The sequence below is a fragment of the Megalops cyprinoides genome, chromosome 16 (genome assembly GCF_013368585.1).
Source record: "Megalops cyprinoides isolate fMegCyp1 chromosome 16, fMegCyp1.pri, whole genome shotgun sequence".
Classification (NCBI taxonomy): domain Eukaryota; kingdom Metazoa; phylum Chordata; class Actinopteri; order Elopiformes; family Megalopidae; genus Megalops; species Megalops cyprinoides.
Window position 1 is genome coordinate 4,235,588 of NC_050598.1, and position 71,602 is coordinate 4,307,189.

Below are 71,602 nucleotides of genomic sequence, written 5' to 3' on the forward strand. Positions count from 1 at the left end.
AAATGATCAGTATCCTACACATGAGGGATCAGTAACATGTGTCATGGCCCAGTTTAGGTTTTTTAAGTGGTCCGTCTGATGAAAATGTGAGCAAGGATACACCTCGGTTAGCAAAGCTCCTTATGAGAAAGTTATGTTGTCAGCAGAAAAGACTTGTGTGCAGCATGCTAGAGAAAGCATCAGTGATGGCTAAGGCAGTTGGAGTTACTCTACCTGATCCAAGTCAAATGTGTCAATCCATTAATATTATTAAAGAAACTTACATTTGGCAAACAAAGGTGCATTTCATGGTGAAGGTGTGTTTTTCTTCAACACTTTGGTAATGATGTGTGCCATGCTATCCATGTCTCTGGTAATGAAATTTCTAATGACCCCCCTGGAATGCGCCTGCTTTGTTAACCAAAGTACACCTGTAGTTTTGAGGTGGGATTCGATTACCTACTGCTGTATAGGTACCATGACCTTACCAGTCACCCAGTGTATGAAGGTGTTTACAGCAAGGGAAATTCAGTAATTCAACCTCAATTTTTTAAATGCACGCGTTTCCTCTTCTCTTTACTATGGTGGGAATCGCCACTTTTTTAAATAAGTGAACAGAAGAAACTACTTAAATTGTTTTCATTTCCACCAATGAGTCAACTTTTATTCAGTACATCATCCTATATCAGGTCAGCAGTACCAAACAGTACCAGCTACGGTAATCACAGAATAATACAAACCCCAGAATGCAACTCCAATCTGAAGAAAGAACAGAGGCTTAAATACCCTCTCTGCCTGCTGTGAACTGGAGGCAGGAAGCAGCAATGTTTCAGGTATCAGTTTCCAATGAGCTCTTCCGAAATAACATGCAGGCAAATATATAAATGGATTACCCGGTCCAACCTAAATGTATTTTGAGGTCTTATACTGAATAATAAAGACCTAAACTTGCAATGAGTCAGAAAGCAAGTTCAGAGGGATTCCGTTTTTGACGCAAAATGTTTCTGGAAACCCCAAAGTAAAATGAGGGATCCTCAGGAATTAAATCCTACTGGTAGGTTATGTTTTCCAATGGGGGCTACAGATTGAATTTTTCCACAAATATAGCTAGATAAATACGTGATTAAATCAAACATGTGACATTAATACTGTGTAAATATTTATATTAAAACAAGTCTACAAACAATGGGGAAAAAACACCACTTTTAATTGTCATGACAGCACAGTACAGATTCACCCACTAAAAGTACAAAAAGTTGCAATGCCTCTGCAAACAAAATGGCTTTCCCTTGTAACCAGGAGATTGGTGCAGTTCCGTCTGTGCGGAGACTGCAGGAGTCAAGTCTGCATGGATGCGACTAACTGCACAACGCCGCCCCGTTTCCCGGGGCCACTGAGGTCAGAGATCACCGGAGTACCTGATAGCAGCCCAGTTGGGCGTACCAGCTCCAGAAAGAAATCCATCAGCTCATCAACTGCCTAAAAAGTCCTTTACAGTACATTTAAAAAGATAAAAGCAACGTCACCTCATGGCATAATGTGTAACAGACATATCAACTGAAGAAGAAAAAAAAAAGCTAATACATTCCATTTGGGCAACAACATATATGTAACGGCTCTAACGACAAAACAGCTCGATCGCAGCTGGCCCCAGTCACTGTCGCACAGAATTGTCTACACAAGGCTTCCTGAGAGAAGGAAAACGGAGTCACTGTCCTCGAGTTCTTCAGAACCGTATTCAGAAGAGAATCCCAAAAATAAGCAGCTTGTGGAGAACATCATCGCCTCCCCCGCCGCCCTTTTCGGTCCCAGCATCTCCCAGCGGATCGACACACAGGTCTAGCTAACCCTGAAATCAACTTTTAAAACTTAAATAAAAGCTAAAACTCTGGGTCAGCTGGGCTGGGCATGAGGAGTGGGGGCGCCGTGATGCCGGGCGCAGCGGGGGTGGGGCGCGCTCAGTCTATCTTCTTGCTGTGGAGTCTGCTCAGCAGGTGTGCGCAGGTGGGGCCGGGGCAGTGGAAGAGCGCGGTCAGCGCCTTGCCGTGCGCCAGCGTCAGCAGGGTCTGGTGGCCGGTGGCCCACAGCCGGTACCAGGGCCCGTAGAAGGGGTCCGACACGGCCGGGCACAGCATATTGTTGAGGTTCACCTCTGTCACCTGATGGGGGGAGGGGGAAAGGGAGAGAGAGAGAGGGAGAGAAGGAGGGAGAGAGGGAGGGAGAGAGAGAGAGAGAGGATATCACAAAGCCTGCAGATGGTCCATAGAGATTATTCAAAATTCTTAACACATTTAAAAGTGGAGTTTTTTCCATTGTAAAAATAACCTCTATGAGGAAAGAGAGGGGGAGTCTTCAGATGAAATGGGCCAAGTCTAACGCGGATCTAAAGCAGCATTTCCCAAACCTCTCCTGGAGGACCCCTTGTCTTGCATGTTTTAAATCTCTCCCTGCTCCAACACAGTTGATTTAAATGATCAGTTTGTTGTTATGCAGCTTCAGGAGTTCATAACGAGTTGATCATTTGAATCAGCTGTGTTGGAGTAGGGAGAGATCTAAGGCTGCATCCGAATACTCAATATGCACTAACTTCGGTTAAGAACGTACTACCCGACCGTTACTGTAGTACGTACTATGAGTATGCGAGCGAGTAGTAAGGACACCATTCGGACGTACTCCGCTGCCATCTTACCTGTCTTTTGACCCGGATGTTTAAATGTTTACATGTTTTAAAAATCAGTCTGCTTTACTTAGCTGACTGTCAACCTGAGGTAAAACGAAAAGCTAACATTATGTAACAAGCCAATTGATTTGTTAGCTTAACCAAGTTGACTACACCACCATCTTCTTTCTTTTTTTCCCGGGGAATTCTTCTTCAGTTATTCGGGGTCCAGCTGACTTATGGGATAGTGTAGTGTGGTACGCTTACTTCAAAATTTCAACAGAAGTAGTAGGTCATCCGGGTACCGTTCGACTGCTATTAAATGCCTACTAAGTATTTGGACACCCTACGGATTGTGACATACTGCTTTTTGCGTAATTTGTAGTATGGAAGTATAAGTATTCGGATGCAGCCTAAAACATGCAGGACAGGGTGTCCTCCAGGAGAGGTTTGAGAAACGCTGATCTAAAGGAGACCCGTGGGACTGACACGATTGCCTGTTATTCCCATTGGTCGACGGGGCCAATGGGTGACCAGTACCATTAGTGGAGGATAAAATTTATCAGAAACAACTGAACTGGCTTCTTAAACAAAAACGCACAGGCAGGTGTGTCGTTTCATCATTAACACCTCCAACAGATAAACCAAGGAACACAATTTGGCTAATGGGTGGAGGGGGCAAGGGTAATGAGCATGGTGTGCTCTACAAATGCAATAATGCAGTTGTAGTGCTGCGTTGTTCTAAAATATGCCCTCAGTGAACAGGAGCCTGTGATTTCTGCCTTACCAGTCCAAGGATCTGCAGGAAGGTGAAGTGATAGAGGAACAGGATCCCAGTGGAGAGCACAGCCCACCACATATCCCCCAGAGGCTCCGGCTTATATATCCCTGCAACAGAAACCACAGAACCTCTACCTTAGTTAACTCAACATCCAGAGTTCTGTGATGTTACGCATGGGTAGCATAGAGGGTCAACAGAAAGATTTATATACATGATTGCTGCAGTGGTAATATGAAGCACACAACAGAAAGACTGGATAAGTAATCTGTATCCACAGAAACACAGGTGGGGAAATCCTACATACACCTGTCCTGCTCAAAATAAACACCTGTATTTCTCTTATTCTGCACTGTGGATATGATCTCACCAAATGTAAGGGTTGCAGGGCACTTATGAGGCCTACTCCCAGGCAGCAAGGCCAAATTTTGCAGTTGTAGCTGCAATGGTTCTCCATTGGGTGGCAGTATTGCTCCATATGCACTTTCACTGTAATGACATGCGCCAGTCTCCCAGCTCTGGCAGATCACATGCTGTGAGTCTCATTTTTACCAGACCCTGCCATCCCTTCTCATTCCCCAAATCAGTGTGCATCTGTGTGTATCTCTTACAGCCACCTGACCAAGGAGGAATATCCAAGTAAAACACGACTTACCTGGATACAATTCCAACAGAACTTGGATTAATGCACAAATGTTTAGCACAGAGAAGATAACCATAAAACAGACCCATTAAAATACCCATTATGAAGTGCATACCCCTGCCAGACACCTACCGCCTTTTCTGAAGAGGTAGATAGGCACCAGGTACAGCATGCAGTGCTGGATGTAGTACACCTCCTTTTCAAAGGGGAGCTGAACAGAACATAACAGAGCAGAACATTAGAGTGCTTAATAGAGCCACCTATGGAGGACCACTGTAGGGGAATCTACAGCAAAATGTGAATGTGCTTTTATCAGGTTTCACCACATTCTACTGAACAAGACATGCAACTGGGGGGTGAACAGTCATACTTTTCTGTCTCACTTCACCCCCAGTTAAATCATTTAAACCTGAGGTTCTTTAATCAATTATGTACATTACTTTCATTGAATAGCTGGCCTACATATAATTATTTTGCCATCATTAAGTGCTGGGGGTATTTTTTTCCTATTCTTAACCAACATTATGGATTCAGTGGGTGATGAAAATTATGGAATATTACCTGTATGAAACAGAAAAAAAAACATAAGGCTAGATAAATTCCTTGAAATAGCTCGTATTTAAGGACAATGTATCCTGTAGTGTCATTTCTGGAACAGGTACTGGTGCCCTGTTTCTGTGTTTACTAATGGTTACTGTGTTTATTAATGGCTACTAGGTTCAATGAAGAAATGTGCAGCTGCCAAAAGGAGCATTAACCTTCCCAGGTATGTATTGGTTTAATAGTCAAAGAAGTAAAAAATAAAGTCAATATTGTGGTCCAGCCAGTAAAATGGAAGCTACTGGCCCTATGGCAAGTTTGTAGTCACAATGCAGTAAAAATAGTCAAGTGGATATGAGTGTATGAGGGCAAGGGGTGACTAACGACTTCAAAAAAAGCTGTCTGACTCCATATCTTGCACTTTCCCCAAAAATTGCTGCTGACAGTATGACTTTAGTGAACTGTCTCCTTTCATCAGTTCCCTTTTTAACTAATTCTTTGAACACAAAGCAATCTTTTTTTTAGTACGAGGGACAGAAGAAGTGCTTCACAATATGTATTATTCAATGAGGAATGCTGGGTCCAAGAAGTCATTGATCCAGTGGCAGCTCTGAAGAGGACAAGGTAGCATATCCAACACATAAAGATAAAAAAGGCAGATTACTTACATACACTCACTTATTTTGAGGCACACAAATGCTCTAACATGTTTTGGCTATCCAGTCTTTATCACGCTCTGATACCTTTTTCTCTTTGAGCTACCATTGGACCAGTCCTTATTTTCCACCAATCATAATTAATGGCAATGTAAGAGAGTCAAAGAATCAGTAACTACATTAGAGACAGCGGGCTGTAATTAGACAAATTTGCACAAATGGTGACAAAGGCTCTAGTGCTCATTCCCAGCATCCCTGTTCCCATTTTCTTTTTAATCTGTCCACGTTTGATCAAGATCTAATTTCAGAGATTGCTGGATCTAGCTACCTCCAAACTGCAATCCTGAAGCTGACTCCTTTAAGGAACTGAACAGCCAAAATATGCTGACAAAATATGGAGACCATCCTCACCATGTCACAACAAGAAATGCATTTTGTGTCCCATTTTGTGACCATTTTGTAATGATGATAAACGTCTAGCTCAAATGAAAGGCCTTCATCCACAGTTAAAACTCGCCCGTGCAACTGGGAGAGCGTGATTTCCCTGCCTCAGATAACTCTAGAGAGACAATGCAGTTGTGCAAAGGGAGGGAGGGGTCAGAGAGGATTATGCCACAACAATTCAATCATCTCTGACAAAGAGCAAGCATAATCCAGTTAGGAAAAGGAAAAAAAACACCCTTGCTTCGAGCCTGTCATATCCAATAACTGGGAGTACTACTGACGAGTAAAAGGTCTTTCTTCTGTTCTCTCAGAGTCTAAGCTGGGAGTCCATGGTGGCGGCAACGAAATTCAGAGGCAATTCACTGTCAAACATCCTGTGGCCTTAGGGTGGCCAATGGCCTGTATTTTCCAGCAAGGACAGGAATGTTGTGCATTATGCACTTAATGACATATTCAATGACAATCATATCAATAAATTTAAAAAATTCCAATTCCTATTTTTTTTCTCTCTTTGCTTTTTTTCTCTCTGCTATATTTGCACAACTCACAACTCAAACTGGCTGCGACAGGCCTCTATGGCTGGATAGCCCCCCTGCCCAACCTCTGTGCATTCCCCTCAGTTTACCTCAGCTTAGTTTGGCAGATATCAGTTGCTGGCAAGTTGGCTAAATATCCAGTATAAGCTGGCTGACATCGATCACTTTGAGGTGCGTCTTCGAGAATGAGAGTCTATCTACACCACTGGCACTCCCTAATGTTACGGCCAATAATGTCAATATGCTGGTTGTCATGTTGTAACATACCTCAAAATGTCCCCCTAACTCATTTTAGGAGGGCAAAAAAGCCCCCGTGAAAAAATTTATTAATAGTTATCCTACCCTGGTGCACACATGAGGGTGCTGCTGCACTAACACTTGTTTCATTGGACTGAGAGGAAGCCTCCCATTAAAGAATTCAAATGCTGTCACACCAAGAGTTTCCCATGCAAAAAATAATACATTGGGAATATATTTTAGAGAATATATATTTTTAGCTCAGTAAATGTATTTAAAATGTAAATTTTAAATGTAAATTATTGCCATTTTGGTATATTGCAGTGTATTTCTAATTTGTATTAATATATATTTCAGTCCAAGAATATGTTAGAAATATAATTACAATACAACAATATATTTAATTTTCACATGGGTTGGCAATAAATACCACATCTGCAGCGTGGTATTATACTGCATTATACTGCTGGTTCAGGGGTTCAGGCACCTCATACTCACGTACTGTCACACTCACTTGTAAGCTGCTCTGCGAAATGGCGACATGTAAATGTAATGCAGATGAACTCTGGACACACAGCAAGCACTGCTACGGCACCATCGGCAAATGCGGACTCTTTGCTCAATTGAGAACCATGTGCTGCCTGTAAATCACTGTGCAGAGGTGTCTGTATCGCTGTCATTTACTGTGTTAGCTTAAGCCATGTGTTCCTATGAAAATTAGCCTGCCGATGATAACTATTTAAATAAATGTCATCAAAAAGGATCCTTATGTTCAAATGGGTGGCATTGAAGGGCGTGTTAAACGATGACAAACAGTCTGCTTATCAAAAAAATAGCACAGAATGCAACAGGGGAGTATCTTAGCACAAACACGCTACCCTCCAGTTCAAAACACATCCACATAATGCTCCTTAGCCTCTCATTCATATGAATCATTGCAGCCTACTTTCTTTGACTGTTGAAGAATGAAGTTTGTCCTGCTGCTGGTTGTGCATATACCACCATGCACTGTGCTTAACAACAAGTCAAGCTGAACCAATAATTACAATAAACTGTGGCCTCTGAAAGCCTATTCCTTTCTCTTCGGGTGGCAGGAGGGGAGCGGAATGGACTCACCAGCCTGGTGTTGACCACAGGAAATAGGAGAGCCAGCAGGGCGCCGTTCAGCATGTGGACCTGGAGCCTGGAGAGAGGGGCCACACAGAGGGGAGGTGATCATGCTATCACCCCAGAATGAAGCTCTGTCCCTGTTACTGTCTCTGTTGAAAATCTCACCTCGACATTTGCCTTCCAAATCAACCAATCTGCCTTCCTTACTTAACACAGTATCCGGGAGTTGCTCTAACAGGGATTTCTTCTTTTTTTTTTTAATTGTGTTTCAAGTGTCCACACAAGATATAAGTGGTGCACCTTCTCACACGCACCATTAGCGAACAGTAAATACACACAACAAAGATAGATATTGGGAATTAAGTTTGTGGAGAAGGATATTGAGCGGAAAACCAAAATATAAACAAAGCACTACTACAGTGCAAGCAAAACATGAAGCGATACAGATAGGAATACAAGGCAAGCAATTAAGTAACAAATAGAGTCTGCAGGCATATATATTTTGAAATAATATGATAAGTAAAAAACTGATAAAATGAGGCAGGGAAGGAAAGAAAGGTTGGAGCATAGGTAAGGTAAGGGAGAAAAGAAAAAATTGTAAAAAGGGATAAGGGAGAATGTTATTATTAGGATGCTGAGATATTTATAAATAAAAGCATCGGGTTCCACATATTATCAAATATGGACATTTGTTGTATTGTAGACATTGTAATTTTTTCCATAAAAAGATGATAAATAATCACTTGGTGACAGTGATTTACGGAGGTGTTTCCCTTCCTGTTTCAGTTTTGTAGGATGCACCTCTTTGCTCAAACAAATCAAGAGGAGTTTGCTTTGGTGGGGTGGTAGGTCAAGGTGTGTGAAGTGGGTGGCCTTGGTCTGACAGGGACTTCAAATACAGTCATGTGCCACTTAACGTCCATTCGGACAACGGCCGTTCGCATATACGTCCATAGTCCCATAAGGTTATAATAAAGTTTAAAAATTGCAGAATGGGACGTAGCAGGTGTAAACGGATGTAGCGAAAGCAACGCTTCCCGCACGCAACACGTGTATCTCATGTCTCATGGAAATAAGGCAATTGCGCTGCCAGGCGTATAATGGTACAGTACATAGTATACCATACACTGTATATAGTATGGTGTTCGCACAATGTCCAAATCACATAACATCCTATTTCACAGGTATCGTGGATGTTAAGCAATGCATGGCTGTACTCACTTTCAGGAAATGAATACTTTACTCTTCCTGAACATGTTTGCTGAAGTGATGGGATTTTTATTTTCTTTTCAAATTAATTTTCTTTTCAAGAATGAGCATCAGCAGTCCCTGAAGCCTCATCACATTCTCTGAGCCAATCACTGCAGGGCTGTTACCTCTCAGCTCTCTCTCTGTAGTACTACATTCAGTGAGGTACACTGTAAGGTGTATGTCTTTTCTGTGTCATTTCATTTACTGCTCTTACACAGGATTATGTGGTAAAAACATGATCTTGTCAATTGTGTAAAGTGTGTAAATTGTGTAAATGGTGAAAAAATGCACAGCCATCTCGGTGGATGTCAATCACTACCCCGGGGATACATAAGAAGACTGAGCCATGGGCCACTGTAAGAAGCGTGAGTGTGGAATGATTTTTACCTATTCCGCAGGAACTTGCTTGATTTGAGCGGGTTTGCCACGTTTCCAGTGCGCCTTGCTGTGCATTCCACAGGTTTGAGAGCTCACCACTATTGACTACCATGCTCCAGCTGACCTACGTGGTGGCCTCCCTGAAAGAGCTTTAGATCTAATCCATTTACTGCTCCCACAAAGCAGTTAGGCTCCAAATCCAGAACACCACCAGCCGGCCTGAACGGATGTTCTCACAGTGAGCATGTCACAAAGAAAACCGGCCTCAGACCTGGACAGCTCACTGCTTCTGGTTACTGTTACACTTTAACTTGTTTACATTTCATACTTTAACTGTATACTCTGTACTGTAACTATTTGTACTTTAGCCATTAAGCTACTGTTAAAATTTTCTGCATCAATTTCCCACAATCCAATGGTGAAGAAAAGCAGCAAATATGAATGTTCTTGATGTGCAAAGCAGTGAAAACAGGTTACATCCAGCTGGAACCTCATCATAAGGACTGAAAAATCACATGACATTTCCATGTTGTCATTCAGCAGAAGCTCTTATCCAGAGTGGCTTACAAAGTAAGAGTACCGTGTGTGTTTAATCAGAAATGTTTACTTTTTAATAGACTGTGCTCTCTGCCACAGGAGGGCAAAAGATACATGTAGATTTCCAGAAATGGCTAAAACCAGACCTCTCTCCCCACCCAAGGAATAAAACATTGGTCTGTTTTTCTGTACAAAGCTATTATTGGGTTACTCCCTTTATATCTTTGTTCTTTTCTAAACAGATTATGTCATATCTATGGTCTATGTTGACAGGCATTGTTATCTTTCACTGTTTCTAGGGTAAAAACAGAGATGGGAAAGTGGTTTTTACACATAATACACCTTACACATGGAATGCTTCCGGAAAGATACGTAGACTGGAAGAAACTGTATCATTGTCAGAATGTAAGATCTTAATAGACAAAAATACAGATACCTGTAACTGTTTTTAAGGGATTAACAGATAACTAATGTTTGTTGTATTATTTTTGTTTTTGTGTGGCTTACATGTACCTTGAAATGTAATGCATTTAGCCACGTCTCTCTTGAAACAAAGAAGTCCGTTAGAAGATGTTATTATTGATAATAACAATGTTTCACTTCCCTTTCATTTTGAATGCAAGTTTTTAAAGTACTTTTTTCTTCTTCTATTGCTTTCTGAATATGAAGAATTCAGAAGTGTGGCATTGGTAATGCGATTTCAGAAGGGCTCAATTATGTTGAAAGCACTTGCACTTGGAAATAAAAGTAAAGAAAGCAGACGGGGGTTGTGTGCATATTTTTACAACTCCAAGCATGCCAGCAGGTTGTGGTAAAGGCCTACCTTTTTTGGAATAGGCTGACAGCCTTTCAAAAAGTGACCAAACCTGCTACTAATGCCTCATACCGCAAATGGCCGCTGGATGATTTTCAGTTAAACTGAGCGCCTTTTGCTTATTTGAGAGGGGGAGGTGTTCATACAGCCATGTAAGGCACAGGACAACGTAGGAAGATAAATTTTGTAAACTGACTGTGGGTGCTGGGTGTGAGGCAAGGGGAGTACTCACCGGAAGATTACCAGCACCGTTTTGCATGGTGGGCAGGCCAGCAGGAAGATCTGCAGAGATGAGAAAAAGAGGAAGCTTGTTTAGACAGTGCTGTGTGGCAAGCTGTGGCAAACCACTCTCACTGAGCTCAGCCCTCACCCAGCCCTCCAAACACACACAGAAAAAGAGGAAGCTTGTTTAGACAGTGCTGTGTGGCAAGCTGTGGCAAACCACTCTCACTGAGCTCAGCCCTCACCCAGCCCTCCAAACACACATGGTCTAATGAGACCATGTGCATTCTCATTTAGACCACAGCTCACCATTCAGGCCAAAATAATCATTCCTACTGATTATATACTGTATCCTTTTCATGATGTCATTACAAGCATTTTTTTACATTTTTTTTACATTACATTTATTGTCATTTGGCAGACACTCTCATCCAGAGCAACGTACACAGTGCATCTAATAAAGTTGCACAAACAGGACACCATCAATCGCACATGAACAAGTGTTAGTGCTAAACATAGTGCTGAGATCACAAATGTGTGCCTAGATTGACATGTAAGCGCAAAGCAATATGTACAACGTGAGGACTATCATACCACACACATGCAAGTATACCTCCACATGTTCAGTATGGCCACTTGGACACTCGTTCAGGGAAAAAAGATCACCCTAAAATCTTATCTTTGTCTGAAATTGTATTGAAAAACACTAATGTTCTGATTCTGCCCTGCGAATAGTAAAGCGTAACGCTCTTGGGAGCCGAGTGCATTTGCAGAGGAGGTGCACTGTTCCTGAAAATAAGAAGGGAGGAATATCGTCTCCCACGAAACCTGCATGCACGCCATGTGTAGAACAGTCAGGCAGCCCTGCTGTCCACTGTCACACTCAGGGTGTATGGGCGGCTCTAAATTTGACGCACTTACTGCAAATGAAGTGCAGTTTCCCCTCTTCCCACACAAGAGGTCCAGCAAATGGGAACAAAACCAATGCACCACATGCACTTTTGGCAGCTTTGGCGTTTGTCGTTCTGAGCTAAGCGTCTGCTTGTGGTGTCAGGTTGTAAAACCTATTTGTGCTTTTTTTTCATTTCCAGGGCTAAATCTGAGAGATGTGCTTATCTGAAAGATGAGGGTGGAGGCTGCGTGGATCAGCTAATACACAAAAAGGAAAGCTGACAGAGGAAGGCCAACGCTGCCACAATAAAATTACTGTGCCACCACTCACAAACATACTCTCTGAATCTCATTCTGAATACCAAAAAAACATTTTGACATTTTCCAACATACACTCAAGTGGCAGGAAGTCTCTCACACAGAAGTGGCAGATTAAACCCGTTGTGGATTACCCTGCAGGAGTGAACTCACTGACTTAAAAGGTTCGCTGGGAAAGCATGGTTCTTAGATGAGCTGACATGTTGAGAAGTCAGAGCGTTAGAGTCATCATCGGCCTGGTCCTGAGGGAACCCCTCTCCCAGCATGAAGCGAGCTGGCAGATGGAGATGCCTCCAGAGATGCCTGGAGCAGAATCTGAGTCTTTAATTAACATGCTGAAACTGTTCTCTCTCACTCTCTCACTCTCACTCTCTCGCACTCTCTCTCTGCAACCTTGACAGAGCCACAGACAAAGAGCCTATGTCTGCCTATGACCTCTGAGCACTACAGGTTTGTTAGCTGGCCTGGATGGCCACTGAATTACGCCTGAGGTCTACTCTGCTGAGAACAATAGAGCCCCAACTTAGGCGTTTCCCCTTTGCTGGCCGGGTCCCGGATGGCACTGCCCCCTATAGTGAGGTCGCCAGCTGGCAATCGCTGCCCTTCCTCTAATAAACGGGCACTTCCTCTAAAAACAATGGGGGGGACTGAGCTTAGCTAGAACCTATTTCCTTATTAAATGACCAGTAAGATAGTAAACTTGCCTCTGGCCTTTGGACAGGACATAACCAGAGGGAATTGTGAGAGATATGTTCAGAGAATTTTAAAAAACTGCAAACAGAGAAATACAGAGATCTATTAAACTGCTGATGTTAAACAGCTGGTTTCTCAACTTTTCAGTGTTTAGACATTTCATCTATTCTGTTATGTTTAAAGTCTGTGAACCGAGTATCTCTCATTGTTTACCAAGTGTAGCCTTACATAAGATGCCAGTGTGAATGCATAAACAGAAAGTGCTTCAATGAAAAAGGTTCAATTGGTGTCTGTGTACAAAAAAATATATTTCAAAGCTACCTACCCCCACCTCCCCCACCCTTAACTCAAAATCAACAATTTGTACACCATTATTAGGGTATTTTAGGGTAGTGTTTTTCAGTTCTGAGCAAGTTCCCTACTTCCTTGCGTCTCAGTGAGTATGCAGGTTGCGCTGAATGGATCACTGTAATATGCATATAAACACTCCCAAATGCAAAACATTGGGCAGCAATCCAGAGGGATATTTTTCCCTTCAATGCTGCCTCTATGACCACTGTTTAAGTAAGCAAATCTATCTGAAACATCACAGAGGGATACAAAAGTTTCTTCCACTTAATAAAAATGTATAAAATTGTAGCATGCCACACACTGAAACAACTCTTCAGGGCAAATGTACAATTATACAGCATTTCATATTTTATGGGTGTGGCAATGTGGCTCAATTCCTTGGTGGGGCAATGCTGCTGTATCCTTAGTCACAACCTGAACTGACTTGAACTTGAAGCTAGATTGCCTCGGCAAAACATACACCTGCATGACTCGATATCATGTAAAAAACTGTAAGCTAAGGAAGTAGCTCTGGACAAGACCGTCTACTAACAAATGTAACGCAAGTGTACCGTGTATTGTTTGCATACTGACGATATCTGAGAGCTATTTTGCCACATGATTTATCTAATCATGGGCACGAACCAAATGAGCGTGACTTCATCGCCCTGACGCGTTACGAGGTTTGAGCAGGCTGGGAAATCTGCGGGATTTACATGCGCATGGCTGAGCCGCCCGACAGGCACGCATACCCCGCGACAGTAGTGTACAGGGTCCTTTGTGCTACGACAAAGTATTCTAATTTTAAGTTATTTATTACCGTTTGATTACTGTTACCGTCTCCAATCACCCCGCATAAGTGAACACGCATAATATCCGAAAATTATTAATTATACACAGACGGAAAAATAACGATCAGTCATTCACGTTATCGTGTCTGTGTAAACGCAAAGATTGATCATTAACGTATTGTTTTCTGTAACCTGTCATACTAGCCCCTTTAAAAAGTTTTATTCACATACTCTGCTGATTTGACTGGAAGACGTGGTCAGGCCTACAGTTTCCCTTTTGCTTGCCACTCAGTCTATTGTGTGTGCCTTATAAAAAATACCTTATGAGTTCAATAAATAGAAATGTAAAATGCCTCTGCAGGCAATAACCGAAGCTGCCGTTCTTCTGGGATCAGACACTGGCACTGCAATGCTGAACAGGTATTTCCACAGCAGATGCAAACCACACTGTGGTGCAGGGCTTTGGGGGAAGGAAGGCATGCAGGTTTTTTTGGAATATTGATTGAATGTTTTGGGGTTTAATTTGACGATTGCACATTAGTGACTGACTGATGTGGTGAAATGGCTTTCACAGTTGCATAAGCACTTCACCTGATTAGACGGGGAAGTGACTGGGTACAGGTGATGGGGTGGCTTCATCTGGGGAATGACAACCTGTCATGTTGCAGTGACTCCAGCCTCCAACCAGCCAACAGTGGTAATAAAGCTAATCAAGCGGACTTGGGGGAAAAAAACATGTAATAAATGATTAACATATTTTTTAACGCAAACATCTACACACTGCCACGACACACCAACGTAGCTGGCCTGCACTCGCCTAATATAAACACACGCTCCAAATACTGCAGATGGAAAATTACAACGTACATTTCACTTCCATACAAGACCAATTATACCACACACTTTACTGTGGACGGTTACAGCACACTCTAATTATTGCACATGGTTAATGTGCAGAGCAAGGTGACACAAGTCTCCATGTATATCACTAAAAATGTTTTATCTCTGACTCAACCTTCTGTTGTGATATCCTCAAGCCAATTTTACAAGCACTTCCTGAGATAAACCTTGGTTAACGAAACTTTGGACAACAAGGCTCCTTCATAATGAAGCTAACATTTTTTAAAAAATGATTAAAAGGGTTGTATTTGCTGTACTGAATGTATAAGTGATGTTTGTTCAAATTAGCACTGTCAACATTGAATATCATGTTCTACTGAGTAGAAAAGACCATGAACTTATGGCAGCATGTCAGTGACAATAAGTAGCAATTACAGCCGTAGCTGAGTGAGATGTCAATCTTAATGCATTTTAATAGAAACGAAAAGAAACCCAGACAGTTCAAGCACATGCTAAGCTTAGCCAACATCCAGGCACAGTATTTTTGTTTAAATGGATAATTCCATGTCACAGTAATTTATGCATCATCTGCAGGTTCTTCAGCTGGCAGAAGAGCATGAAGGTATTTAAATGGAGTGCGAGAAACATGTTGGTTTGAAGCCCGTTACCGACACAGACGAACAACCCCACATTTCCGTGTAAATTAAATTCGAGTTAGCATCAGATCACCAGATGTTTCTATATCTTAAAATCTACATTACGATTCACACTTGCTCCTTTGGAGTGAATTCTGCCTGGAGATCATACGATCATGTTTAATGCTGCTGACTCCACAGAAGAGACCAATTTCAGTGGAAGGGGGCTGGCACTTCAGAGTTGAACAGAGAGCAGCAGGCCATATTTTCTCCCTTCTGAGATTAAGGAGCATGGCCTACTGTGCAAACCTCAGAGAGGGAGTCTGCCAAGCTCTGTGCTTACCAGCCACCATCCTTACAGCATGGGGAAGGGGCCCTCCTCACACCCGAGCCAAAGTTTTTCCGCTGTATAGCTAAACCTGCCAGAGGTAACTGAATGCCACTGACACAGAAAAGGCCGAACAACCTGGCAGGATTTGCGTCTGTCATCTGGCCAGGACACCAAGAGATGGAGCTGTACCTCACCAAAGCTCACCTAAGCTGACAGCTGAACAGCAGAGCTAGAGTGGGTTTGTTTGCAAAACCAGAATTTTGAACTTTAATGTAATATCAGTTCAGTTTCATGATATTCTATACCTCTTTAACACCATGGCAAAAAACCACATGAACAACATCCCAAATAAGAGAATTTTGCCTTAGTAAATGTTAGGATTGGGGTTGGGAAATCTGATCCTAGAGCAGCACTGAAAATTGAGTTCTGTGCATGGTGCCCCTGTGCAGACAAAAAGTGAGAGTCTTTGTTAGTAATTGACTAGCAGGGAAGTAGGCTATTGTGTTTTTAACAATCTTAGAGAGTGGAATCCATTTTATTAAATTCCTCATTTCTGAACAGGAGCTCCTGCAGCACTGGCATTCCTGTGATTTTTTTTTTTTTAACATGGGGCAGGGGTCATTTTTCTTTTCTGCAAATCAACAGTTTATCTTATCTCCACATAACTTTTCAGATAGTGTATCTTTACATCCAGGTAGAACAGGAGGGGGCCATAAACAAGACACCATAAACAAGACACCATGTGTTTTTTCTTCAGTGCCATAATGAATTGACTTTGTTTTCCAACACAAGCAGTTGACACAACGTGACCATGAAGGAGATGGATGGTTAACTACATCTGAGCATTTTTTTTGGTTATTACACACAAACATGAACTTTGCTGTGCACAATAAAAAATGTTCTCTAGAGCACCAAACATAATCCAGACCTATTTCTCACACAGTTCGCACGTTTCTGTTTTATTTCAACAGCAGAAAGTGGATCTCTGCCCGACGTGATACTGGGCCACGCACAGCTATTCATAAGCTCAGGGTCCGAGTCTATTTTTGTAGCATGTGTGGTCTGTAGTTAGCTAAATGTTAAATGGACAGTGCTCCATTCAGCACGACGCTGAGTGACAGGCTAATTAGGTCTGAGCACCAGAGAGAGGGCGGGGGCAGGCGTGAGCCCTGTTCGTGGCAACGACAGCTCAGACGCTGCCATGGCAAGTTCAACAGACGTCTGACTGCAAACCCAAATCTTGCGGCCGTATTTGTGCGTTTTAAACCCCCTTTATATGCCTTACTGAATAGAAAAGGTTGTGCTAAGTCTCTCTGCCTTCTTGATGTAATTAGTGCAACCCATACTCATAATATAGACATGTTTTTGTCCAAGATTTCTAACTGGCTTAATCGGAGCAAACCGCATGTCTACGTCAAATATTACCAGGGATGGAAAATTAAATGACAATGCAAGGGCCGCCAGCTCAGATTCATTACAGATATTGCGAATCATCCATCAGTAACAGCTGCTAACACAGCAGTACAGCTGGTGTGGTTTACCCAGAGTTGTGAGAGACTGGGATGATCTAAACACACTGGGATGATCTGAACAAGGTTTCGGTGTTTTTTTTTTCTGAGTGTACTATGGCTATAGGAAGGGGTTCTCGTACCTGTATCATGGTGACAACGTGACAGGGGTTCAGCAGATAGATGACTGTCTTTGTGGCAAACTTGAACCCGACCTCCACCCCAAAAGTCAAGCACAAAGCCACAAGCAACAGGTTCTTTCCCAAACTGTCTTCCTTCGTATTTCCGCTCTTCTTAGACGTCTCTCTGAGCTCTTTGGAACTACTGATTTTTCTTACCGCCAGCGCAATCTCTATGATGGATATCAGAGTTATGACAAGGCTCTCTCCAATCCGCTGTTTTGGAGTAAGGAAGGCCGCGCATTCGGGGCCCCCGTTCCCCTCGAACTTCGGGTCCACGCCGCCGTATACCCAGTCTAAAAGACTGTAAATGTTGTATCGAGACATGTTCCTGTTCTCGTATTGGAAAAAGTACGAACAAGACGGTATGAAAGATAATACACTAACTTCTTGGCGAAACATCAACTTGTAAATTCCCCCCGGCAAAAAAGACGTCTTTAGAAGGAAAAGTAAAAGGTACCGGCTAAATCTGTGACGCCCATCTGCGGTGGTTCGCTCGCTCTGGCGTTCCACTCGCACGGCGCATCATTAATGATGTAAAAACAGTGGAACCACGGAGCGTGTTGCAATCACAGGTGTTGACGGGGGAGACCAGGAAGAAGGCGACGCAGAAAATACTCTGTAGTTAGCTGTCTAACGTTCGAAGATTCGCAACAGCATGAAAACATGACAACGAAGTCCTGCCTTTCCTGTGGCCAGCCAGCTAGTTAATGAAATTTACGTAATTAAGACAACTGACATCCAAGTGATCAGTGAAACTGATCGCTAACAAGCTTGCTGTTAAAAAAATATACATATATTTCTGACACCGTAGCTACCAGAAATAGCCCAGCCGGGCGTTTTGCAGATATGGCACGTGTAAGAAAGCAAATTCCACAACGAAACACGACTTCCAAAACTCATTGGGAATCCTACAAGAATAAATGTTTTTCATTCTTGATAAACGTGAGAAAGGGCCTTCCGTGCGAGACGCACCGTTCCTCTCGGTAGCAGTTTGTTCGCGGGTTGATAGTGTGTAATTGTGTCTCGCTAGCCGGCTCGTCAAATTCCATCAACGTGTGGAAGACGAACGAGCCTTGATCCGATAGGATACCGGCTACTGTGCATGTCCATGTGCTCTGTATAAATTATCCCATGGCCATCTTTGGCTAACGTACAGGACGTTCCCACAGTCTTGTCCACCCGAACACAACGAATTTGTTACTCTATTACCCTCTATCCATATTCATGAACACCTCCGTGACGCTCCTTAAGCGCACCCAATTGGATAACACTGACAATAAACCCGCCTACAAGAAGTTTGCATTAACCCGATCAGTGCCGAATGAAACTGAACTGGTACAAGAGAAATGATTTAAATTAGCCTATCCTTTATTTAGTAGTATTTAAATTTAAAAGTATTTAAAAGTATTTAGCCTAAATACTTTTTCAAAGTATCCTGTGCAACCAAAAGTGAAGTGTTCATCTTTTTAGGAGAACAACTTATGGAACAGTACAATTGTGTTTCATAGCTGGCTGTTTAGCTACCCACTGCACTTCTTTGCACAACTCCAATTGTGACATCTTTCCAGAATGCAAAATAATTCAGGCGTGTAAACGTCCTATTAAATGATTACTTATTTTGTACTTAATTTCTCGCGTAAAGATCGGCCGTTGCCCATGGACCAATAAATTATCCTTGGACATCTTGGGCGTTTATTTCATTGCACCATGGATATTTTCTGCACCAGTAATAGAGAATATATGCAGTGTATTCTATAATATACTTATAATGCGTATAATATAAAGGTTGAGATAAATTTGCATGTTGTCATTTATCAGCTATTTATAGCTGTTTAAAACAAACTGTACATTACATTATTTCCATTTATCCAACTTACATACAGTAGGTTAGGTTTTCATCCATTCATAAAGCTGGATATTTTACTAAGGCAATTCAGGCAGTTGCAGGTTAAGTACCTTGCCTAAAGGTAGGACAGCAGTGCCCTGGCAGGGAATCAAACCAGCAACCTTTATATTATGAGCCCTGCTCCTTGCTACTATGCCACACTGCTGTCTCTCTGCATACCGTACCTTAGAATTTGAACATTGCGCAAAGAAAGTGAATCACATGATACAACTGAATGAAAGCTGTTGTATCCCCACACTAATGTTATTAATAACATTAGTGTTATAACATTATATTATTAATACTGATTTTATGTGATATGAAAATGGCCTGGCCTTTAATTACACCATGGGTAGGTGATGCATTTTTGTACATCCAGCCACAGAACACAAGTTGTAGGCTCTCTCTGAAGCAGAACATAATGGCTCAATGAAAGTGTGGAGTTATAAAATCTCTCAGCAATTTACCATATTATATTACATTACAAATTGAATGGATACACTTATGTTCCATTGTGCTGGAAGTCAGTCTGGATAAGAGTGTCTGCTAAATGAATGTAATGTAATGTAATTAATTTAGCAGATGCTCTCATTCAGTGACTTCCAGCAAAAGAGAACAGATGTGTATCCGTCCAAGTTATATATGAGCAACAATGTCAGACCCGGCTAACAACACTCCCAGATTAGCAAGTGCACGCACAACACCGTTCAAGCACTACCACAAAATAACTTTTGCTAATCTGAAACTAGACTGTCTAGAAAACTATGGGAAGTCACACAAATACTGCCACATATCTCAATGTCATTAAATCCCAATATCCATCACACATAGAGATACTACAAGTAAATAAGTGGCAAGTAATACTAGTGCAAGTAGCAAGTGCTGGAGATTGGGGATTTAAGGGGAACCAAGACGCAATCTGAAGAGGACAATCTGCTTCAGAAGATGGCCAGTGATTTTACTGTCCTGACCCCCATAGAAAGCTCATTCCACCACTGGTGGACCAGTACAGACAGGTGAGAGGAACAATGCCATGGGGGAGGCGACAGTCAGTTACGTAGTGATCTGGCTGGTATATATGGTTTGAAGACTGATTGGATATATGATGGGGCTGTCCCATTCATTGTCCTGCATGCCACTACCAAGGTTTTGACCTTGATGCATGCAGTAACAGGAATTCAGAGAATTGAGGTGTGTGGCTTGACTACATTTAGGGAGGTTGTAGGCAAGTTGTGCAGCTGAGTTCTGAATGAGCTGCAGGGGTTTGGCAGGAAGACGAGCAAGAGGGGAGTTACACAGTAGTCCAGGCATGACAGGACCAGGACCTGAATTAGGAGTTGCATAGAGAGGCAAGGGTGGATCTTTTGGATGTTGTGCAAAAAGAATCTACACACCTGACTCATTGCTGCAATCCTGAAGAAAAGGACAATTAGAAGTGTTATCAGTGAACTTGCTTTTAGCATCTAGGCTGAGGGATGGGTCTTTAAACTGGGAGGACCTAGAGGGGATGTAGAGTCTAAGCCAGGTTTGAAATGTCCTTGAGGCAAACTGAAATGCACACAGAGACCTGTATTTCAGATAGAGGAAAAGAAAGGAAAAGCTGAGAATTACTAAGAGTATCTAGTGTATTTAAAACAGTTAATATGAAATGAGGCTGGCCACTAGATGGGTAGCCAAATGCCTGACTAACTTATTCTTCTATTTGTTGCCTACTGGGGGTTGAACATCACAAACTTTCACGCTCATTTATTTATTTATTTATTTATTTATTTATTTGGCATCTTGTTGAACAGATTTTGGGGTTAAATATAAACGCTAGATGGCACAAAAAAGATGATGTATGCTGTCACACACTACGTAACAACCCCGCTTTCCATCAGCAAGAACACGATCACGCTAATGACAATCAGAATATGAGTTTCAAAAAGTCTGTGATATCAACATGTGTTGAGCGTTTCAAATATTTAATCAGTTACCTGCATTTGTGTGACAGAACTTTACCGCTGTGACAAAGTAATGCAATCACTGGAGACTTTCAGTAACCTTACAAGGCTGTGAAAATTTTGGGTGAGTAACATGCAATACAACTTACGGGACTGTAATATGGCTGGCAGGCCAGTAGTGATTGCAGTGGTCATAGGTTTATGTGTTGTCATTTTCAGAAAGCTTTAAACAGAGATATGATGCAATACTGTGTGAAATACTATGCTACATTCCCGTTTTTCTGTTGTTGTGGGAACATTTACTGAACTGGAAAATGGAAGCTGCAAAACAACTAACTAGGTAGGCTACCAAACACATATGGTTCCATTTTCATATAGTAGCCTGGTTAATAATATACATGCCCTTGCAATTGTTCCTGGCAGTCATCAGCGGTAGGCGCTCACATGTGTCCTAATCTATGAAAATATCAAGTGATAATAGATATTCATCATCATGCGGTAGGCTATGCAATGGTACCACAGTCCGCTTGAGCATCTATCATTAGGCAACATCACAAGCATGTAAGCTTCTAAACGTCAAATGAATGTCACTGATTGACATTGATTCAACATTGTTTCAACCAATCATCTGTTTTCTGTGTTCACTTAGGGCAATAAGTCAGTTGTTATTACATTACATTATTACATCATGTTATGTAATACAACCAAACACTTACTTTATATTTATGAGTACATGTATTATTGTATGTTGCTTTGGTACCATTCTGAATGAGGTTTTTGAGCTTCATGCCCTTATCAGTACATCCAGGATCAGATTCACAATTTAAATGATTGTGTTCATGCTTGTGGTGGGCTGGCTGACTTCTGATGCGTCATAAAGGATAAGGAAGAACACCCAAGGAATTAAGCGATCCGATCCTATCGGGGGCCTGTTTCACGCATGGCTCTAGTGCCATCTATTGGTCATGAGTAGAAATGTCGACATTCTGACATAGTTTCTCAAAGAAAATCGTCATTCTATTGATTTACTGTTGGTTGGTTATTTCAACGCAGCCAATCTATCAGATTTAAAAACAGCATCCAGAGTACATAAACAAGCAATAATCAAAAAGAACATTGCTGGAGACGCTTGTTCGCGAAAACCTGGTGTTTCGTGAGATGTGGTGAGCACCCCCAACGCCATGGTGAGGCTGGTGGTGAGTAATGCAATAAAATCATTGTTCACTGTGTCAGGTTTCAGGAAGAGGGAAGACATAATGCTCACTTTATGGACGTCTGCCGGTATGCCTCTCTGCAGTTGTTAAATTGCACTATTTTTGTCAATTATAAGAGCATTCTGGAAAAATCTCAACAATCCACAGTGGTTCACTGAAATGATTAAAAAGGTGCGGATGCTCATTGTATAAAAAAGTTTTCAGATAACTCAAAATTTTGTTTTTGTCAAAATATTTATATGACTGCATATTTTCACAAAATTTTCACAAAATTTTCACACTCTTTTCACAAAAATCATACAAAATTAAATAATTATTTACAGTAATTACAAGAACTGTAAATGATGACAGCAGTAGGCATATATCTGTAAAGCTAGGACACTTTGCAAAACACAGCTAAGTCAGATCTTCTTACTTTTAACCACATCTTCAGTCATCTTTGAAAAAGATTACAATTAGGTATTTTAAAATTATATGAATCAACCACAGGACTCACTAATGAAACTGCAACTGCAATGCTACACAGCACTCTCAAAGCAAAGCAAGTTCATGACTTAGCTACCAGATTATCTCCTTGCTCTCCAAACATAAAAAGGTATCATCAGTTCTATTAAGAAGGTCAACACGCCAGGCCCAGTGAATCAGCTTCCATTCTGAGGGAGATTACTAGGATGGTATATTAGTATTAACCCTTTAATCTGGAGGGTCTGTGAATAGTATATCAAAATAACAATCCTTCAGTAGAATATTACCCTGTCATGTGCCAGCAAAAACCCATTTTGCTAATTGTCAATAAGAGCTACAGGGCAGCTCTGACAGGCCACGTTAAAACAGGGACCTAAAAACATTCCCTTCAAACAGGAAGCAGAGGACAGCCTACATGTTACGCAATTCCAACTGTGTTGCATGATACCAACGGTGGAACCTGCCCCACCTTCCAGTGTACAACGCCCTTGTAGTCAAGGCCTCGGAGCCCTGAAGAGTGCTGAGCCTATCTTAATACCCCCCCAAACCCCTACCCCACTCTGTGCAAATGCAAGAGCCTAACAACAGGGTTCAGAGCTCCTGAGACAACATGCTCATCCTGAGTGGTAGGCACTAAGGGGACCCCACTAGAATCTCCGGCAGATGCATCGTCCAAGTCTGGTTTGGTGATAGAACTCTCACCCTGTTACAACAGCACAGGGCAGCAGCATGGTGCAGTGAAGTGGGGCCTGTTCCTCGGTGGGAAGCTGCTGTCGTTCCTAAGGGCAAGGCATTTAGACAGTGTTATTAAATATCAGCCTGTGTAAATGGATGCAATGTTAAAATTGCAAGCTGTGTAGGCTGCTTTGGGCACAAAGGTGTCAGGGTGGCCAATGAAGAGCTGGGACATCTACACCCAGTGCCCCTGACTGGTTCTGCATAGAGGATACAGCATGTCTAGGTGGGTGAAAAATATCCTATGTGTTCCTTGCTAAAATGAGACCAAACAGCCGCCACCAGCACAGGGTGGAGGCACTGCTGCCCCCAAAAGGGGCCATCCCTGAACAGGAAGTCCGTCACCAAACCAGATGATGGGAGGTGGACAGGGCACAGCAGGACAGTGTTGGAAAGCACCGGTGAGAGTACAGAATGCACCAGAACGTGTAGGGAGGGTAATCTCACACCTCCCCACTGACTGGCAGGGGAAGCCACAGTGGAATTGTCAGTGCAGGAGGTTGAGGGGGCAGGGCATTGATACAACATGGGTCTGTTTTCATTACAAAAATATTGATCATTTGTTTAGGCTTTCACAGCACAAAATGATGCGCTACATGACATGACTCTGCTTGCTGTGTGATTTGGCAGGGAAAATATTCTTGCATTCCATGGAATTGACTATTGAGTACAGTGATGTGATGCTAGTGATATGAAGCATAAATTTTGTGTATAAAACACCAGCAAAGCTTTCCTGTGGTGCTTTTTTTGATAAGAACAAAAGGTGATACTTCATATTTACAATGCCCTGCCAACATTTATCCCATGATTTTGGTTTAAAAATAAAAATAAATTTAAACCAAACACAGTGTTCTGAAATTTCCTGTCACAGGAACTGATAAGCCAGCCCTTCGCACCTCAGCAGAGGAGATTCAGCCTGCAACAGCACGCACGCAGTTTAACCCCCTGTCTCTCTTGCCTGCTCTCCTTCTCTTTGCCAAGGCTCACATTCAAAATCGATGTGCAAAATCTGACAACAGAGGGCGAATTATTCCATCATTTACACCCAGGCTATAATTCACTGATTCATATGCCAAACATATGGTCCTGAATGAACAATGCCTCAACATGATTGAAAAAAAACCTCATTTTCAGTGGCTTGTCAGAAGAAAATACCAAGAAGAGGATAAGCTGTGAAAACATCCCCCTGAAGTGTTTATAAGAATGAGGGGAGGAGGAAAAGGAAAGTGGAATAACACTTCTCCTGCCAAACACTATAATCTCTCCACACAAAAGGCCAGTTTGCGGGAACTCCCTGAAGTTGGGACAGCAGATGACCGGCCAGTTGGTGATAGCTGGAGAGAAAACACTGATAATCTTGACTTGTCAGAGGGGGATGATGCACAGACCACCCTGCTTCTACTGAAGGGTGACGGAGAGAGAACTGGGGTGCCCCGCGAAGTCACCGACTCTGCCTGGAAGTCTGCACATCAGACAAGTAGTCTCCGTTTTCTGCAAATCAACTTTCGACTGGTGAAACTAGAACCTGTTTTGACCCAGTGCTCTTTTCCCACATTAGTGATGAGTGAGTTAGAGATGAATGAGTGTCAGGTTTTTGATTGGTTTGGCCTTGACAATAATTGGCCTTTGCTGCAAGGTTGCCTAAGTTTTCTGATTTTGAATCTTGGCAGAAGCACTGGAATTGTACATGGGTTTAACACTGTAAATCTTATAGTGTGTCAAGTTCTTACAAGATATAATCATTTCTCTTGTCAGTGCCTAACCTGTAGTCCAACCTGCAGCAGGTCAGGAAAGTACACTCTGAGACAAGCCAGGATTATGAGTAAGGCCACCAACAGTCATTAAAAAATCACTTTTCATCAACATTAGTTGAGAGAGAGCATCCCATTGATATGAGGAAAAAAGTCCTTGTGTTCATAACAAAGTCGTTTTAACAAATATAGGCATAGATTTTGGTGCTGTTACCAAAAATGACGATGTAGTTAGTTTTTTGGTCATGAGAGGTAGTTGCGACTACCACCCCTCACAGTAGGAGGGACAATGTAACAGAGTGCGTGTCCGTCCCATGGACCTTTTTTGCCTTTGGTTTATTGCCTTTGTACAATTAATTGTTTTATTTGATGCTGCTTGTTTATTCTAAAGTGGCTGACTTCCTTTATAAGAAGCAACATTCTTTCAGTAGGGAGAGAGCTGGCCAAGAGTGCAGTAGTGTCTAGAGTAGCTATATAATTGAAGTATTCTCTTTTTGCCTGCCTTAGGCAATTATTGTTTGTATTTTCTTTGTTTTGTCTTCTTGTTGTTTGCACTAGCATTTTTTTCTTTTTTTCCATTAAGTTAGTTTAGGTTTGTTTTTGTTACTTTCACCTGTCACGGGTTTGGGTGAATAAAACACCGTCACAGCACCACCAAACCTTTGGTCTCATCAGTTTGTTTTTTCTATCACCTCTCAGCTATTCCACAATGGACATACGGAGCTAATGGGTCGAAAGGGTGATATTTTTACATAGAGGCCTTCATACATTGTGCCCCCTTTCACAACATAAATCATTTTTCCAGGGGCACAGTCATTTCTGTCACTCCTCTTCCCTACAGCCAAGTCCATCTTAGACCACAGATTAAAAACTCATTTGTTCAACCTGTATCTTGGTTCAACTAAACCCTGAACTTCGAACATTCATACTATACATTCAAACACATTTGATAAGTAAAAGCAATTTATCCTCAAACTCTTTTTTACTGACTATGGCAGAATGCTGTGTGTTATGTAATGACTGCTACTATACAACACTGATGTTTTGGTATCGTCTCTGCCTAACCTTTTTTTGTACACACTGGATAAGAGATTTGTTAAATTAGATTAAATATAAATGATAAGACTCCAATTGACCATATTTGTACAGAGGACAGAGTATTCATTAATCCAGTAATTATGTTAGATTATTGTCATTCAGTGACTTGTTCAGCTGGATATTTAATAAGGCAACTCACTAAGGCTACTTTACTAAGGCCCAAGGGTGCAGCAGCAGTACCCCAGTGGGGAATTGAACCAGCCACCTTTTTTATTACACACCTTGCTCCTTACCACTGTACCACACTGGGCAGGCCAACAATCCTGTGTGACCAAACTGTGATATGGGCAAGGGCCATATAATTTTCAAAAATATATCTCGTCTCATTTGCCTAACATGCATCTTGATGGGGACTATGTTTGGTGAAATATTTTCAGATTTGATTTAAACATACATACTTGTACTTCTACATACTTGAAGAATTATGTGAAATGTAATCACATATCATCATTGTGTAGGAATAATATTCTTTTGTTACACTGGTATGTGAATTATGTCAGTTAAGAAAAAAGTGTTCAGTATCAGAGTATTAAATACAAATCCATATAAATCTGTTCAACAAATAACTTTTTACTTATTTTCTTAATGGTAAAATAATTGTTATCACACATATACAAACATGTTTGAATTAAATACTCTGCTGTGATGAAAAACCCATAAAACAATACAAAAAAGTCCAAGAAAAAAGAACAGGAAGTAGAATTTTACATCTGTAAATCACATGATAAACTCAGATAAATTATATAGTGAGAAACCTACAGTGTTGAGAACAGTGCACATTTAATGCTAAGGTTAAAATATTAATTAATATTTAACATGGTAAACAGTTCATAAACCAAAATGAAACTCCACCCTTTTCACACACACACACACACACACACACACACACACACACACACACACACACATACATGTCACACACTGAGACTGGTATCTAGAATAGTATCTGTAAATGTATGTGGTTAAGTCCCATTGAAGTTAGTGCTCTGTTGTACTTGTGCATTTGATGAAGGAGTCGTTGTGCTGGATAATGAACATAACATATTTGATCATACTCTTTCCCATCACACGTTAAACCTTGGGGTTCTGGTTTGCCATGGGGAGGAGGCCACCCTGCGCCTATCAGCACTGCCCCTCCCAGCCAGCTCCAAGGTCAAGCTGGTGGGGCCTTGGATTCAGAGCCTCTGCTGTGTGTTGCAGCCCAGAAACTCCAGGCGCAAGGCAATGTCGTTGTACCAGCCCTTGGGCTGGATCCGGATGTATCTTGCAAACAGGGGCGGCTCAAACATGTTCAGCATCTCCTCATCATGCTCATTATTTCCTTGGAAGACCTTGAGCGAAATGGAAAACCGATAACGTTGACGTCAGTCACCCCAGAGTGAGATTGCATTTGTTATTCTTGACGTTGCTACAACCCCTCCCGCCACCCCCTCCACCCACAAATTGCGTAACACAATGAATGATGGGCCTACCATTGAAATGTCTTGTCTCTCAAAATTTCTGTTGTTGTCTGGTGAATGGCAAAGCAAACCTTTTTAAATTGAATAAAATAGCTCTCGTGTATTCATGGCTACCAAGTAAGTGCTTAAAGTGTGTGAGCTGTACCTTCTCTCTGTGTGTATCCATGATAATCAAGTAGAAGCTTAAGATGTGTGACCCATACCTACTTTCGGTGAGTATCCATGGTGACCCAACAGTTGCTTAAGATGTGTGAGCCATACCTTCTTTCTGTGTGTACCCATGGTGACCAGATAGGTGCTTAAGATGTGTGAACTGTACCATCTTTCTGTTAGTATCCATGGTGACCAGGTAGGTGCTTAAGATGCTGTACCTTTTCTCTGTGTATATCCACAGTCAGCAGGCAGGTACCTGAGATGCATGAGCTTTCGCTTCTTTCTGCGTGTATCTATGGTAACCAGGTAGGAGCTTGAGACATGTGAGGTGTACCTTCTCTCTCTGCGTCTTCCCCTCCTTCACGCTAGTCCAGGTGCGGCCGTCATTGCTGATGGACACCGTGAACTCGGTCACCATCATGTGGGTCAACATGGACCGGGCTCCCTGGGTGATGACCCCTGTCACTCTCTTTACTTCCTGGAAGTCCACCTGCAGCCACTCATGTGGGTTGTTTGTCTTGGAGGAGAACAGAGCGAGTCATGCGTCACAAAATTCAGCCACTTTGCCTTACATTGCCCCTCTTCTTGCCCCTTAAAAAAGACAACCTGCTGGAACCCCATCAAATGTTAATTAAGGATGAAGACACAATGACATGGCGTGTCAGAGCTTAATGAAGTGCATTCATTTGAGATGACTATGGACATATTTCTGTACCAATGCAGTTACATGACATTAAGGATTAAAGAAGAGCAGGAGGAGGAAAGATCAGAAAGACAATGGACCTCTAAGGACTACCACTGTGCAGAACATCCTTTAGGAGGGGCAGTGCAGTCATACCTTGGGTCTCCACGCGTTTGCAGCACCATCTAAGTTCAACCGTGCCAGATAGGGGCTCCAGGTGAGGAACCAGGTCTGCAGAAAGGAGGAGGCGCTGATGCTGTAGTTGGGAATGAGCATCCTCTCCATCCCCATGGGCAAAGAGCAGCCTGACAATGACCAGGACACGCAAAGCTGTGAGCATGGCCCTGATCAGCGATGGGTGCCCATCCAGATCCATTCAGATCTCCCTCTGATGACCCTCAGGAAGGCCTCCCCGATACGCACAAGTCTCTGATGTGATCTTAAGCTGCAGCTGCTCTGTTCAGCCTTACCAAGATTTGCAGAGTTTTGGAACAATTTGTGGGCAGTCACAGATCAAAGGTAAGTGCAGCTTGGGGAGTGGAAGAATAGCCCACAGTCTCCCCCTCCCCACTGCAATCCAGCTCATAGCAGGCGAACGCCCAGTACTCACTGTTTAAGTCGCAGCCGAAGAGCTCCAGGCGAAGAGTGGGCCGCTTCTGGTAGGTCAGTGGATTCACTCTGATGTAGCGGCCCACTATGGGAGGGGAAAAGTAATTCTCCTTTATCTCTGAGCCATCCAGGTTTCCTTTGAATATCTGAACAGAGAAACACAAGCAGGTGGTCAGCAAGAGCCACAGACAACCTAGGACAATGTGGTAACCAATTCAGCCCTGGATCCCACTAAAGCACCAGCGCTAAGAATGATGGACCTTTGCTCACTGCTCTCAGTTTAATGTGTGCTTTAGTGTCTCTGCCGCTGCCTGAAATGCTCACCTCCTCCCGGTTGGTGCTGTTCCCCTTGTATGTTTTCCAAGTCTCCTGGTCCAAGCTGTAGGAGAGGGTGTACTGCATCACAAAGCTCTCTGACAGTCCATGGCTCGCCCCCTGCGTGTGGATTCCATGGATCAGCGTCGGCCTCAGCAGGTCCACCTGGCGCATGGATGAGAGGAGTGGGCACAACATTTCTTCCCATTGGTCCCCTTACCTCAGCTGTAATGACCTCATCGAACATCATTGTCTCTATCATGGACAGGGAGATGTGGTTTGCTATTTTTTAAAGTAGGAGAACACCCATTAAAAACCTGATATGAAGCAGGTGAACAACTGCTCAACAGTGTTATATTAGGTGTATAAGGTGAAGCGTATGTTGAGAAAAAAACCTATGTCCACTGTGAAATATGGCAAGGGGTCTTTTTTTGCCACTGTGCGTTTTGCATCTATGAATCCTGGAGCGCTTGTTAAGATAGAGAGGCATGCACTCCCACACGTACCAGGACATTTGGCCAACAAACTTAGTTCCCTCTGCCAAGATGCTGAAGCTTGGCTGAAAATGGACATTCCAGCATGACAATAATCCAAAGCATTCATCTATATCTACTAAAAATTGTTACCTAAGCATAAAATGACCATCTCAATGTCCTGACCTCAGTTTTATCTAACATTTGTTAGATTTGAATAACCCAAAGTAAATCTGACAGCATTATAAAACCCTCAAAGTACCAGAATGTCAGAAAACTAAAAAAAGGGTCTTGTAATTGGGCGGCAGTGTAGCATAGTGGTTAAGGAGCAGGACTTGTAACCGAAAGGTTGCCGGTTCAATCCCCGCTGGGACGCTGCTGCTGTACCCTTGGGCAAGGTACTTAACCCACAGTTGCCTCGGTAAATATCCAGCTGTATAAATGGATAACATTGTAAAGAACTGTAACCTATGTAAGTCGCTTTGGATAAAAGCGTCTGCCAAATGAATAAATGTAAATGTAAATGTAATTGGTTGCTACGCCAGAGGAGGATTTTCAAAATCCTAATTACAGGGGTGTGAATAAATATGACCATCATGTTTTCTGGAGTATTTAAAAGTGTCTGTGAGTTTGGATACAACCTGTAAAACTGTCCACCACAGGGGCTGTTTTTGCACCAGCATGTTAATTGGGGCTAATATTATCACACAGACAACATGCAATGGCTAGTATAGCATCTATTACAATTGGTTACAGGGATATGAATCATGCAACACATTGGATATCAAAAGAGTTCATATTGCTTGAATGAGGTATTTCTTATTATTGAAGGTGTAGAAAGCTGTACCTGAATCCAGGACTTCTTACCCATGCCGCTCCAGGCATTGACTGAACCAGACAGTTCCAGCCTGGCAAGTCTGGATTCCCAGTCCCCTAAGGAAAAATGGGATGTGCAGGATATCAGATCACAGACATGATATAAGGCCTTCAGACAGGATCTCAGATCACAGAAAAGATCTTAGATCTAATACAAGATCTTAGATCTCCTTGTCATGTAATGTTTTTATACCCTAGCATTTTGTGTATATCAAATCACCCAGCAACAGCATTTTAAGGACAGGAATAATCATGTACTATGGATGATTTTCTTCTCTTCACACTCACTTTTGAAGACAACGATAAAGCTCTGAGGCCTGAAGGCTGCATGATGACCAAGTAATTAGGGTAACCCTAACCTTAATCCTAATGCTAACAGAGTGAAACATGGGGACAGATCCTTTAAATCCATTAGAATGAGGTGGGGCTTACCGTAGTGACCCGAGTCTGTGATCTGGGAGTCCAGTATTCTTCCCGTCCGCATTCCCAATGGTTCAACACACTCTGCAAGAGAAGGCTTTTCTATTACACACAGTGTGTAACCATCAATGCACACTCTAAAACACAAATCCCACAGGGCCTCTCTGTGTATGTGTGTATAATACCTCATCTGAGTCCAGCTTCACATTCTCAGATTTCCACACAGTGCAGGTATTTGAGGTCAAGGTGCTTTGGACAAGAATATTTTTAAGAAAGCAAGACCTGTGGTGCAAACCTACAACCCCCTTGGTCACAATATCAGTGCCATACATAGTTTCACATATCAGCCAGGTTGATATTGAATGTACGTAAGTAATTCAGATTAAGCGCTTTGCTCAGGGGTGTCAAGGTCAAGTCCCAGCTGGGAATTGGCTAAGTAACCTTCTGGTTTTAAGGCTTGCTCCTTACCGGTCCCCTATGCACCTGCCCCCAACTATACCTATGAGTATAACAGCACCACCCTCAATCCACTTCATCCTGTCACACAGATGGCTGGCAGGAAGGAATACACAAGTAAATGTGATGTTTTTGTCAGCACACTTTAATCAAGTTAAAGTACTGTTAAAGATTAAGTACTGTTCATATAAACAAAATGTAATGAAGAAAAAGTAGCAGCACTTGTCTTAAGTAAAAACTACTGAAGTTAAAGCCATGAACATATGCAGTTCACAGTTCACACACAAACAGAAAATCATAACGTCAACAGAAATGTCATCATTTTACATTTTCTTTGGCAATCTTAGAGAAGGAGCGAAAAATACTGCGACAGTAAGAATTTTATTTCTCTGCTCCCATTTTGAAACTGCAGGCGTCCTGCACTGAACATGCAGAACCTAGTCTATGTGATAAAAATGATTTATGGCTTTAATTTTCTTTTCTGCTTTTTATCCTTTCATCTCTTTCCCACTATTCTTTTCTTCCTCCTCTCTGCCTCTGTCTCTTCTTACCCAATCTCAGCAACAGCTCTCTGAGAAAAACCTCATAGTTCCCTGTAAAACATGCCATGTCAGTTATGCAATAAACCTGCTGCACAGAGAAAGCCCGGTGATTTCTGCATGAGAGGGGAAGCTGTTCACAGTGTTTGCACAGAGGGGGGAAATGCACAGAAAGTGAGCAAACAAACATCTTGGAGAGGACAATGCAGGTAAATGCTTGGAATTGACAAGCAAGTGTTTGCCCCGTGCAGCTCTCTGGACCTTTATGTCACAACAGTAGAGTCTCCCTCCACAGCTGCCACAAACAGGAGATCTCTCACATATTAAGGACGGGAAAGGCTTTGAGGGGAGTTTACCCCTAAGGAGGGTGCCTTTTTGGCAGCAGTGTTGTACCAATCACGAGAAGTGGGATGGCTTGCCGTGAGGCCATCGGAGGCGTTCCCAGTGTGTGAGCCGTATGAGGGACCCCCAGGTTAGGTTGACCCTGGTGTGAGGGACCCCAGAGATGGGTGAAGCACTAGTGAGTGGGGCACCCTGGGATGGGGAAAGTACGGTGGGGGAATGCGCGAGGTACGCCTCGGTGCGTGAAGTGCATAGGCGCGCTTCCCGAAGGGGAGGGCAGTGTGACAGAGCGCTGTAACTACGGCTGAGTATGCGCTCTGACTGCCATTCCAATGAGCCTGGCTCTTTGGCGTTCCAGTCAAGCTGCTGGTTTGGTACCCTGTAGACCCGAGGTTCGAGGCCGGGTGGGGTAACTGCTCTCGCCTTTCGCTACACATGTAATCCAGAATTGCTAGTTCAATGTCTTGTTGTTGTACCTTGGGGATGTTTAACTCTAATTGCCTAAGTAAATATCAAGCTGCATAAGTAGATAACATATAAAAACATGTAAGCTTTGTAAGTTGCCCTGGATAAGAAGTAAAGGTAAAAACCAAAGCCATGACAAATTATTGAAGCAAAAGTACAGATTTGCCAATGAAAATACACAGAGAAATCTTCCCTAGCAAAGGAACTAGCACCGCAGCATTTGAACAAGGAGATTCAGTGCTGTGTGTCATGGTTGGTCAGCAGATACATACTTGGGTCATAAACCAGGAGCTTAGCCCTCATTCCAGACAGCTGGTGCTCTCCGATGGAGCATTCCACCATCCAGGTGCCCACCATGGCCGGCCTCATCTCTATGGTGGCAAACACACCTGCATGGGGGAAGATTCAGCATGAGGTCACCAACAACAAACTGAACAGACAACAGGGCTGTTTGCTTCATGCCTCTGTGTACTCATTCCAGGCTGTCAGTGTGTCCTAATTGTCTGGTAATGAATGACTACCCCCCAACCCCCCGGCCCATGAAGCATAGGGGCAGGAGGCAGCAGCATTAGTTCTCATCCACATGAGGTTGAATTGGGTCCCTGTTTTTGGGGTGAGTGTAGAGCTGCTTCCAGTGGCCTACTTTTCCTAACCTGTGTGCAGCTATGACCGAAGCCTCAGCAAATTGTTGAAGCTAATGAGCCTGTTGGCATCAGCCAGTATCTCAACTGTTGTGGCTGAAGGCCCCACTGTAATGTTAAAACGCTATTTGCCCCACAGAAATGTTAAAGAACTAAAGCTCTACACTAATAACAAAGGAATTTTAGCTCCACTGTAGTTCTGAAGGTTTATTAGGTACACTGTAATACTAATGGACTGATAGCTCTAGCTCTACTAATGACTGATAGCTCTGCTGTAATCATAAAGGACTTTCAGCTTCGCTGTAATGCAAAAGGATTGATAGCTCCACTGTAATGCTCAAGGACAGATAGCTGTACTGTAACACTAAAGGCGGCATGCTGTTTTACCGGGATACAGGTTATAGACACCCATGCGGTGTTCCTGGTCTCTGCGTACAGTGAAGGGCAGGCCATGGAAGTGGACAGCATGGAACTCCCCATGGCTGCCCATGTTCAGCAGGTGCCAGCGGATCACATGGTGCTGTGGCACCAGCAGCCCTGGCAGGGTCTCCGCCACATAGCCATTGATCGCTGATAAGACAAGGGAGACAGGAAGTCTCACTAAATATTAAGACTATAATAACTATAATAACAATAACTATAATACGAAATATATTAGAGATGAATCGGTATGAAAATTTAATATCACAATTACAGTGACCAAAAGTATCGCGGTTATCAGTATTATCGCGGTATTGTTAAAATGTGCTGAAAATGTTCAAAAAGTACTGATATACAAACTGAAATCATTTCACCAAGTTTGATATTGAAAACGACAAATAAAAGTAGCAGCACTATGCACTTTTTGCTTGCATAAACATTAAAATAATAACATAGCCAATACCAAGAAAACATTATTTAACTTGTTTTTCAAAGCGGTAATGTTTTAATGATAATTAAAATTTGAAACGGTAATACTAACCGTTGCGGTTCACCGTGAAACCGGTAAGCATTTCATCCTGTCACAGTATTTAACGTGATTTTTATTACCGCGGTAATCAACCGCAGTTTTAATGATAAAATTAAAGATTTAAATGATTAAAATTTGAAACGGTAATACTAACCGTCAGGAATTTTACTTTGGTTTTGAATTTTATTTTGGTTTACTGTGAAACCGGTAACCGTTTAAAAATGCCACCTTGCTCACAGTTAACAATATACAAACCAAATTCGCACATCAGTTATAACACCTTACAGGGTCCATTAGGCTTTCAAGAGCCCATTTGAGATACAAAGACTCACGAGCAGTCAAATAGACATGCACACCACAGGGGCCTTACCGGAAAACTTGTTGTTGATATCAAACCAGGAGTCGTTCTTAGTGATGCGGCAGGGTGGGGTGCAGAACATCTTCATGTTCTCCTCCAGGTACCAGCTCTTGGTCTCGTCAAACACGGTAAACAGCAGGGCAAAATCCTGCACCCCAGGCTGGGTGTTGAGGGAGTGATGGAGCGTGCCAGGCTTACACACGAGCAGCGGGCCGATCAGTCCAGAGTTGATATCCCTCTCCTGTGACACACATGCCCCCCACACACACACGTTACTTGAATTATCATGTTTAGATGAGAGCTTGACAAAAGGTTAGGCTTCAGATCATACACTCCTGAGTCTCATAGTTTGGTTTGGATCCTGGTTCTGGTATTGATGGTTATTTTTAATTCTGTCTGGTACTCCAAAAAAGTAAAAAATAGATTTTGATACTAGACTGAGCTAGACCACACACTTCCTACACAGTAAAGTAATTCTGTAACACAAAAGCCATTCACACACCTGAGTACACAGAATTGACATGTACATTTGTAAATTTCAGAGAGATGGACTGAGCATAGGGGGTTACGGTGTATGTTTGCACATTCTTTGAGAGATAGAGTGATCTGTCAATCAGAAAGATTGACTGATCTGATCTGTGGGGGTTTCCATACAGTTTTGTTGATGTCAAAAACACAGTCTGACCTGGGTACAGAGGAATACAATTACATTTACAGATTTTAGAAACAGACCTACAGACCTGATCTACGCACAGGTGATTACTGTGTTCATTTGTAGATTTTAGAGAGGCAGACTGATCTGGGCACAGGAGATTACCGTGTCGAGGTTTGAGTAGTATGCCCCGGCCTTGCAGTCAGACTCTTTCTGGGAGGGGCCTTGTCTCTTTGTGATCTTCCACTTGTATACGCGAACCTGGTTGGGTTTCACAGCATCCTCAGGTGCTTTCCCAAATGCCTCACCTTGAGTCCGATCAAAAATCCCATGCAGGTGGAAGGAGTATGGTCGGGAGGCAAGATTCTTAAAGGTAACCTTGAAACAAATAGCACTGGTATCAAATTTTGAAGGATCCTTTAGCTGAATAGACAAACTGCAGATCCTGCAAGTCAACAATCCTTAATTATCCCATTGCCTTCATTAATATTCAGCCAAACAATATCTGCAGATGTTATCTGAGTTAAGCAGCGTGCAGTGGAGAGGTGGCTCTACAAACTCACGATGATGATGTCGTTGATCTCTGCCCGAATCAGAGGCCCCATGATTCCCAGGTGCTCCTCAAGCTCTCCACGTTTGGCAGCTTCTTGGAAGTCCTTGCTCAGGTAAGCCCGGAACACCACCTTCTTGTACTGTGGGAAATACTTCCTCATTCCCAGCCTCATCTCCCTGAGGACAAAAGCACCACCACTGTTATCAGAGGGTGTCTTCAGGTGCCTGTTTGCAAAATGGGACCCTTGAAGACATCTTCTTCTGAAATGTCCCAAATTTCATCTGACTAAAACCAATACAATACCAGTTGACTGATTTGACTAATTAAACCTTGACTGCGCTGAGTCATGAGAATGAAGTGGGCACCAATTTGAGGATAAACGCTCCTCCACTGACATCACCTGAGTGACTCACAGGTGCCCAACGAATTGCTGAGTGCCTGAGAGCAGAGAGACCAAGAAACCCTGTTCAACCTTCCTACCCCTTATAACCAGCAGAAGGAAGCCAATTTGTACCACAGCCATTGGTTCCCAGTCAGTGAATGGCATGGATAGTTTTGTACTCTGGCCTTAAGGCCTCAAAGCCTACTTTATTTGCTGAATCCTTACCTGGGTTTTATGAGCTGCTGTGGTTTTTTAATGCCATAGTCCCACATGACCTCCTCTGCAGCAATGTAGTAATTGCGATATCTCCCATCTGTGGATCGACCCTTAAAATCACTGTCAAAGTCAAGGGACGTGAGAGTGCTGTTTCCTTCATCGCTGTAGTCGTCATACTCCAGGGTCAGGCCCCTTCTGGTGAAATTGCCATGGTCTGACACATTGAGCTGAGGATCCAGCACCTGCAGGTTTAGAGGCTGTCTCTCCTGGTCATTGTAACCGTACTCCGTTTGATCTGGACTACTTTGCGTCTTATCAAAATGGCTGAAATCCTCCCCCTCTGAATCAGAGCTCACTTTCAGCACCTGGTTCTCTGCCTCCCCGTCATTGTCCTCTCCTCTCGTGTCCCTCCTCTGCACTCTCCTTCTGTGGAGCCTGTCAAGAAAGCTTCCACCCATGACAGGTGTCAGCAATGTGGAAAGAATTCTTTGCTGCTGCCCAAAGTCGCTGGCAGGTTGCACACCTGTCCGGAGGCCTTTCTTTTCAAAGGTTGTAGGGTTCCCCTCTTGCTTCTTCTGTGATATATCCTCCCCCATGTCTAATCCTTCAGTTCCCTCAGGATGTACAGGATGGAGGGACCGCTTCCGCTTCTCTGATGGTGGAAGAGCCGTGGACCTCCTCTTGTGTCTTTCCTTGCATTCCGCTCCACACGGGGGTTTCCTCAATGACTCAGTGGACCTTGAAGTGCGCGTGTCACCTGGAGCTGGCCCTGTGCTATTCTCTGTTGAGCTTCCCCCCGCAGCCCTCTCCAGCTCTCGCAGGATGTCGGTGGGGATGTCCCCCTGCGAGGGTGCGCCTGTCCCCCTGCTGAGGGTGATCCTCTTCAGCACACAGGTGGGCTGGCCGTCACGCTCGGTGACGTTACCTGCCACCGCCGCTGCCCCCAGAGTGCGGTTCCCTGCCGGTGGCTTGCACACCCTGACAGTCACGGTCCTGTTCTGCCCACCATAGCCTCTAGGCTCGAAGAGTTCTTCGAAGTTGATGTAGTCGTCCGAGTCCACCAGGGGCACCTTCTGCTGGCGATACATCACTGTGTACCTGGCACTCATGCCCCTCTTCTTAAGGCTCGAGTCCAAGGCGCTGATCTCCCACTCCCCTGGGGGAACAATTAAAGTGCAGTTACAGAATACAGCTCATCTGATAACCATGCAAAGGATGTTCTCAGGTAAATCTTCACAGAGCAAGGACAACCTGTGGAATATTATCAGCACTGGAAAAAGAATGATTTAAATATTTTTGGACATGCTACATCTTTAACTGCATTTGCCATCATATACCTGTCAGGTACACCTTGATGGTTGTGTACACCTATCTAAGAGTTACTGCATATATTTTCTGCTCAGAAGTAGTTTCTTAAGTATCTGAGTATTACTGTGCGCATGAGGAAATAGTGGAGAGTACTATCACATGCAAAGCAAGTTTGCAGTGGTTTCAGCTCACAAGGTGTCATTTAGGAGCCGTTGACACAAGAGGAAAGCAGATTTCCCATTTATAACGTATAGGGGAAGCCCAATGCCCATTGCAACAGTAAATGTTTACCTTCAAGTGAGGCAATATCAAAGCCAAACTATTTCTTCTTCCTGTGAGTATTTTGTGACAGCCAGATCAGTGGAAGGTAGTACACAATCTGACTGAGGAGAATGTCTTGAGAGTGCAGTGGTAAGGCAGAGGTAAAATGGAAGACAGTAGAGAGGCTGACCGTACCGAGTGTCTCCATCTCCATGCTTACTGTCTCCCCACTCATGGGAAACAGGGTAAGAACCGTTTCATACACATTGTCGCGCTCGAAGGTGTTTCCCGTGAAGTAGACGGACAGGAAGTTGCTCTGGGTCCCCACGTTCATCACGTGCCAGAAAGTGACGTCGTTCTGGTAGGCCTCAAAGCGGTAGTTGTTGTACATGTACCCATTGATGTCTAGGACACAAACATGGTCAACATGTAACTGGTTAGACTGGCCCTGTGCTAAAATGCACTGCCATAGATAGACTCTGTGGCAGACAGATTCATTTACATTTAGTTGTCACAAAGCAGCTTTACACTGTTCCAAGGCCTGAGACCCCCTGAGAGCAAGCCTAAAGCAACAGTGGCATGAAAAAACTCCCCAATTAACAGGAAGAAACCTTGAGCAGAACCCAGCTCAGAGGGGGAGCCCATCTGCGCTTCTGGCCGGCACTGGGCAGGTAGAATTAGAGAGAAAACTTAAAGTTGTACAATGGACTTTAAGACATTTGAGTTTGATAGACAGCAGTAGTTTAAAATATGCCTCATATATCATAAGTATAGTAAAATAAAAGTAATAAAAAACCTTCAGCTGGATATTATTGTATATGAAAAAAAAATGTACCAAAATTGTAGCTAAATGCAACAATTGATTTAAATCAAAGTATTTTTGACTGTAATGAATGAGAATGTAATAATGGCATAGCACTGAATTACTACAGCACACCATCAAGACTGCAGAAAGGATCATTGCAGCTAACCTGCCCACACTCCGAGATCTTTTCTCTACCAGAGCCAGGAAACAGGCAAAATCATTGCTGACCCCTTGCATCCTGGCTACCACATATTTGAACTCCTTCCCTCTGGCAGGAGCTTCAGATCTCTACCCACCAAAACAAGCAGACACCGGAATATCTTCTTCCCACATGCCATCACACTCTTGAACTGTTAAACCAGCAAGGTTACAACCGTGTCTCTGTTACTGCGTGTTCACAGTGCAAGTATACAGAGTATAACTATGGTTGTACATATCCATAGCCTGCACTCATGTACACTTTAACTTATTACAGCACTAGTTGTTAACGTATTGTACATTAACTGTTCATATTTATTTTTATATACCTCATTCATTCCACTCTTATTCCATGTTTGTGTCCTGTACTACTGTTGTTGTTTGTTGTATCACTACTGTTGTTTGGCATTTGTTGTTGTGAAATTGACGTAGTATGTAAGCACTACGAGAGACACTAGAACTGGAGTCAAATTCCTTGTATGTGTAAAAGCATGCTTGGCCAATAAAGTCTGATTCTGATTCTTATTCTGATTTATTAATGGAATTTGTTTAATATGTCTGATGATATTCAGGTTGAGACAGTATGGCTCAGAGTGCTTAATTGAAAATTATGTTACCTTTTTCTTAGCAGACGCTCTTATCCACAGCGATTTACACAGCTCACAATCTTTATGTGTTATACATTAACACACATGGATATTTATTGAGGAGTGTCAGGTTAAGTACCTTGCCCCACTTGGGAATCAAACTAGCAGCCTTTCAGCTATGAGCCCTGCTTCTTACCATTGTGCCACATTGTTGTCCTGTTGCATTACATTGCATAAAGTCTTTAAAAACATGCAAAAAAAAGATGTATGCTTACTGTACATCACATTGGAGTTGTAGAACTCAGCGTCACTGGGGTCCACTGAGGATGGTTTCTCAGTGTATTTCTGGATGTTTTCATTGATGTACCAGCTTTTGTTTTCATCAAAAACAGCAAACATCAAATGCTTCTCTTCATCTGACATTAACTGATAGGAAAGAAAGAACGGAACATGAATTTGATGACAGAAACATATCATTCATCATGACATACGGTCAAATCAGTTATAAAAGCAGCATTGCTATGCATGTGCGTGAGGAACTCTACTCCAGTGGAGTTTTTAGTTGGTTCAGTGCATATATTTCCTATTTGACAATTGTCGCACACACTCAAAACTAGCAAAGAGAAAAGAAACATCTTACAGTCAATCCTGAAGGCTTTAAACTTTTCTCCAATTAAAATCATGATGTATTTTTTCTCCATAAAAGCATGATTCTGATGGGAGGCATGATTCTGTCTGCACACTATGCAAAATCACATTTCTCACTGGCAGGAGGAGAGTACATGTTTGTCTGCACCCTCCCAGATTGTCACTGGGGGTTGCAGCAATGGGTGGCATTTATATGCCACAACTGGGACTCCATATTGGGAGAAAATGGACAAAAACCAATGGGCGTTCCAAATTAAAGCAAGTCCTCCATGTGCTACTTGCAAATAGATTGATCTGGGTAAAAACACGTTCCCTACCACATTGCCCCTTTTATCCAGTGTCTTCCTGTAGCATATAACCAAGGGCCCCACAAGACCTGAAGCCAAGTCTCGGACTGGATCAATGGTGCTCTGGTAGATCCGTGTGAGACACCGTGGGTCCGTTTTGGTGGGGCCATCCTCCTGGGTGATCTTCCACAGGTATGCAAAAGTCTCGTTCGGCTGCACAGCAACATTCCTCAGATCACGCCCTTTCAGTGGGTACAGGACCAAAGCAGGATAAGCATCAAAGGGAGTTATGGACTGTGGTACTTTCAGGCTTTTACTTAAACTACTTACTCTAAAATAGCATCACACCAACCACAGCTGCAGATCAACACCTGCTACTTCAGTTATGCGCTGCATAACATTCAGTAAATGTGTTGCTTTCTCCTCAGTAAATGCTTTATATACCTCTCAGAATGTTTGTTGCTTATTTTTCAGTAAGTGTATTGCTAGCTGTTTAGTAAATGTTTTACATACCCCTTCAGTAAATTTGTGGCTTATTTTTCATTGAATGTGTTACTTACCCTTGAGTGCTGCTTTGCTCGCCAGTGGCTGAATGCTGGTGAGCCCATTCGGGTAGATGTTGAAAGGCCGGCTTGCCCGATTCATTAACACTATCTAGGAACCATTTAGAAGAGTGTGTTTAAACTTAAGAGGTTTACTTTGTCCTGAAACATTTTTTCAGTGCCATCATCATCATCATAATTTTCATCTACATCACATGCCATGAGTCTGTGGGTCACAGCCTGACTGTATAAGTTTAGCTCCATTTTTGCTACAATTTTGGTACATAATAATATCCAGCTTAGCTCAGTGGCCTCACATTCCTTCTCATTATTTCCTCCATTGTTTCACAGCTCTCTTTACCTCAAACTGATCTTCCACTTCTCCACGCAGCACTGGCCCCATCATTCCTCTGCCCACCGATGTTCGCTGGGTGAAACTGCGGTCTGTGTATTCCACATACACTGCTTTCTTGTACACCTTCCCAATGCGCTGCGGACCCTGATGCAGGTATTCTGAAGACAGTTCCCTGAAAAACGCAACAACACAGGAAGCATGAGCATCAGATCACATGAGCAAGGTCCACAAAGTAGCAGACATCAGCAGCACGAGGAGGGGTTCTGAAGCCCTCCCCCTCTCCCTCTGTCTCCCCCACCTACATGTCCCTCTCGCTGAGCTCCGGTGCATAGTCCCAGGCAATTTCCTCAATGGCAATGTAGTGCTTCCACAGCTTGGGGCCGAGCTTCACGGACCGCATCCCTGGCACAGGTTTCACATTGATGGAGGTAACCAGGTCATCCATGTAGTCCATGTCGTAGTCATTGCCCTTGTTGTACCTCTTGTCTGGTGGCGGTGCTGGCTCAGGGCAGTTCTCCACAATGAAGAATGCATTCATTCCAGCTGGGAGAGACCAGATATCAAAGTTCAATGCAGGAGAAGAATTTTCAGGCAATCCCCGTGCAATTAACGAAACCTATACAAAACATTCTCATCCATGACTATAATCATCCTTGTCATAATTTCCTTTCCACATCAGCTGTTCACAGAATCCCTCCTCCAGCCCTTCTTCCCCTTTTCCTTTTATGATGTCCAAATGTTTAATTTGGGTCAACAACCTCAGCTTGTGGCCAAGTGGCTAGTATGACAGTATGGCATTAACCCCTTTGTTGAACATCAAGCCAAATGTAAGTATACCTGTACCCACATGAATTGCAACCTAGAGCTTTGCCTGTATGGAAATTCATATCTTCTGAATTGTATATTAGCTCCATTCACCTCAGAGATATGTATTGCTGGTACCACAAAGCTTCTTTTCCAGTTAGTGTTCTAGACCTACAACACCACAATGCTCCTTGAGCACCGGGTGAGAACAGCGACATGGCCTTTACCTTGCTGGTGAGCGTGGATCTGGCAGGAAATGAAGAACTTTCCAGCAGCCACAGTCCTCATCTCTGCCGTGACCAACGACATGGGCGTCACCTCCAGGGACACCTTCCTGTGGTTCTGCACCTGAAACGTGTGGTCCTGGAAGCGGATGGAATGGATCTCTGAGGAAGAACCCATCCCAATCATGTGCCAGAGCACAGTTTTCTTCTGGCACATTTTCAGGCCTAAATATATATGGTGGAAACAGAGCTATTACAATTTCATACTCAGCATAACACCGGGAACACATTTAAAAGACAGCTTATGCATCCTGAGCTTTAGGTCACACCAAGACAGAGGGAAGTGGACCTGGTAAAGTTGAGTTGACAAATCCATTGACGGTGTGGTACTGCTTCTTCGCCCGGCCCTTTTGGAATTTGTCCCGCAGCATGCCCTCTTCTCCGTACCAGCTCTTTGTTTCATCAAACACAGCGAAGAACAGGATGAACTCTGGTGTTTGCGGCTGGTTCTTCATGGACCCTGGGTGAGTGAAATCAGGTCAGAGCACTGAGGCTCCCTTGCTGAGGGAGAAGCAGAGCTGCTCTGCTCTAGAGGAAGTGCCACACAGGAAGTGGCCACGCTGCCGAGCGACCAACCTGCTTTGCAGATGAGGAGAGCCCCGATGAGTCCAGAGTTGAAATCCCTGACAATGTCTACCTGGGAGGCGTACGAGTAGGTGAGGCAGTCTGGGTCCATCACAGTGGGCCCATTGGCTGGCTGGATGTCCCACACATAGCGGTAGTAGCCTCCTGGAGCGACCGCGTCATCCTCTTTCTCCTGGGAGGATGTGGCATCCTCGTAGCCAGCGCCTGAATGACAGCCATGACCAATACACTTTTTGACTTGTACAAGAGTTATTGCCTCTCATGCAATCAGCAATCAGGGTTTGCAAGTTTACTGTCACTGTTCTGTTGAGAACCTCAGCTTCTCAGCCTGAGGAAGTTTTAGTTAAGGCATTTTTTTCATGATGAATATTGTAACTATTATTTGTGAAAATTTGTATTATTTTCAGATATAATAATGATTCATTTTTAAGGATTGATGGTGTTGAAATACCAACCTAGAACATCTAATTAAATGTGTCATGAATGCCTTACCTTCAGATTGCTTCCAGTAGGAGATACCAATGGGACAGATGGTGAAGGGGAGGGAGGCGAAATTTTTGAAATGAACCACAACTCTGTCATTGACTTCTGCTCTTATTGTTGGACCTTGAATACCTACAACACAAAAAAAAAACCCATAGGTTTCCTTCGGCAGTATAATCCTCATGCAACCCCACATTCTTCAAAATACTTGAACAAAACCTGCTTGATGTAAGTAAATTATCCTTTTTGTTTTTTTACTCCTTTCAACATCATAATATCATGCTATGAAGCAGACAAAAAAGCTGCACTGGAAAAGGCCTTGAAAAGTCAACACTACTGATACAGTGTCGACCAGATTGAAAGCACCAAGAAACAGCAACCAGAGCCTGTCAGTTGTATGGATGTGCTTTTTTAATGCTGAGGACACTGAAAGTTAAATGTTACAGTAAGTACCACCATTCTACTGACCCATCCATGGTGATTTTGGTTTTGGAGTTGAGAATGTGGCATCTGTGTATTCCCAGTAAATAGCTTTCATGTAGAAATGAGAGTCATCCTTGGGTGATGAGATTGTCCTTCTGGAAATGGATGAACACAGAGCAACTAAGTTGGTGCGAACATTGCATGCTGTCCCTGTGGACACTCCATATGAAAATGTTTACAAATGAATGATGCCAAATGTGCTATTGGTGACATTCAACATCCCTGAGCAAATTAATCTTGGGAACTAATTCACTAACTTTACAATCAATTACAAGTACAATGTATAGTCCACAAGGACCTTTGAAACTTGAATTAATAGTAAACTTAGAAGACAGTTGCACTGTATTATATGGTATGTGCTCTGTTGGAAGGTGAGTAAATGTGTTGGAATGAATCTCTCTGGTGAAGAGCGCACTAAATGCACACCAAAACAAATTGTGCATGTGCAGTTTGTCTGTGATTTAGGCATGAGTGATGAATCTGCTTACACCAAACTGCTACAGAAGGCCTGGGAAAAAAAGATCAGGTCATCAGGTTTCAGAGAAATCTGAACAAGAAGGAGGAGAAAAACAACAACCTCCATACCTTTGTGGCAGAGGGGCGTCCAGGCTTTCCTGGCGGAGGTAATCCCACCCAGACTCCACTGCTGCAATGTAGAACTCCCTGGTGATGGCCAGAGACTCCCTCACACACACGCTGAGGAGGAGAAATGAGAACAGTGCCGACTTCATCGCACGTCTCTCAAAACCTTCCTCCACACCGCTGGTCTGTACTCACTCACTGTAGCTCAGCGTGCTGAAGAAAGTATTTAAAGGGCTGTCCAAATATTACGCAAGAGTTAAACAACTCCAATTAGTCAGCCAGAAAACTGAAAGGGGGAAAATGATAAGGAAATGACAGGCGGAAACAGAGAGAAAGGGAGAGAGAGTGAGAGGGAGACAGGGAAATTTCTGTTTCTGTTGGACAAAGCACAATGACTTGTGTATGTGCCTATTGTTGTGAGAAATGACAATCTAGGTCATCAAATCCTCAAAAGATCAACATTCAGGACTTAAATGCATATGATTAATGCACATATTTATTAGTGTAATAATACAAACATAGAATGCAGAAAATACAGAAGTAAATTGCAATCCATTTTACCACTATGTACTGAGCATATTGCTATTCATACAAATAAATCTTACAGATTTATAGCACACATGTATAAAGCTTGATTTACAAATCTTAAGTGTTACACCATACCAATAAAGTAATGTAACAGTATGATATCTTGGCATTGGGTAGTGGGTTGGCCTGGTTAAGTAGGGCACTGTTGTTGTCCAGTTCAGACACTTAACCTTATTTGCTCAAGTAAATATTCAGCTGTACACAGGAAATAATTTAGTGCAAGCACTGTAAGCAGGCAGCCCTATATGAGGGCAATATATCAAATAATAAATAAATATCAGTATTAATCTTCATCAGAATAAGAATAAGAATAAGAATAACAATGCAGATGAAGAAAAATGCGCATTTCATGGGAATGCACATGCTTGTAGTGATGCTCTTTCTAAGTTGTGATGTGGAACCCTAACCACCCCTGATGGAGGCACTCAGCCAGCCCATGTGGTGCACTGCAGCTGTGAGTGTTTAATGGCGTCATACGTGGAGCCTGGGATGCTTATACAAGCACGGACGCCCAAGGGCGGTGTTGGCCACGGTAGTAGTCGTTCAGGGTCTTCCCCTGACTTTCTGGACATGGTGTGCTTCTGTCGGAAGGAACCACTTTCACCCCCTTGTTCCACAGACCTCGGACTGATACGGCGGAATCCGAAATTTCATCACCCTGGAAGAATGAGTTCTGTTGTGCTGAAGATTAAGGATGTCAGCTGATACAGGAGTTACAACACTACAGCAAGGCGCAACATGGACCCAACAGAATATTGTGCCATGTCAGCTTTGAGGAAGTGAGAAATTCCAGACCCTGTTTCAGAGGCTACCAAGATGAGCAACATTACAGAGGAAAGAGAAGTAGAGAGCTTGAAAGATGGTTGAAAGATAGCACATGATGCACCCGATATAATTCATAATACTAATATTACTAGTGATAATAGTAATAGTAATGATAATAACAATAACAATCTATTTGCCACTTTATAAGATACACTGTGTAAGCTGCTCTTGGTAAGAGCATCTGCCAAATGACAATAAGAACCTAATGTAATAATAATAAGAAGAAGAAGATGAAGAAGAAGAAACTTCTGAAATATTCACTTAGTACATTTTCTTACAGGCAGGTTAAACAGGGCAGTTCTTTGGCTGTTTTTCAGCAGTCATGTGTTGGGACTGCCTGAAGGTGACCCGCTGTGCCCATGGTAGCAGGGCAGACACAGAGGAGCGTGTTTTCATTGGCTCCTGTCAGCGAGTCCTTTCCCTGTCTGCTCAGGCTGTGGTGAATTTATGGCATCCGGTCTGCATACAAAACTACTGTCCAAATTCACTGCTTCATTGTTAACAGAAAGTTAATAAAAATAGGACTCTTCCTCTTGGATTAAAGACTGCTGATGGGAGGGGGGTAGGTTTATTAAAACCTTGTTTGGTTTCCCCTTTGGCACATAGGTGTGTCTGTAAGAACAGGACTATGTCCCAGGACTCTGTTCACATGGTGAGGCCTCCCCACCCTCCAGCCCCTGACCGTTCACCTTTACCTTCAGCACTGACTTGTTACATGCTCTAAATGAGACGTAAGGGGGTTTTCTGATACCTTTAACACCAGGCCTCACCATGGGTGGGGAAAACTGAACATAGAATTCTTTTTTTTTTTTTTTTTTTTATGAGACTGGTCACCCTGAGGTCTGGAGCATTTCCGAGTATACCCTGGTCATGCGATGCAGTGGGGGTGGAATTAGCACAGAGGAGTCCTACTTGCATTTCTATAGCCCCAGCTCTCTGAGACATAATCAAAAACTTTAACTTCTCTAATCTAAAATGTCTTAAAAAGAAAATGTTAAACCTTCACTTAAAAATATTATGAAGGTACTAGCAAAATGTAAACCTCCCCTTATAGTGACTTTGTTTCTCGTGGATTAATGAAATGTCAAATTTTTGGTTTATTCTGGTATTTATTATTGTGATATCAAGATCAAAATCATCAAATAATACTACAAAAAGAATATAACAATGTGGTGGGAAAGACAGATGAACACAAGAATGCATTTCATTTCAGCAGAGGATTTTCACATATGAAGAATACAAATGCTCTCATGTAAAGTGACTTGCATAGCTTAGCATTTCTACATGTCTTCTAGATAAAGAGCAGTAAATTTACTCAAGCTATTGAGCTGTTATGAACATTGCCCGATTAAACAGCAGTGGCCCACCTGGGGACTGATGCGGCAGCCTTTGGTTTACAAGCCCTGCTCCTTTCCACCACGTCATAATGCTGCCCACATCAGAGGGAGTGTGACTCCTCAGATTAATATTGCCATGAGTTAAAACGTAATGTACACCAGATGTGAGCTGGCACATCATTGTTTCCTTTGAAGAAGTCAGGGGAATTTGTTCAAGCATAGTCCACCACTAAGAACACCATGTTGCTTGTCCCAAGTGATTAATTTTTTTTATTTCCAGGAATAACTTTACTCTGTCCCTAGTGGTGGATTCCAAAAGCAAAACAACTGCCCTATACTTTACGTCACTGTCCTATGCTGAGTCAACTTTCTTGAAAATTGCTTTATGGTTTTTGGTAACAGTTCTCCCCCAGTTATGCGGAATGGACATGTTGACTTCTCTGTTGGTTTTTTTTTGGTCATTTTTCAAGTTCTTCGCTGTCTTTTTTGTCAATAGAATCCAATGTATTGCTAATTTGTAATTTCTTCCCTGGTGAAGTTCCCTGTAAAATGTTACTTACTTGTTCGCTCGCATGTGACAATTATGATAACACAACCTGCTTCTGTTTCTGATTTTCTTTGCTAGCTCAAAAAATGTCTCCTTCAGGACCTCAAACCCACTCCTCTTTAGATAGGGTAGGAAGTATGGGCAACGGGGAGTATTTTTTTTTTTTGCTCCTTTTGGTAGTTTCTGGCAACTCCCGCAGCCCAGGAGACTTTAGAACCTGGGGCAGTGGCAGCAGCCTCAGAGACAGGCGCCTGCACAGCTAGTCCTAATCAGCATAGGTTTTGCTTGTTGCACAGGCAAGGGTGGCTGTGAAGAGGAGGCGCCTGTACTGCTGCCAGTGGCCCTGTTGCATACACATTAAAATAGTATGCAGTCAGATATGTACAATACATGGAAGACTGTAGAATAAAGGGATACTTTGTTCAACTGCAAATGACAATGGATGAGAAGCTTACATTCTGCTCCCGGCCAAGGGCACAGACTGAATTTCTGCAACCACCATTTCTGTCTAATCTGCATTTCTGCATGGATGGACTGAATTCATCATGAGCATGATCACTGCCGTTTCCAGGCAACGAGGCGATGGCTGACCTCTTACTCAGAATCCTGTCACAGGAACAGGAAAGATAAGTTTCTGATGAACTGGGATTTAAACATGAATTTAGACTACACTGCCAAAAGTTTGTGGCACACAGGTGGTTTTAAATAAAACATGTCCCAACTGCATTCCAATTCATCCCAAAAATTCTGTCAAGTTCTTCTGTCAAGTTGAGGTAAAGGCTCTGTGAAGACGATAGCTTACAAAGCAAAGGTACACACCATTAAAGCACTTATAATGAGGCCACTTATAATGAGGTTAGTAACAGTACATACAGAAAACACAAGACCATATCTGCAGATCAAAAAGAAAACCAAGCTACATTAAAGAATTTAGGAAACAATGGAATGTCTAGTCTGCCCACTTACCCAGTGTGACTTATTGTAATAACTTAATATTATAGCAATACATTGAATTGCGGTTCTACTAACTTGTAAAGCAGTGGTTCCCAAAGTGTTGGTGAGGAACTACAGGTGGGTCATGTGGAGGGTATATTGGGCCTTCAGACACATGTAAAAAAGAAATTTATACTTGTCCCACTGGATTCTGCATTGCCTGGTTTGCATGCAGTTATAGTGACATCCTTTAAAAACTATGCTTACTCTGTGTGTGTATGTAAGTGTATACTGTGAGTATATGTGAGGCTACATTTTAATTGGGCGAGTCAAAATTAATTAAATTATTAAGTGGATTGTGGTTTTCACATTGCGAGTTCCTGTTATAGAGAATAAGCACTTAGTACATGTGAGTGATTTAGTGTTTTGAATGTTGAAAATGTTTTTTTGTGCTGATCCATATATACAGTAGGATATTTCATAAGGTAAAGTACCTTGCCTAGGGGTACAACAGCAATGGCCCACCAGGGACAGAACCAGCCACCTTTGGGGAACAAGCACTGCTCCTTACTGCTACACCGCACTGCTTCCCCTGCACCTGCCACCCAACTGGGCCTAGAACAGGGGCAGTGACTGGGTCATAAGACCCCATCTGTTTCAAAACAGAGGACAGCCGTTACTGTTAGCAACCGGAGGGAGACCAAGTGAGGCTTAACTTGAAGTGCCTCAGTAAAATATCTTGCTGTGTGGTGAGTAACTCCCTCTGGACCAGGAAAAGGAAATCATATTTCTCATAAGTGCATTTTTTCAAAGCACTCTGTGCATGGGCATCAGTTTGTTTTGAAAAGTGCTGGGGACAACGACGGCTTCGACGTGTTCACACCTTGTTAAAGTGGTGGGGACGAAATGGGCCATGACAAAAAGTGGCAGGGACATGTCCCCAGCGTCCCCAGTGTAAATGATGCCTATGACTCTGTGTAACACTTACTTGAGAAGAGCGCCGTGATTAATAAAATGAATGCCAATGCAGTGCTGCACAAATCAAGTTCTATAAACACACAAAAAAACATCAATCAAAACGTTATCCTGGGCTAGACCCCCCACCATACAGGTGTCATATTCACTCCCCTCAACTGTCACTGCCATCGATATGCATAGGGTTCTATACCCCTTTTACTGTTACAGATTGCTTGTGTTGGCCTTTAGTAAGCTATTCAATCAATCAGTCATTTCATCAGTTATAGTATTAAGACTGCATTTATTTTGATCACCTTCACAAGAGGATTACCTGGTAGCTCTAAGCAAAGCACAACACAAAATCCTGTCATAATACACATTAATTTTGTGTTATCTCAGTCACACCTGTCTAAAATGTTAAGGAAAGAAACATTTCAATGAAACATTGGACAACAGTGTATACCACTTCTCTAATTTAAAAGAAAAAGGAAAATAATTCCTAACAAAGAAGTGTAGATCTCTATTGTTCATGAAACGTATAGAATATATAGTACACCCCAGATCAGGTTTTGTATGGTCACGCTGTTTTAACCTGGATATTGAGCATAGTCCAATGACTGCTTGCTGTCTCCATGCACTCTAGTATTTTGCCCTTTCCCACAACCTCAAGGTCTTTTTGTACCAAGAATGTATACTGCCACCTAGTGACCCAAAGGTCAGAAAATTTTCCCTGTCAATGTAAGGGAAATGGGAAGCCTTTGCTTGCCTCTAAAGATTTCCAGAAGCTTCAGCATACATTCCAGTAAGCACAATAGTGTAGATTTGTTTTGTCAGATTTTGTTTTAACGATTACTTGAAGGTTTCAATAAATATGAGTTTTCTGAAATAAAATACATTATTTATTAACCTGGCTTTCTTTTGTGCATTACTATTAAGATTTAAGTAAAACATTTAAATTACAATTTTACACAGAAAAAATATCCTGAGTGCATTTCTTTCCCAGTATAATGTGTTTTTGTTCCTATTTTGCAGGTGCATGATTAAATATGGAGGGCACTGTATAATACGAATTATGAAACCTTTTTAATAAATTTTACTGAATTTTTTTATACGCATATGCCATTAGATGACACACATTTCATACATCAGCATCTGGGCTTCACAGTACAATGAATTTATCAGGTGTGTATAAGGTGTGCAATGAGCTAATAAGTTTCCAAGCAGACTGTTCCACTTGTTGTTGATTGACTGAAGTCAAAATAACTTCAACAATTCATTCCAATCATTGAAAGTCAGAAATTCTACTGAGTGGGCATTGATTCACAAGTGCCCCCTATACAGCAAACAGCAAAAGCTTGTTTAATGGGGGTCATATAAAGGAAGCAAAGATCACCTATCAGTGGCAACTGAGATTCATAAGTGTGAAAGAAAATAAGAACTTGGTGACTATGAGGGATGACACATCCAACTAGATATTTCAAATATAATAAATTCAAGAGACTATAGAACAGAAGAATTAGTCCAAAACCTGATAGGAAAATAGAAACCCTTGACATATTTGGCAACTGCACTAATGGAGATATGTTCAGAACAAAGCCCCGCAAAATCCACGTCCAACCACACACATAACAGTACACACATACATAATATATAGTATCATACAGATATTACATTATTAAATATTATAAAATTAATCGTTTGGCAAATGTTGTCCCTTTGAGTAAATAAATTTATGTTGTGAACATCAGCGATATCTCCTAGTATTGAATCAAAATTAATGAATGAATATTAATCACAAATGTTCAATTTAGATTATGCTTATGTGGATCGCCACAAAACAGAGCAAACCAGTGACACACCAGAAAATATGACCAGCAACATTTTGCGTGTTAAAAATGGATAAAAATTACAATTTCAAATGGCTATTCAAATGGAAATATAGGTTTGTCCAAGTTCTCGTTCATGAAATGAGCCCTTACATCCGATGCATGATTGATTAAAATGGGCTGACTGACTGAATCTAATCACAGTTTCACACTACTTTGGCGAGTGTTCCACGTATCAGTTTAAATTTCTCGGCTACCGCGGCCGGTCTGAAGAGGAGATATATATCCTAGTATTCATCTAGTACCGAGACAGAGCAGAAGTCGCGTAAATCCCCTGCTCTTAATTTCATTTTAACATGCAGTCGATGGGTGGAGACCTCAACACACACATCTGCAGTCGATCTCTGAATCTGCGGTGAGGCAGCTCCAGTGCCTCTGATGACAAAAAGCCATACGCTATGATCACGTGACACAGGAAGTAACCTTATAATATTTGTTTGATTAACACATCCGGGTTAAATCAGGAGAAATGGCCGAGAAAGGGACAAGTGAGTTTAAGTTTAAATGGTTGGCTTGCTAGCTACTGTTTATTACAACAAACATATCGAGATAGCAAAACAGAAGGCCACCGCTCGGTAGCATGTCGCTGTTCATTGGAATCAGGAGTAGCTGTCACAGCTAAGATAGATGGTCAGCTAACGTGGTTTTAACCAGAAAGAAAGTCAGACTTTGCTAGGTAGCTGAAATTGCTAATCCAAGCAAATACATTCCCTTGCTGAATGCGAAAGTGAAAACAATTTGAATGCATATAGTCTCAAAATGAAATGTGTATTCCTCCTGGTATCTTAGGTAGCTAGTCTGACTAACTAGCACAGCTAGCGATTTGAATAAATACAGCTTGCTTTCTAATTCTGTCAACAGGTGAATTGGATGGTTAGTTTTGAGGTGTAGATGATAAGATAGCAGGCCAGACTGTTGGTATACTAACATTCTGGACGTAGATAGCGTGAACTAGGTGGCTAGCTAGGTACAGTAAATAAGTAAAGTCAACCTACAAATAAGTCTCAACAGGAGCCCGCAAAATTTTTACTAACGTTTAGTAACGTTTAGTACCGCACTTCTGTTTTAGTAGCATGTTGTGCGGTACAACGACAGTATTCCGCTATGGTTTTAACGAGTTACGGAGCAACAAAAAACTTGTTGTGGTTTTCAATATAGCAAGTTAATTTGCAGGTAACAGGTTTATACAACTAATATTAGGTTGACTTCATATTATTTCAGTTTTATGGTCATAGCTGGTCACAACAACTGTTATATACAAATGTTAGATTCAATTCTTTTTCTGCATTGTTTCTGTTACCAGATTTGTCCTAAAGAAAATACGATGTCACATGAACAACCATATCAAAGGAAATCCTTGTTATTAATGGTGTCATTACTGTCTATGTAGTACAGTTCTTTGCTTTTTATGAAGTGAGCAATGGCTTGTAATTGTACCCTAGGTAGCAATATCGGAAGTGTTTTGGAACCTATAAGGTTTATCTGCTGAAAACAAACTGTACTACAGTACTACAGATCATGACTCAGTGAATATGAGGTGTTATGATATCCCAAGGGCAGGAGCTAGTGCTACTAATGAAAATTGTTGTGCCATTTAGACTGGCCACGCTGGTATATGCGTTATGTGTGCTCTGCAACATGTGGGTTATATTTTTAATATTAATAAATGGGCACACACCTCTTCCTTCTGAAAGACACTCTGTCCAGCCCTTTTCGACAATGCAGTTGTGAAAATATGATGTAGGCCTAAATAAACTTTGATTATCCAGGGCAGCCTATAACAAATGCTTGCTGAAAGGCCTTTTTGAGCCTTAGCCTGTGCTGAGTTCATCCAGCAGTGTAGCGAAGGGCGACAGCAGTCACCCCACCCGGCCTTGAACCCAGGTCTACGGGGTACCAGCCATGCAACTTTGACCGCGACGCCAAAGAGCCAGGCTCGTTGATATGGCAGTCAGAGCGCATACTCAACCTTAGTGACAGCACTCTGTCACAAGCAGATTACCTGAGTGCGTTTGATTCTGATCAAAGTAGAGGTTACAGTAGCCTTCTGAAGGCAAAGGGTTGTGGTTGAGACTCTTGTACAGGTTTGCATGCATGGCAATGTGGCATCCAAACTCCTCACCCCCTCCAATTGTCTTAAACTTATGGCTACTACAAACCCACATCAAACACTACATATAGCTCACATGGCATGATTTTTAACTATCTACAGTGCTTTTGCATCAAGTTGTGATTAAACTGCATCATTTAAAAGAATTATTTAGGTTCACAGATACATATTGGCATTTTTAATATGCAAAAGGCCAGGGAATGGGCAAGAAAAAATATCACTCTTTCAAACATGCTGGAATTCTGGGAGGAGATCCATGTATCTGAGGAAAATATAAGTCATATTGATTTTTGTAGTTATTTACATGTGGACAGTGTGTTTCTCACGATTAATTTCAAGTAATGATGGGCTCATTCACAGGCAAGGACGAGGAGACCTTTGATGTCATGGACTTGGCAGAATACGCCAAGAGACAACGATGGTGGAACCGTGTCTTTGGGAATAACTCCAGGCCAATCGCTGAGAAGTACTCGGTGGCTACACAACTTGCGATTGGTGGAGTGACAGGATGGTCAGTGAGAATAGTTTAAACTGTTGTACATATCCTGTCTTTATTTAGGCCATTTCAAGCTTTGACAGTCAACAGACATCCTCTTTCCAACTAAAATGTCTGTGACCTTTTAGTGTATATATGCATATACAAATGATTATCTCTTGAAGAAAACTACATTAACCAAATAGTAATTTGCTTACTACTCTGTTTGACAATATTTAATGCAAAAAAATCACAAAATAACATGCAGGAAAAACGTAGTCCTGCCTCTGTAGGGCTGTCCTCTGTGTCTGCCATGGATGGGTAGGATGTATCAAAGTAGCTCACTTATGAGGTAAAGAGACACCCAAGAAAAATTACAGTAACATATATTTGTCACATTAGCTGGAGTCAGTTCTGTGAGTTGCAGCTAACAGATGTGCTTGTCTGTCTGTCTCAGGTGTGCGGGGTTCCTGTTTAAAAAAGTTGGAAAGCTGGCCGCTTCAGCAGTGGGTGGGGGCTTCTTTCTGCTTCAGGTAAGCAGCCTCTCTTTTTTTCTCTGACATACTCTTCTCTGTAGCTAAACACCCAATGCTAAACACATGTTTTTGTACTGAATTCAAATTGTTTCTTATCTTAACCTGCATAATAGAAATTGGAATGTAAGAACAACCCACTTCAGAAACCAAAAAGAATGCCATCAGCTCCCTTAGTGATATCGGTTGATCTGAATGCTTTTGTTTTTCCTTTTTTAGGTTGCTAACCACACAGGGTACATCAAGGTGGACTGGAAGAGGGTGGAGCAGGACATGAACAAGGCCAAAAAACAGCTGAAGCTGAATGCAGAGAAGCCCCCTGCTGAAGTGCGGACTAAAGTGGATGAGGTAAATCAATCCCTGTATTATGTTCCCCAGTTAAAGAACACACAGATTAAGCCAGCAGTAGTCTTCCACAAGTTAATGCATCTCTCTCTTCTTCCTGTGGTGTGTATGCAGGTAACAGCATTTGTGAAGAGGAACATTGTTCTCACTGGAGGCTTTGCCGGGGGATTTCTCATTGGCCTTGCATCTTAGGAACATCTTTTCTTTCTTTTTTTTAAAGCTGGACACATGTTCTGTTTCATTGCACTTATACACGGTTACTTTCTCTCCTCTGTATATGGGCTGCGTATTGTGAAGTGAAGGTACATTTAGCTGTCCTCAGCAAATCAAAAGTGTATTGACATATTGAAGCTGCTGCTGGTGAGTTGATGTAGCCCAGAATCTTCACTCATCCTTGATGTTCTCTTGTGCCAAGAGTCTGTTTTTTCACCCCATCCCCAACCAATACGGGTGCATAGTTTCAAGGGCAATGAATTAGCAACTAAACTAGCAAAAATTAGATAAATCTGATAATTTTCAGAATATCACTACCCAAATTGCTGAGGACCGCAGACGTTGCGGAATCATTAGTGTAGAAGTTCCTGTTTCTTCCAGGGGAATTTAATTTAACTCAGCAGGGCAGTCCCAGTAACGTACCCTACTGGTTTGTTAACAGAAATGGTCCATTGTTGAGGCAACATTACATCCATTATGTTTTTTTTTTTTTTTTGGTCTGAACAAAGTGAAGTTGGAGACGCCATTAAAGTTCAGGGCAGTCTAAGTGCTGTTGTTTGTATCCCCGGCCATGCTATCTACCCAGAGATAAGGTTTATTCTTTGATTTTGTCTGCATGAGCATCCACAGTTTCACCATGTCCTGCTAAAACCCTAGTATAACGGGGGACCCTGTGTGTTCAGTGTGTTCAATGTGTAATGCTAAAATACAAGGTTCTCTGCTTCTGGCATGTCCAGAATTGCTTCAGATTAATCAAAACTTTGAAAATGCAGCTTTTGTTAGAGGTATATGCAATCACACCAAAACATTAAGGAGATAAGTATAATGTTGATACCATGTTAAAATGCAACATGGAGAGCTGAGCATTGTAAAACATTTCATCAGAAACATTTGAAATAAGATATTGTATAACCCAGTAAAACTGGAATTTGAACAAAAATATTGAGATTCATGCATTTTGTCACAAGGTTTTAAACTTAATACTGAAAGTAAACATCCTTGACTGTGTATTACTTAGTGTGCATGTAAACCTTCTTACGTAATATCGTTGTGCAGTACTGTGTTGTTTTGGAATATTATAATGTTAAAAGTGGTGTAAATGGCATTAAGGATAACTGAAAATATTGTCAACCTGAAAATGCAGGCTTGCAGGGAGAGTTGTTCTTCTGTTCCATTCTAATACCAGCTGAGATGCTGTTGAACTGCTGTCTGGAGCATACTGGTACTGATAAGTCCTCTGGTGGAAGTACGTGTGGTTGTAGATAAGATGAAGGCAATATTCATATACCTCTGAAAATGGGCCAGAGAATTCATACCTTTGTTGCATCTCTCTCTTATCATGTTTCATTTCTCTGTTTCGTCATGTTTCAAGCGGGAAATACTTGTAGAATATTGTAGAAATATTGAAATATTTTTATAAACTTAGTGTATAACTGTTGTGTAAAAAAGATTTGGATTAATCTGTCCTATCTAAGGTATAACACAGCTTTGGGTCGTACATGGACAGAACCCACCAAAACGTGCCCCTGCTTATTTCTTTAAAAAAGGAACTGGAAATGTATAGCGCCTATGATGTTATTTTGTTGATAAAACACTGGTGGAGCTGGTTGAGACTGACATGTAATTCAGATGGGAGGGAATGTTGTAGCAGTGGAACCAAAGTCCAGGAAGAAAATTAGGCTTAGAGTCAATAGATGTGAAATGAGATTTCCTTCGGTCCCCTCGAGAATTTAACCCTAATGTCTTCACAGTTTAAAACTAACTGCAGTGCTAAAATGTCAATTGGACTGTAATTTGATAATTTGATAGCACTCCTGAAAACAATTAAATTTTGGTACACTATGACATAGAACAAGAACGAGCATGTCTGCTCAGAGCTTTTCAAGTGATCAGACATGTACACTGTCCTATCACCAAAGCAGCTTTCTGCACAGAAAACTGACCACTTAAAGGCACTAATATCATGTAGAAATACTTTGGTTCATGCATGGTGTTTATTTCTTTCTTTTTCTCCTTGAAGAAATTGTGTGGAAATTCCATTTCAGTTTACTAGGTTCAGGAAGTGAATTGAAATTCAATTCATGAATTGAAAATCAACAGTCATTTTCTGTGCATTTTTTTTAATTCATTCATTGAATTTCAAGTCATTTCTTGAATTGGCTAAACTGAAGTGGAAGTGGCCCCTAACTCTGGTGAAGGGCAAAGTAAAAGCAGCTTAAATAAATTAGAGGTTATGTTCCTTCCATTTGAGGATGGCTTGCTGAAAGTGAAAACCTTACTAAACAGTACTCCTCATTCATTCCACATTACTGTGTAAAATGTTTTCTTCTTTAAAGACATATGCAACATTCAGTGGACACAGTGTGATCATCTTCAAGGAGGGAAGTTTGTGGATTTCAGCAATGCTGTATAGTCGTGGTATTTGTTGCCAAACTACATTTTAAGTGGCTGTTTATTGAAAAGTGAAATCAGTCACTTCATTTCTGTTCAAGAAGTATAACTGGGATGTTTGTTGTATTTCTTTGGAATGCAAGCTGTGAATTTGTTTAAAACAATAATAAATTGTTTTGGAAAATAATGCCATGAAAGTCTAATTATTTTGTAGATGCATTTTGATATGATTTAGGAAGTCACAACAGTCACATAAATGGATACCTCACAAGAGTGGTGCACAACAGCACAATGTCATTTTATTCATTGAAGTAATTACACTATATGGACAAAAGTATTCAGATGCCTGACCATTACACCAACAGGGACTGTAATGACATTGTATTCAAATACACATACTTTAATATGGAGTTGGTCCCCCTTTTGCAGCTATAACAGCTTCCACTCTTCTTGGAAGGCGTTCCACAAGATTTTTGAGTGTTTCAGTGGGAATTTGTGTCCATTCATTCTGTAGAGCATTTATGAGGTCGGGCACTGATGTTGGACGAGAAGGCCTGGTTCGCAATCTCTGTTCCAGTTCATCTCAAAGGTGCTAGATGGGGTTGAGGTCAGGGCTCTGTGCGGGCCGGTCAAGTTCTTCCACACCGAACTCATCAAACCATGTCTTTATAGTCCTTGCTTTATGCACTGGGGCACAGTCATGTTGGAATAGAAAAGGGCCTAATACTCTTGTCCATATAGTGTGTGTATATGTGTGTATGTATATATATATATATATATATATATATATATATATATATTAGTTCATTCAGTTTTGTCTCTACCCCTTTACATGTTTCACTGAAAGCAGCAATTTATTTTAGTGTCTTTATTTTATTTTTGGGGACATGTTAGGAATTATAATAAATGCTGCATGTATACTATAAAATATAATTGCCAAAGAATGCCATTCAGTGCATGCATCCACAATTAATTTTAGGGAATATCAGTCACCACAATCAACTGCCTATAATTGCATCAGCCATAAGTGCATATTTTGTTTTATTGCATAGCCTGCAGCTGTTCCCTTTTTTGTTTTTTTTTTTGTTGCCACAAAGTTGGGAGCATAGCATTGTCCAAAATGTCTTGGTATGCTGAAGTATTAAGATTGCCCTTCACTGGAGATAAGGGGCCTAGCCCAAACCCTGAAAAACAGCCCCATACCATTATCCCTCCTCCACCAAACTTCACAGTTGGCACAATGCAGTCAGACAGGTAACGTTCTCCCGGCATCCGCCAAACCCAGACTCGCCCATCTGACTGCCAAACAGAGAAGTGTGATTCATCACTCCACAGAACACATTTCCACTGCTCCACAGTCCAGTGTTGGTGTGCTTTACACCACTCAATCCGATGCTTGGCATTGGACTTGGTGATGTGAGGCTTGCATGCAGCTGCTCGGCCATGGAAACCCATTCCATGAAGCTCCCGCTGCACAGTTTTTGTGCTTACATTAATGCCAGTGGAAGTTCGGAACTCTTCAGCTATGGAATCAGCAGAGCGTTGGCGATTTTTACGCACCATGTGCCTTAGCAGTCGTTGACCCCGCTCTGTGATTTTACGTGGTCTTCCGCTTCGTGGTTGCTGTTGTTCCTAAACGCTTCCACTTTCTAATAATATCACTTACAGTTGACCGTGGAATATCCAGCAGGGATGAAATTTCACAAACCGTCTTATTGCAAAGATGGCATCCTATCACAGTACCACGCTTGAAGTCACTGAGCTCTTCATAACAACCCATTTTGTATCACAAATGTTTGCAAATGGAGACTGCATGGCTAGGTGCTTGATTTTATACGCCTGTGGCAACGGGTCTGATTGAAACACCTGAATTCAATAATTAACAGGTGTGGCCAAATAGTGTATATGCTTTTATAATTGATTGGTTCTGACAGCTAAAAGCAAATAAACTCCTGGAGTTTGAGATGTGTGAATATGTTATTACACAGGGATGACTATCAGGGTCAGTGTCATTATCTTTTAACAGATAGTGCAGTACCTACACCCTCTGAGAGTTTGCAGGTACACAGAGGCATGATAAAAATGAGATCAGGCTCAATGTGGCGTCACCCAAAATTACTATTACTGTGGTCCTTGTGCTTCCCCTACACAGTCTATTGTACATGGATAGCTGGAAGAGACTGTTTGCTGAATAGAAGCAGAAACATGCTATTTTACATGAGTTCATCTGAGAACTCTCAGACAGAGTGATGGTACACAATTGTCAACATGTGCCATCTGTGGCAAGACAATCAGTGAGTATGCCACAGGGTGCTGAGAGGAACTAGCTGGATAAATAGGCAGACAGATAGACGTAAAAATAGAAAACTTCATTATCCCCAGAGGATGTGTAGGGGCTTTGTTCATGACCTCATGGCCACAAAGGGATGTTCCAGAGAAAGATGATGTAGGGGTGGGGAAGGACCCAGTTTGTGGTCCCATTGCTAATTGTGGTCACTAGCCAGGTATGGTCCTAGGTGCCCTGTATGACATCTGCCTGTGATGGTGGGAAATTTCACTTGGTGAGCCACTGAGTACTGAGAAGGGCAGTGGAGTAAGAACGTGCTACAGGTATCCAGGTTCAGTTCCCCAGTGAAATGCAGAAACAGAATCATTTATAATGAATAGTGCAGTATATAATATGGGAAATGGGACTCTCTGTTAAGAGATGACATGTCTTTATTAAGGTAGTGCCAGGCAACATTAACCATAATTGATTCCCTGGCTCACTCAGTGCTTCTGGGCCTTACCAGCTGTTTCATAGGAGTGACTGGCCTCATATGGGATCATCAAATTAGTAATAAACAAAGGGTTGTATGAGAGGCTGAAAATATGAGTTTTTAATCTATGTTTATGCATAGAGAGTTTTGCACTACAAGTCCCACAGCGCACCAGAGTGGAGACAGACACCAGACGGATGATAGACGTGCTGATGTTGTTTGAGTAACTTGCAGGCATTTTGTGAGTTGCTAGAGGGTGCTAATGAGCAGTGTGTTGAGGACGCCCTTGATGACATAACTCACGCTACCCCATCAGAATGAAACCAGTTGTGTTTTACTTTTTACATTTACTTTTCTCCTTTTATATTGCATTCATTTTGTGGATCCAGAGTAACTTCCAGCACAAGAGAACAGAAGTATGTCAAGTTAAATAGGCAACAGTGTCAGACCAGGCAAACAACACTCCCAGACCAGTGAGTGTGAGCATAACACCACAAGTTAACTTGTGTTCACCTGAAAATAGACAGCCTAGAACCTAAGGGAAGCCAAGTACATACACTACTATACATCAGACAGCCACTAGATCACAGTATCTATAACACATCGCAATACTACATGTAAAATAAGCACCAAGTAATGGAAGTAACAGGTGTTAGGCGATGGGGATGAGGTGAAACCGAGATGTCTGAAGAGGTGAGTTTTCAGTTTGCATCGGAAGATGCCAGTGATACTGCAGTCCTGACCCTTGTGGGAAGTTTGCTCCAAGCCTTCAGTTTGGGAACTTAGTTTAAATAAATTTACATATTTTGGGAAAAAAATTGAGTTTTTGGAGACGTGGGATATCATACCTTGTTACTGGTTTATAGACAGCAGCTCTAATTGCTGGATTGATAGGCCTGATAGGATTGATGGGCCTGAGGAAAAGAATTGCACTAGGACAGATGTGGCCAACTTTACCCGCACTAGGAGCTGTCATTATTAAAGGGTAACACCAATTCTACTGCCAAACTGTCAGATGTCTTTCATTCATCTATATATTCATTTGTATGAAATTTAGTTTTGGACTTTACTTGAGGAGAAGGGCCTATTTTGCAAAACATATTGCAGTTCTGCTGGTTATACACTTCTGGTGAGATGATGCTTGGTATGCTTCTTGTCATACATTGTAATAGCATCTAAAGAACATATTTAATCATACATAGTCCTGCCTAGTCCATGTTTCTGTATTTTTTTTACCCAGTTCAATACATATAATGAATGCAGATACATGTTGTCCTTTTAAAGCTCATTACATCTTCTTAAATTTATCTCATCTTAAGTGATCAATTGTAGCAACACAGCAAAAACTCACCAACCCCAGTTAAGCTTGAAAGGGAAATACGGTGTTAGGCAAAACTTGTCCACATTTTCAAACCTTAATCTGTTCCTTCACTAAACACACAAGCAAATGTTATGAAGAATATGTATATATGTTCAAATAAACTAATGAAAGAAATGCATGATCAAATATTTTTTTAAAACAAGAAAGTTAATGTTATTTCTATTGATGTGAAACTTCATTGTACTAAAGGCTGATTTTTATGTTCTATGGATTTAAACATCTTGTTCATTTAGCTGGCCTATGATGTACACCCAAGATTTTCCTTGTATAATAGTTGTTGCAATTTGCTTTACTGTTTGCATAGGGGCATGGATGTCCCACAGTAAATCTTTTAGCAGGTTCTTCACAAATAATCTAAAAATTTCATTTTGAAAGACAGGGCTATCTGATTAGTGAACTAGCTAGCTAAGTCACTAGTGTGGGGCAGTGTTTTCAGGTCCTGAAATGTAACCATAACAACAGGGTCAGTGATCTTTTCAAAGTTCAAAACATATGATCTGCAGACCCTCTAGCTTTTATGTTCTAATGCATCACCACATATGAGGAGAATCCAAAGAGACATTTCTACAACTGTGGCCACACCTATTCTATTCAAAAAAGGGGTATGACTCCACATGCAGTGTATTTTTCAGTTGGTTTTGAGATTCAGTATGCCAGTGATGGCTCGCATCCGTTACTGAGCAGTGTGATATTCAGCTATCCTTCTTCTGTCCATCATTAGACCCTACATACCAACCAGGCCACTGTGCTCAACCTCTTCAGGATGCTTCGCTTTTCCCCCCTCCAGCAATTACTTATTGTAGTTTTCCATTCTCAATAACGGAGATATTGTGTTTCACTTATGTGTTAAATCATATCCTTGTTATTTCATGCTGGGTTTTTTCTAAATGCACTTTGTATTTGCACATTGGAAGTCGCCCTGGATAAGAGCATCCTAAATGACAAAATGTAAACATAAATGTATATTTCAGGTGGTCTGGAGTATGCTGTGTATTGTATTTGATGTGGAGGCATGGTAGTATATTGTAGTCTGCACAGGGAGAGAGGGTATTGTAGGAGCCATGTCATTTAGGGTGCTCCAGCAGTCCTCCCCATTCCCTGGGAGCAGTTAAATCTTAGCCCCGTGTTTCCATCCCTTTGAGAGGGCTGATTGGATTTGCAGAGATCGTGCTGCGTGCTGTGTGGCCTGGCAGGGCCTGCTGTGGTGCAGAGAGCGGTCTAACTCAGTTACACCCGGGCACAAATGGAATTACAGTGCCCGCCTGCAGCGGGCATCCACAGGGCCTGCCCATAATCCTCCTGTCACTCAGCCACACTAGCTGCCTATTGGCCAGGTCAGTAGCCACAGCTGCTGCCTATTGGTCGGCTCTGTCCCCTTCATCTCTACACCTACTCAGCTAAGGTTCTTATGAGTCAGTGCACAAAAAGGGAGTTCTTGCTGTATGATAGGAAGGTCATTGTTTTTACTATTGTGCTATGAGAAGGATCCATTTGGTAGCAAAAATATAATATCTGATCATTTTCACTGTGATTGAATTTAGTCATGCCAGGCGGACATCTGTACATTCTCTCAATTCTTTTGCTACTCAAATGTATTAAAGATCTGCCGAGTATAATTCAGTCAGTTGATAAATAAAAAATTGATTTGGGTTTTATATGTCTAGAGTTATCGGCAATGTTTCTGTTTGCTGCTGAATGGCACGTATGCCCCTTTGTGAAACAGTCAGTGTTCACCTTACCTCACTTTGACTTGACTGTCAAGATGCACAAATGTTCAGGTTCATTTTGGAAATGAGGTGAGATGAGGTTCTTCACTGTTTAGTTAGTCCCATCTCCTTGCAGACTAAAAATGGCAGGGGTGGATCAGTTTACTAAAGCATGCATTTCCTGTTGAAGTACAAAAATATAGTTGATTTCATCAAACAGTGCAAGATTCTAAAGGAAAGGAGAATTTAATGTTAGCTGAGTTTAATGTACTTAACATACAAGTATAGCCTTCACATGTGTTCCCTTTGAAACACGTTTGTGTCTGTCTCTTGTGTGTCATCGCTGGTTTTGGCACCATGGGCCCACTGTTCAACCCGCCAGCAGGGGCTCCAGGAGGAGTAAAACCATCAGATCATTACCAAATGATTGGAAAAGGAGGGGTAGGAATGGATAGCATGTAAAATTGCAAGCTATGTACCTTGTTTTGGATAAGAGCATCTGCTTTGCAAATTTATTGCTGGAAGACATGTAATGTTGGAGGTCAATCACCAGCAGTCTGAAAAGTATTGATAGAATGAGCAGACCATCCAAGAGTTTTTGGAAAATAAGCAGTGGAATTAGCTGATCATTAATGAGCAGCTTGAAAAGGAGCAGCAGAATGAGTTGATAATTAATGAGGACCTTAAAAAGGGAGCAATGGAATGAGCACACAGTCTTCTTTCAATGGAAGACTATATCATGTGTCAAACTCTGCACATACAAATTATATGTATGACTGATAAATCGGAAAATGTTTGCGCATACACAAGAAATGAGCTACAGCTGAATGTTGAGCTTAATTATTCAAGTTCTGAGAAACAAAACCTGTGAGACTATTTAGAGATGTAAACTGACTGAGGTGTGCATAACTGCAAAGGGTGGAACTCTCTCATGTGAGTATACAGTGCTATTCCTGTTTCCCATTATCTCTTTGATTCTCAGAACAATCATTTATTTTACATAAATATACAGCAAATTAGAAATTAATACTTGTTGTTAATGTCATGTGGTTTCATATATATATATATATATATGCAGCTTTACCTTGTATTGTTGAGCAGTTGAAGGCTTTGCATTGATACTGTAAGGCTATAAGTTTTCTTTACTTACTGAAGCCTGCACTATGAAACATACCCTCAGTCCTCAGAAAGCTTCTGCAGCCACAGGGTGTTCTGCACTTCAGAGCTTTGTTTGAGGTTATTGACCATGACGCACCCACATACAATGTAAACACACATGTGTTAGCAACGTCGTTGCAGCTATGGAAACATGGGAGGTTGACATGACAGATCATATAATTTACAAGATCAGACAAACACAGTGCTGTATACTGGGAGAATGAGAGAAGAAAAACAGGTTGTACAAAATACCCTTTCCACTTGACCAGATCTTTTTTGGTCTGTAAATTCAGGTTTATAGCAAGAGAAAGATACTGGCCGTAACTGCTCACCAAAACCATATTCTAGCAGTTCTTTAGCAGTTCAACAGTTCAGTTAGAGCACTTCCTCTTTAACCACTGTAGTTGGAGCAATTAGCCCCTCCTCTCTAATGGCCTGCGTTCACACTGAGGTTACAGCAGTCACATTCCCCCCCCAACATAGTTAGACTGGTTATCTGGCTCCTCTTTAGGCCCTCCTGCTGTAGCGGGAGCGGTTAGCCCCTCCTCCCGTGGGGTCTGCCTTGCACTGCAGCAGCAGCTGGAAAAGCACATCCGCACACAAACCTGTGGCGCCTGACTGAGGTGGAGCCTGGTGTTCGCTGCTCTCTCCGAAACAACATGGACAAAACGCAGAAGCCCGAAGCCCCGAAGACCGATGTGATCATTCTTGGGGGTGGACTATCAGGTGAGACCAGGGTTTGGTTTGGTGGTTTAGAGCATTTAGGGCACTACTCCATTTCTCAAATCTAGTGTCATCTTAACATTAACTATTTTAACTACTTTACTGTTATATATAAAGCTGTTTTTATTTTTTGTTTTAGGATTGTTGTGTGCTTTATTTAGTCTGAATTTTTCCTCAAATAATGGGGTATTATTGCTTATCCCATCCTCTCTGTGTTTGAATTCATGAATGTACTGCATATGCTATACCTTATCTGCTCATTCAGCTTGTATTCTCTGTCCAGCCCTCATGTATACGTGTATATGTAATTTAAAAAGATAAACTAGCTAAAAACTCAAGCAGTCATTGTGCTCAGTTTGTCAGCATTGTGTTTGTCAATGAGACACACCCATCAAGCAGAGGACACTGACATGATTAAAAGTGTTCTGCAGAAGGATCCACAGGTGGTGTTTAAAAAAGTCAACACCTGAGCCATCTGTCAAGCTCTTGATCATGTGCCGCAGATAAAACTGTTTCACAATGTAAAATTATATATATAATTTTTTTGTGTTTTTGTCATTTGGTTCATTCAGCTAATGTTTCTGGAAATTGCTTACTGGCAGTCATAGGAGTCTGTAATGGTCAAACAGTGATCTGTGTTTTTGTGCTTGGTAAATTTTACCATGTTAGAGTATGGACTGTGAGGAAACCAGAGAGTCAGGTACATTGTACCTGAGGTCCAGAATATTCTCATAGTGCAGCTCATTTGTGGCTGAAGGAGTGAAAAAAAAATGTTTGAATATATCATTAAATATGTGTGTATACAAAATTATAATTTCAAAAGCTCTGTAGTTACTGCAGATCATGAACACACATTTTTATATGTACACGTAGATAGTTCTAAGAATTTTGTCTTTGGTTGTTGGTGTTCATTGGTCTCTACAAGTGTTTTATTAGGACATGTTTAACAGTTATAAAAATGGGAGGGCTATAATATTGACCTGGAACCGGGGTCAGACAAGACAAAACCCCAGATCAGCACCAGGGAGAGCTCCCGAGAACACTCAGATCAGACGAACACCCACGATGAAGGCAGAGAAACAGGCGTGCAAGACACCCCTGTCCTAGTTCTCAGTTTGGGCAGATGAGAGACTGAACCCTAAATAACATGCTATAAAACCTTCCTCCAGAACGTCTCCCTCCAAGTTGTCATAGGAACAAGGCTGCCCGGTTTTTTAATCTCGCACCCTCTCTACATTCTCACTGAGTCACGGAGGCATTGTTTTCTGAGTGAAAAAGTAATTTCCTGAGAGCTGGGTCTTCATTATGGCCTCAATGAACAGTATCTGAGCGCCGCTCACGTTCACTCCAACGGAGTCAGCCAAGCTGATGCAGAAAAGGAAGATATTGGAAAGAAGGAACCGATGGAGCCAGGAGGCTTTATCAGGAAGGTGATTCATGAGTTATGTAGCTGATTATGCGAAAAAGATAAAGACACAACCATGCACAGTGTGCTTTATTAAATGTCAAATTAAGGCAGATTAAGGTAGGTTATATGATGCAAATTTTATGCCGTGCAGAGTTGGTGGGTGTGTTGAAATAGCCCTCCTTTTTGCAGCGTTTATTTTATTTCTGCATACATGCAGCAATTTCTGAGGTAATTTTGTCAGTAACACTTGTTGCTCTGTAGGTCTGAGCGCAGCCAAGCTGCTAAAGGAGTCGGGTTTGTCTGTGGTGGTGCTGGAAGCTCGGGATCGGGTGGGGGGACGGACCTTCACCGTGACCGTGAGTGTGTCTGTATTTCCCGTTTTGAAGATCATTTTAGGAGCACCGCTGTAAAGCCCCACTGGATAGCACATTAACGGAACTGTGAACCTCTCCCATTTGCTCCACAATCAGTCTGTGGCTATTTCCCCTGATCATAGTTTCAGAATGGCAAAACATAATATACAGCAAATAAATCATGATTTATATCAGCAGCCACTTCTTTGATGAGCTCATGATGATTGTTGTGGCATTGCATCTTAGTGTGTACTGTTGTAATGTTCCAGTATCAGTCACCATAGCTCTGTGCTATAGTTCAGTGCTGTTGCTAATGGGTATATCCTTACTATCCATCCTTATTTTTTGTATTTGTTTGCATGTATCTAAAATGAATCAATGAATGCTGTGAAACAAAGTTTACCATCAAGGTCTCAAGTATTCAGTTCTGTTCTACTTTTCAAAGGGTCCTAAATTCAAGTATGTTGACCTTGGAGGTGCATATATTGGCCCAACCCAGAATGGCATCCTCAGACTTGCGAGAGAACTGGGGGTGAAGACTTACTTAGTGAATGAAAAGGAACGTCTTGTCCATTACAGGAAGGTAGGCTCTAACGCTAACATGTTTTCCAGCACTCTTTTCCAGCGTAATAAACATTACTTTCACAGTAATGATTACAGGGGCTATTGCACTTATCACCAAGGACCTGGATTGATGCTGACACTGGCCCTGTCTCATCTGTCACTTTACAAAATGTAATTTGAATAACACATCCGCAACATGCAGCTTCTTCCCACACTATAGGCCAGAACACCAGCATCCTCCGTAAACATAGACCCCTCCTCACTGCAACTCACCCATTGTAAACCCACACGCTGTGTGCACTTTCATTTAAAGCTTTTGTGCCAGTGTGTGTTCCCACAATGAAGCTGGGCCTCTTTGTTTACCCTGGCAGATTCAATGTTGTCAGACGTAATTGCCGGCCTCACTTGTTATCAAAGTTTGTATCTCACCGCTGTAATCCGTTGCTATGGATACCCATGGGTCCGGAAAGCCCGTAGGCAAACTGTCATCTTAATTCAGATGCACTGCTCCGTGGTAGAAGAGCTAGAGGGAGGGAGAGCTGCTTGATGTAAAGGTCAGACTTAATCTGGACTGATGCTGATGTCAAAACTTTGGGGAGAAACTTAGCATATAGAGAAATGTAGCATATCTTTTGCTCCTTTGGTGCTGACAGAGGGTTCCCGTGAGACTTATCATCGCTTTTACTTGTTCCCATGTATAACTGAAGTTACTGTCACTTTTCATCTCTCAGACCAGAACTTTACTTTTATATCTGAATGAACATCTGCATTTTTTTCCTGTAACTTTAAAGAGTAGTCCAGCATGCAGTTCTGTTAGCCACAGTACAGGAAAATTTATTTATAATATAACCTAAATGAAGACAGGGTTTGCAAGCAGTTTCCAGGGAAACTCTTCCTGTGTGAGCTGCAGTGTGACCTTGACCTGTGACCTCTGACAGCTTGGCCTTTTGTTTCACAGGGTAAAACGTACCCCTTCCACGGAACTTTCCCACCCGCATGGAACCCCCTTGTGTACCTGGACTATAATAACCTGTGGAGGACCATTGACCGCATGGGGAGGGAGGTGGGAATGACAAAATTATATCACAGCACATCCTGTTACATTTACATTGCATTTGCTCAGCAGATGCTCTTATTAACAGAGTAATAGCTTATGTGCTATCCATTTACATGCCATCCATATATACTGCAGAATATTTATTCAGCAAGTTCAGGTTAAGCACCTTGCCCAGAGGTACAGTGAGAATTAAACTGGAAAACCTAAGGTTAGGAACATCACTACCCATGGAAGCATTCACAGAACGGCAGAATTTTTTCTGCTTTGAATTCAAATTGTTGATTATTTCTGACAGTTCGCAGCGGAAATGATTCCATACACCTGAGGATAGAAATATTGAGTTAGTTGAATATTAATTTGCTTAGACTTATTGCATTTGCAATCTTGTCATTTATCAGGCGCTCTCAATGAATGCAAATTACAAATTGTGAGTGCATATTGCTCATTCATATACAGTAATCATAGCACTACCTGTGTTTGATAAATTACCTAAGATTAGGATAATTCTGGTTTTTAAACTCTTTGTTATTGTGTTTCCCCTGCAGATCCCCGCTGATGCACCATGGTCCAGCCCACATGCTGAGCAGTGGGACAACATGACCATGAGAGATTTCATTGACAATGTCTGTTGGACAAGGTCAGTGGTCACTTTCTCGCAGGTGTATCCTTTCTGTCAATTCTATAACTAATGGAACACGTCTAATGTTTCGAATGCATTGTGAAGGCATCTCTGTAAATTTCTGTAAGTTAAATCAAACTCCAAACAGAACATGTTCACTTTAGTTGTGTCCTTGAAACACCATACATGTGTTCGTGGAGAAATGGATGAAGCGTGGAAACTACTGAAATGTTGGTTTGAGGAGTGATGCGCCATTGCTGTGTGTGTTTAAATGTCAAAGGGTGGCAAAGGACTTCGCCAGGCTGTTTGTCAATGTGAACGTGACATCAGAGCCTCATGAGGTGTCGGCGCTGTGGTTTCTGTGGTACGTGAAGCAGTGTGGAGGAGTACGAAGGATTTTTTCCACCTCGAATGGGGGACAGGTGAGGGGTGCTTGGTGTCCATTTTAATTACGGTACATATCTCCCCATCTATATCTATTCGCTAAATAAGGTTGCTGTTTTTATTTATACATTGTCTTTTTAATTTTGTTTTGGTTTCAGGAGAGGAAGTTCGTGGGCGGGTCTGGGCAGATCAGCGAACGAATAGCAGAACAACTGAAGGGCAGGATTAAGCTGAACCAGCCAGTAGTTCGGCTCTCTCAGAATGATCGGGAAGTTTCTGTAGAGACGATAACTGGAGACAGATATCAGGTGCGTTCTGAGTTCTTGTGGTATTGTACTATAAGTTCTTTAAGCACAGTACACCATATGTAGTGCATCATTCTGCAACACACTGTCCTTTTCGTGTCTATATGAAGGTCTTAAACAGAAAGCCATAGAGAGCAATTTTTATCAGTGCCTCTGACTGCCTGTTCCCTGTTGAAGTAATCCCCTTCTTGTCCTTCTCATTAATTGACTTTAAATTTCAACATTCAATGTTAAAGGAGCCATGGTATAAGTGTACCAAAACTACTTTATGCTGATTGAGTCAATGTAAACATACCAGATGTGGGGTAGTGACCATTACATTGACTGCAGTGTGGAGTAGCAGTAAGTAGCAGGTCTAGTAACTGAAAGTTTACTGGTTGGCTTCCCCACTGGGGCACTGCTGTTGAACCCTTGGGCAAGGTACTTAACCCACAACAGCGTCATTAAATATCCAGTTGTATAAATGGATAAAATTGTAACCTATGTAAGTTGCTCTGGATAAGAATGTCTGCTAAATGATAATAATGTAATGTAATTACAGTTACTCCATTGTGGTGTATTCCCACAGACCCTAACAGCTCACTGTAGTCCTTACCACACAGATGGTGTATCAGAAATATGACAAATCCATCTATTGCTTGAATTGCAGCACTGTTTTAAACTTGCAGGCGAAATAGTCAAACCTGACTCCCTTTTTGTTCCACTTTGCGCCTCCAGGGGGCGTACGCCATCAGCGCAATTCCTCCGGGGCTCACCATGAACATCCATTACGAGCCAGAGCTGCCTCCAGTCAGGAACCAGCTGATCCAGAGAGTGCCCATGGGCTCCATCATCAAGTGCATGATGTACTACAGATCAGCATTTTGGCGGGAGAAAGGTGAATAATGACTGAAATTGG

At 42.0% G+C, this 71,602-nt stretch overlaps 4 protein-coding genes across 4 annotated transcripts in view; 2 read left to right on the forward strand and 2 right to left on the reverse strand.

The window, feature by feature from the left end:
• Window positions 1-1,886: 1,886 nt before the first annotated feature.
• LOC118791321 (transmembrane protein 164-like) lies at window positions 1,887-18,496 on the reverse strand. Its single transcript, XM_036548637.1, has 6 exons — window positions 17,265-18,496; window positions 10,795-10,844; window positions 7,589-7,655; window positions 4,192-4,270; window positions 3,426-3,526; window positions 1,887-2,138 (listed from the first exon to the last, which is right to left on the reverse strand). Exons 1-6 carry the CDS (start codon window positions 17,700-17,702, stop codon window positions 1,938-1,940), a joined length of 936 nt encoding a protein of 311 aa, XP_036404530.1. The 5' UTR covers window positions 17,703-18,496; the 3' UTR covers window positions 1,887-1,937.
• Window positions 18,497-27,364: 8,868 nt separating this feature from the next.
• On the reverse strand, window positions 27,365-45,329 carry f8 (coagulation factor VIII, procoagulant component). The gene is made up of 25 exons (XM_036549099.1): window positions 45,151-45,329; window positions 44,551-44,660; window positions 44,092-44,214; window positions 43,591-43,803; window positions 43,304-43,474; window positions 42,958-43,179; window positions 42,229-42,469; window positions 41,933-42,098; window positions 41,590-41,683; window positions 41,060-41,271; window positions 40,370-40,520; window positions 38,700-38,909; window positions 36,945-38,091; window positions 36,348-36,513; window positions 35,950-36,162; window positions 35,145-35,373; window positions 34,213-34,395; window positions 33,457-33,573; window positions 31,395-31,466; window positions 30,934-31,019; window positions 29,623-29,778; window positions 29,300-29,444; window positions 28,846-28,994; window positions 28,342-28,524; window positions 27,365-27,725 (listed from the first exon to the last, which is right to left on the reverse strand). Exons 1-25 carry the CDS (start codon window positions 45,294-45,296, stop codon window positions 27,570-27,572), a joined length of 5,061 nt encoding a protein of 1,686 aa, XP_036404992.1. The 5' UTR covers window positions 45,297-45,329; the 3' UTR covers window positions 27,365-27,569.
• Window positions 45,330-52,669: 7,340 nt separating this feature from the next.
• On the forward strand, window positions 52,670-56,836 carry LOC118791000 (FUN14 domain-containing protein 1-like). Its single transcript, XM_036548195.1, has 5 exons — window positions 52,670-52,708; window positions 54,691-54,841; window positions 55,263-55,338; window positions 55,558-55,686; window positions 55,798-56,836. Exons 1-5 carry the CDS (start codon window positions 52,690-52,692, stop codon window positions 55,873-55,875), a joined length of 453 nt encoding a protein of 150 aa, XP_036404088.1. The 5' UTR covers window positions 52,670-52,689; the 3' UTR covers window positions 55,876-56,836.
• A 9,114-nt stretch (window positions 56,837-65,950) lies between these two features.
• Window positions 65,951-71,602, forward strand: part of LOC118791144 (amine oxidase [flavin-containing]-like) — a 15,805-nt gene continuing 10,153 nt past the window's right edge. The window contains exons 1-8 of the mRNA XM_036548421.1: window positions 65,951-66,017; window positions 67,684-67,778; window positions 68,221-68,358; window positions 69,298-69,402; window positions 69,942-70,033; window positions 70,296-70,437; window positions 70,558-70,707; window positions 71,422-71,581. Coding sequence (XP_036404314.1) covers window positions 65,951-66,017; window positions 67,684-67,778; window positions 68,221-68,358; window positions 69,298-69,402; window positions 69,942-70,033; window positions 70,296-70,437; window positions 70,558-70,707; window positions 71,422-71,581 — 949 coding nt within the window. The remainder of the gene's footprint in view (window positions 66,018-67,683; window positions 67,779-68,220; window positions 68,359-69,297; window positions 69,403-69,941; window positions 70,034-70,295; window positions 70,438-70,557; window positions 70,708-71,421; window positions 71,582-71,602) is intronic.

Coding starts and splice junctions, on each gene's coding strand:
- LOC118791321 (XM_036548637.1), bottom strand. CDS start 17,702: ATGTTTCGCCAAGAAGTTAGTGTATTATCTTTCATACCGTCTTGTTCG. Junction 4,271..7,588: donor CTGTGGTCAACACCAGGCTG/GTGAGTCCATTC, acceptor TGTTCTGTTCAG/CTCCCCTTTGAAAAGGAGGT. Junction 2,139..3,425: donor TCCTGCAGATCCTTGGACTG/GTAAGGCAGAAA, acceptor TCCCCCCATCAG/GTGACAGAGGTGAACCTCAA.
- f8 (XM_036549099.1), bottom strand. CDS start 45,296: ATGAAGTCGGCACTGTTCTCATTTCTCCTCCTCAGCGTGTGTGTGAGG. Junction 42,099..42,228: donor GAGCTCAGCGAGAGGGACAT/GTAGGTGGGGGA, acceptor TGCGTTTTTCAG/GGAACTGTCTTCAGAATACC. Junction 35,374..35,949: donor ACTACTCAAACCTCGACACG/GTAATCTCCTGT, acceptor TGTGTGTCACAG/GAGAGGGATATCAACTCTGG.
- LOC118791000 (XM_036548195.1), top strand. Junction 54,842..55,262: donor ATTGGTGGAGTGACAGGATG/GTCAGTGAGAAT, acceptor TGTCTGTCTCAG/GTGTGCGGGGTTCCTGTTTA. Junction 55,339..55,557: donor GGGGCTTCTTTCTGCTTCAG/GTAAGCAGCCTC, acceptor TTCCTTTTTTAG/GTTGCTAACCACACAGGGTA.